The sequence below is a fragment of the Coenobita brevimanus genome, chromosome 79, assembly GCF_032717465.1.
Source record: "Coenobita brevimanus isolate Jiangsu-jjx chromosome 79, ASM3271746v2, whole genome shotgun sequence".
Lineage (NCBI taxonomy): Eukaryota > Metazoa > Arthropoda > Malacostraca > Decapoda > Coenobitidae > Coenobita > Coenobita brevimanus.
The window spans coordinates 16682289-16754377 of NC_137032.1; positions in this window are offsets into that span (position 1 = coordinate 16682289).

The window sequence follows — 72089 nt, forward strand, 5'->3', positions numbered from 1 at the left end:
TACACACACATACACACATGCTCACACACAGGTTTCTAGAACTTTCCAACCACAGTGTAACACACATGACACGACCCCTGCTGCACCAGAATTTAGGAAGCAGAGCTCAGAAGGAGACAGGCCATAGAACCGGCAGGTAGAAGGGAAAAGAGCCTAGCAACATGGGCGAGAGGGTGGAAGAGAGAGAGAGAGAGAGAGAGAGAGAGAGAGAGAGAGAGAGCGAGACTGGGAGGTAGCTGGCGAGACTTTATACTTCACTCTGTGTGAGAGACTTTGTTAATATTTCCAAGACAAATAAATATAGCCCCATACTATTCTTTACCTCTCCTGTCATTGCATGACAAATGGGAACGAAGATTATCTACATACAAAACTACTCAAGTATAACAACCGCTCGTCCACAAGTCTAATATATATATAACTAATCTACAAAACATCACTACAAGAAGCTACAAGATATTGTGACAATAGGGCAGTCACAATGTGAGCAGGTGGGCTGAGGATCATGGTTCATCAAATGACCATGAGTTGGGCAGGTAAGACCAAAGCGAAGTGCAAGGATTGTTTCCCATCAATGATTGGGATGGGTTGGTGTGTGCCAGGGAAGAACAGAGAGTTTAACTCTATGAACTTTGTTGTGAACCTGTTGGTCCCATGAGGATTGCCAGCGATCGCGGAAGAGGGGGGGGGTTAGGAGAGGGAAACAATCAAAAGCCGGAATGGAGTTGAGGGAGGACCTAGAGGAGGAGGCAGTAGTGCATGCCAACGAGTCATCCTGTTCATTATGTGTAATTCCAGAATGGCTAGGAGCCCAGCAGAAGCGAACTGACTTTTTCCTAATAGAAAGATGGAACAGCCATTCCTAAATCTGGATGATTAGAGGCTGAGAAGAAGGCCTGGTGTGTAAGGAAGTGAATACACTGAGAGAATAGGAGTATATAACAAAGGTGGAAGAAGAGAACTTCAGAAGAAATTTCAGGGCAAAAAAGGATAGCATACAGTTCTGCAGTAAGGATACTGGCAATGGAGGGAAGCGTACTGTGAAAGTAGGAGTCAAGGAACCCAACAGGAAACCCAACACCATGACAAAATTTAGAGCTGTCAGTAAATACATGTATAGCAGAAGAATGACAGGACATAATATGTTCGAGAAAAAGGGAGCGAAGGATATCTGAGGAAAGAAAAGACTTAGAACAAGGGAGAAAAGAAGGACAGACCACAGCAGGAGGCAGAAGCCAGGGTGGTAAAGAAAATGGGCATTGTGGAAGAATGGGAGGAAAGGTAAAATCAACTGACTGAAGAAGGGTGAAGACCCGAAGGGAAAATGGAAGGAGATGGGAAGCCTAGCAAAAAGAGCGTTGAAGAAGGCTGGGAGGGTAGAGTAATTTCTTCATAGGGAATTGAAGAAGACGTGTATAGGATCTAACTGTGAGAAGAGAACGACAATAGAAGGGGGTGGAAATGCCCAACTCAGCACAAAGACCTGTGGTGGGAGTCGACCAAAAAAACATCGATAGCTAAACAAAGACCAGTATGATGAACAGAATGTTGCTTTGAAAGAGTGCGAGTGGAGGCAGAGGAGTAAACCTTGCAACCATAATCGAGTGTGGAAAGAATAATGATGGAATGAAGACCAAGAAATGTGATGCGAACAGCACCCCATGAAAGGTGAGACAGTGTTTGTAGCAAACATAGACGTTGAAGAGAAGAAGACTTGAGGGAAGAGATAATATGTGCATTCCAATTTAACCAAGAGTCAAATGTGAGGCCAAGAAATGTGATAGGGGATTGGTAGGGAAGAGGGATGTTATATAAGTACAGAGAAGGCTGTGGTATGGTTCGTGAACGAGAAAATGTTACTGCACAGGACTTAGAGGTAGAGAAACAAAAACCATGAGTAGTACCCCCTGTGGAAGCTGCACCAGTGTCGCTCTGAAGAAGGGATTGGAGTCAAGGCAGATCTGAATCAGCAGTTTGAATAGCTAAATCACCAACATACAGAGAGGCCGAAACAGACAGGGGTAGAGAAGAGACAATGCCATTTATTGCTATAAGAAAAAGGGTAGTACTAAGGATGCAGCCTTGGGGGACATCTTCATGCTGGGTAAAGGCACGGGAAAGGTGGTCTCTTAGATGGACACGAAAGGTCCAGAGGGAAAGAAATTCTGAAGAAAAACGCCCACGTTACCATGCAGACCAAGGGAACAATGGCAGCGAAGAATATGATACCTCCATGCCGTATCGTAGGCTTTTCTAAAAAAAAAAAAAAAAAAAAATAGACGGCAATGACCAACTGGTGGAGGGAAAAGGCAAAACTGATGAAATATTCGAGTTCGGGAAGGGGGTCTAAGGTGCTGTGTGCTTTGCGATACCCAAACTGTAAGGGTGAAAGAAGACAACAGGATTCAAGGTACTACATGGGCCTAGTATTGACAGTCCGTTCAAGTAGTTTACATAAACAGCCAGTCAAGGCTATGGGACAGTAATCCTGATGATAGTGTCCAGGTTTACCAGGTTTAAGAAACGGAGGATGATCGTTAGACGCCAATCAGAAGGAAGGAAAGGAGGGCAGAGTCATATGAAGGAGGAGATCCAAGAAAAGTATAGCCAGGAATACCGGGGAAGTATGAAGAAAGGTTTCTTGAAGGGAGATAAGAAGTGGATTATGGGAGGAAATAAGAAAACGAAGGTCCATACGATGAGTATGGAAGCCTTTAATATTCTAATGATGGAGTGCCAGAACTATGGAAAATCAAGTGTGCGAAGAGCGCAGAGACTGACTTCTTACAGTGTTGAGGGAGAGAGTATCTAGGAGGCATAGGTAAATCAAGAACAGAAGAGATCAGGGAAGATAGGGAGGACATAGATATCATAAAGGAGGCGGGTTGTTGAAAAGAGGAAGAGTGAGAAACAGAAGAGAGGGGAAGAAGAGGTGCTGGAGAGGTAGAAATGGGAGGGGAAGGTGCAGAAGAGGTGGAAGGAATGGGAATTGGGGTGAGTGAGGAAAGGGGGGAATGTATTTCTGCAGTGACAAGGGTAGGCAAGGATGAGGTATGGTGAAGATAACTGATAATACTTTGCAGGGATTCTTCTTCCATAGGAGAGGACAAAGGTTGAGTGAGCTGGTAGTACGGCATTCTGGTGCTGTTGTCTGGAGGAGGGGGAACACTAGACAGGTTGTATAGGATGATTAATAGAGAATGGGGGGAGAAACCAGGATTATGAGATGGAGAGGATACCATGGCACGTTTATGTTTGTTAGCTCGGGAAGAAGAAAATGAGAGAGAAGAGCGGGAGTATAGGGTATGGGAAGGAGGTGGGGTGGAGGGAGCAGAACGAACAAGAGAGGAAAGGGAAAAAGAGGAATCAGGAAAAGAGGCAAGAGAGGCAAAAGAATTTGAAAGAGGAATAAAAGTAGAGACACCGGACGAGCTTGAACCTTGTGATATAGGAGTGGGTCTTGTCATGCGGGCATAGGAGTTGTCAAGGGAGTACCCCAAGCAACGTGCCTGATGACTAGCTTCACGGAGGGTAAATCCTGTTTTCCACCTGATGCGAGACATTTTTGTTTAAAAAATGTAGGTGGGACATTTCCTGTAGAAGGATGTATGTTGCCCCCTACAGTTTGAGCAGGATTGGAAAGTAGAGATGCAGATGGACACAGTGTGTCCAGGGTGCAAGCAGCTGGGGCAAATAGATGCAAACCAGCAGTATTTTACAGGGTGTCCAAATCGCATGCAGGAAGTGCACTGATGATAAGGAGGAACATATTCCTTGACAGAAAGGATTGTGCCTCCAATAATAACTGAGAAGGGAATGTCATGGGACTCAAAAACTATCTTGGCGATGTTTGCTGGTTGTTGGCAGCGTCCTTTAGGAAGGATTGTGAAACACTGTAAAGACAGGATTTGGTGATTCTGTTCTGAGAGGATGAGTTTTACATCCTTAGCATATTCGGAGAAAGGTCTACTCCCCAAAAAGATGTAGGAGGTAGTCGAGGAATTCAACTGAACATCTGGAAAAACAGGGACTGGATTCCCTGACGAGTTCAGTAATGTTTTGACCTTCTCTGCTTGTGCAACATCCTGGACTCTGAGTTGGCAGGAGCTGTTCGGTCTTACAGAGAATGTTACATCAAAACTAGCCTGTCATAGCAGGGAAAGTTGAAGGGACAGGTCATCCGTTGAGGAAGTTATATTAAAATACTGAGACCAGTTCTGGGGTTCAAAAAGGGAGGTGGTCAAAACAGAAGTAGATAGTCGGGAAGCAGTATAAGAACGAGGAAGCTGACGATATACGGTGGACAGAGGAAGGCGTGGAGGTAGAAGAGGTGCAAGGGTTATTATGGATGAAGAACAGGTAGACGGAATAGTATATTTAGGGGACTGTGAGACAGGAGTTGGTGTAGATGAACAGGAAGAAACAGGCAGGGGAACAATGGTAGGAGTCTGAGAAGCACAGGAAGAGAAGCTGGGGTCGTCGCTGGGGTCAAAAAATCGTCTGAACCGGGGGAGGGAGAACCTGAAACCATATCCATCATTTTACTTAGGAAGGAAAATACTCATCATGACTTGAAAAAGAAGGGATTATTTGGGGGAAACATGGAGTCTAAAGGCCCACCCTATGACCTAAGAGGAATCAAGCTCCAAGTATGCACTCCCTACTCTACCATAGAAGTGATAGGAACACCATGTGGGAGTACTAAGTTTCCCAGCACAATGATGGGCCACCTGCTATTGGCTGAGAATCCTATCCCCATGGAACAGCACCCCCGTATCCGAGAGCTGCCACTTAGCAGCAGTTTCGCCCCTGCAGAGGTCTACCTCTCCAAAAGTCCACACATTTGGATGGTGCTGAACCACCATGATTCCTACAATTGACCAGATCAGTAGCCCATGGTCACACTCTTATCCCTCGTGTTGCAACTTACTCGAAGTCATTAATGAGAATTTTGATGAATGTGGACATTTCCACTCCATTTAATGCCAAGATAGAATAGACAGGATAGAAGGAAAGGAAGGATGAGGCAATATTAGAAGAAATGAGCCTTGCAAAATTAACTGAGGTAGCAAAAAGGACCCAACCATGGAGAGGGGTAAGGGTAGAGCAGAGTGGAGATGTGAGTGCGACATCCACCTGTCGCAACCAGACTCCCACACACTTTGGAGTCCATCAGGGTACCCTGCTATAGCTCCCCTACACATCAAGTCCCAATCGACGTCTCAGAAGCTCCCCCACGACAACAACAAGCAAGGAAACAGGGGGGTTAGCCAGTGAGAAAGCCTCATTGTGGTGGGAAAAAGAGAGGGAGCTGGCAAAAGGGGAAGGCTCTAGGACGGTGAGGGAGGTGGGGTAGTACTGGACTTGTGCTAGTGTGTTTCTGGCTGAAATGTTGCGAACCTGTGATGAGTTGTACATGCTTTGCGGCCAGTGGATTTACCGTTCTCTTGTGCTGTTATAGTGCTATCTTGGCATTTCAGTGTGGTTTGTTATTTTACTTTCTTCACTGACACAGTGACTAATGGGGGGTAGGAATTCCTGAATGGCAGACGAGAGTGAGGGCATTGTCATGAGCAATATGAGTGCAGCTGTCGTCTAGCTGTCCTTTCAACTGTAGGTGTTTGTTTATTCTATTGCGTTAACATTAAATCAGAGATAAGTACGTTTGTTTCTTACATTTTCTGTAATTATCAGTCTTCTTATATGACTGTATGAGCATCTATTTCTCCTACTTTCAAACATTTCAAAAATTTGAAGGAGTAGAATGTAGCACCAGTTGAATAGGGCAGTACTTCCGAGGTGGATGGCAAGCTGGTGATAGGGAGAGCTGGAGCTCCCAATTCACCAGCCCTCAGGACTTGATCCTGACCATCTCCCTTTGCTGAATATTTTCAGTGCTTTCATTTACACAGAGAATAGACCAGCATACTCTCTTCATACCTCTACCTTCAACTGTCTACACAACATTACATGCACATAAGATATCATACCTTCTATTCCCACTCCCTTTAGTAATGGCCACTGCATTATTACTATCAAATGAGGCGGTACCTCAGATTGCCACCACCAGCAGAGTAGGGCTGGCGGCACAAGGTCATCCCAGTCACCATCAAGCAGCGACTATTGCAATTTCCAGTCATGCTTGTCAGTGGAGAAGTGAAAGTGTGGCCTTTTTCTTCATATCATCGGTGGTCTTAGCACTAATTTAAATTCAGTTCGTTTTTTCCTACAGTCCATATCCCCTCTGGCCCTATTCCTCACAGAACCACAAATCTCACTCTCTATCGAAATATCCCTATTTTGTTTCCCACTTACCATTTCCTCACAAACTTCCGCAATAAGGGCTGCACCTGTTGTTATAATATCTCTTAATATGCAGTTGACACTATAAACTTCACTTCATCCAGTTTTGATTACTCATTGTATAAACTAAGTTGTCTAAATATTACCAAATATGTCTGTGTAGTCTATCGCTACCCCAATGCTTCTTCAGAACCCAGTGTATTTGACTCCATATCCACACAATTTAGTATCTTAACCTTGCCCTTAGCACCGAAATTACCAATTTGGGTGATTTTAACGTACATAATGTTGAATGGTTATTGCATTCTGCCAGGACTGACGATGCTGGTCTAGAGTATGAGCTGTTTGCAGAATCGTTTAATCTCATGCAGCTTGTAAAGCAACCAACCAGAATACCAGATAATCCTGATCATAATGCCCATCTCTTGGATCTATTCCTGACAAATACTTCAGATCAATACAGGACAGAGGTACTGTCACCACTTGGATCCTCTGTTCACAATCTCATCAAAGCTCCTCATTAGTTAGGCACCCCGAACCTCCCCGTTCTGAACCTTTCAGGATGACCCAATGGCACTTTGACTGTGCAAACTGGGATGGATTTAAAAATTATCTTGCTGACATTCCATGGCAGTCTCTCTTCTCTAGTAATGGCATTTCTACCTAGTCCCACATTTGCGACTTCATACTAGCTGGTATGGATTTATTCATACCAAGTCAACAGTTCACTAACCCACTCCAACCCAGCAGATTTTTAACCAGTGACCTCCCCCAATCCCGGCAGATTTTCATTTTTTTTTTTTTTTTTTTTTTTGCTAAAACCTCCACTTTCTATGGGACACATCAAAAATCATAGCGAAATCACTCACATGAGCTTTAAAATCCCGGTACAGGTAACAATACCCTTACATGGCTGTGTTTTCTATGGGGTGCAGCTCCAGAGAAAACGTGTTCTCTGAGAGGGGTAACTATTCCAAACCATTCATACTAGGTATTTATTTATTTATTTGGTGTGAATTTATATGCAGTACAAGAGTATACTGGTTTTCACACAGTAATATAGGCGATATATGGATTGTTTCACTCACCAAACACATCAACATACCGCACCTTTTTTGGCGACATTACCTGATAATTATTTCTGATTGTTTCTTCCTCTAATGCTACATAAACATTGTCCTCCACGTTGTCATCAATTGGGGAATCACTCTGGCCTTGAATTTCATACCATGACGCGACATGTCTTTACTGGCCAGGTAACAGATGACTTGCCGAGATAATGGCATGCAGGAGGGGGCAGGTCACGTGGGGTAAGGCACTGTCCCTTCCTGGCATCGGGTAGAGGAAGGTGTCCCGTGTATACGTACCAAAAATCATGCGCAAAATTTGAAAATTGTGCAAATGATGGACCTTGCAATTGCAGTGCATTTATATACGTCAACGGAAGTCACAGTGACAAAACGTTCGGATGTATATATACGTCAATGGGAGTCAGAGGGCTAAAAGACGGAACTCTCCAAAATGGTGTGATAGTAACTGTGCCAGAGCAACAGCCCAAAAGTCATTAGCATATAACTCTTACTTAAAATAAAAAACATCTGAATCACTCTATCCATTTAAAATTGCTAAAAACCATACAAAAGCTGTAATAATTCTTGCTAAATCAAACTTTCTTCAAAATCAAGCATCAAAACTACTTAACAACCATAATGACAATAGAATATTCTGGTCAACTCAATTCTTTCAATAATAACTTTAATAAGTCATCATCCATTCCCTCACTAAATTCTTCGGATGGTAGCATTCCAAATGACCCGTGTAGGAAAGCAGATATCTTTGCCAGTACTTTTGCCAGAAATTCTACCATAGAGGAAGTCAGTCAGAACGTCCCAATACTAGACCTTGACTCTCCCGAAATTGTTCCAATTAAAATGCAGACAAGATACGTAAAATCCATCCTAGACAATTTACCTACAAACAAAGCTCCACGTCCAGATGGAATTCTGCCAATTGTTTTGAAAAAGTGTTCCCCAGAACTTGCCTCTGTCCTACCCAAATTATTCAGATTATGCATATGTACATCTTCAGTACAAGGACTGACCAAAAGATGACGACCAAGGACCAGACAAAGGACATGGTAATCGGAACATGGAATGTAAGAGGTGCGAATTATGAGGTGAAAGAGAGAGAGATTGTCCAGGTACTTGAGGCTGCAAAAGTTGATGTATATGGAATAACTGAAACTAAATGGAGAGGTGAGAGGGTGAGAGAATGGGAGTATGGATGGGGTATATGTGCAGGAGTAGGTGAGAATGAGAGGGCAAAAGGAGTGTGTATAGTTGTGAGTAAAAGATGGAAGAAGAACATAAGAGAGTATGGATCAGTTGGGTCAAGGATTGTGTGGGTAAGATTGAAAGTTGGAATACAAATGTGGGCGATTGTGTGCGAGTATGCGCCAACACAAGATCGTGCAAGCAGAGTGAGAGAAGAGTTCTAGACAAATATGGAAAAGTGCATGAAAAAGTTTGGAAGGAATGAGAGAGTGTTTTTGATCGGTGACATGAATGGTAAAGTAGGGAATGTGAAGGTGGATGAAATAGTTGGTGAGTGGGGTGTGGCTGCTGAGACAGTTGAGAATGGCAGGGCATTAGTGAACATTTGTGCTGGGAGGGGGTTGGTGATAGCAAATACCCTCTTCAGGCATAAAATGATCCACAGGTATACATGGCGAGTGATGAGAAGGGTAGGTGGTGAACTGAATGAAAGGAAGGCAATGATTGATTATGTGTGAGTGGATGAAAGGATGCGAAGATGTGTAATGGATGCAAGAGCTTATAGAGGTTGGGGGAGTGGACTTTCTGACCACTACTTGGTGGTGGCCAGAATCAAGATCCAAATAAGATGGAGAAATAGAAGAAGGGAAGGATGGGAAGAAGGAGTATTTGCAAGGAGAGTGGAAAGGTTACAAGAGGATGAGAAAAAGGCAGAATACAAGAGAAAAGTGGAGGAACGATTGGGCAAATATGAATTGGAGCAGATGGGGGACGTGGAAGGTGTGTGCAGGATATTCACAGAAGAAATATGTGCAGCATGTGATGTGGTGTGTGGGATGAAGAGAAGATGGAGGGAGATGCAAGGAACAGCGTGGTGGAATGAAGAGATGAGACAGGCTGTGGCACAAAAGAAGAAAGCATACAATGAATGGATGAGAAATAGGGGCGTGGAAGAAGTTGAGAGGTGGAAGAGAGAGTTATCTGTAGAATGAAAGAGAGAGGTAAAAAGATTAGTAAGAGAGAGTAAGAAGAGAGTGGATGAGGAATTTGGAAGGAATTTGAGTGTAAAGTGGAGGGACTATAAGAAAATATTCTGGAAAGAGGTGAAGAGTGTAAGACAGGGTGGAAGTGAAGTTAGCAGGGGAGTGAAAGATAAAAATGGTAGATTACTAGTGGAGAAGGGAGAAAAAGTGAGCGGATGGAGAGAACACTTTAAGGAATTGTTGAACATAGAGGATGGAAGTAATGCAAGTATAAGTGGCTGGGGAATGGCTGGGAGAAGGAGGGAGGTGAGAAGACAGGAAGAAACCAGTAGGATAGAAGTTGTGGAAGCAATGAAGAAAGTCAAATTGGGGAAAGCCCCAGGAATTGATGGAGTGTGTGGTGAAATGTTGAAGCATGGGGGAGAGATGGTAGTAGAATGGATGTGGAAGATGTGCAGACTGGCCTGGGAGGAAGGTAGAGTTCCGGAGGATTGGAATTCAGGTATAATTATTCCCTTGTACAAAGGAAAAGGGGAAAAACAAGTGTGTGGTAATCATGGGGGCATTTTGTCTTCTTAGTATAATAGGAAAAGTGCATGGTAGGATACTTATTGACAGAGTTTGGGAAATAACAGAGGAATTAGTTGGAGAAGAACAGGGAGGCTTTAGGAAGAGAAGAGGTTGTGTAGATCAGATATTCATTCTTAGATCTTTAGTGGAAAAGTTTCTAGAGAAGGGAAAGAAGTTGTATGCGGCTTTCATGGATTTGGAGAAAGCATATGACAGGGTGGATAGACAAGGATTGTGGAAAGTATTAAGAATATATGGAGTAGATGGGAAGTTGTTGAATGCTGTGAAGAGTATGTATGATGGTGCTAAGGCTGCAGTGCGTGTGGATGGTGAACTGAGTGAATTTTTCTCTTTGAAGGTTGGGTTGAAACAGGGATGTGTCATGTCTCCATGGTTGTTCAATCTGCACATGGATGGAGTAATAAAACAGGCACAAGGTAGGGTAGTGGATGTTGGAGTGGCCCTGGTGAGCGAGGGTAGTGTTTGGAAACTCCCTGTACTGTCGTTTGCAGATGATACTGTGTTGTTGAGTGAAGACGAAGGGGAGCTGCAAGGCTTGGTGGATGAGTTTGGGAGAGTGTGTTAGAAACGGAATCTAAAGGTTAATGTAGGGAAGAGTGAAGTGATGGTCTTTGAGAGAGGTGAAGTCAGTGAATGTACAGCGAGGTTGGATGGTGAGAAATTGGAAAATGTGAGTACATTAAATTTCTTAGGTAGTGTGATGAGTAAGGATGGAGGTTTGGAGGGTGAAGTGCTTGAAAGGGTACAGCAGGGAAGAAAGGTTGCTGGTTCCTTGAAAACTGTGATAAGAAATAGGGAAGCGAGCATGGAAGTGATAAAATTACTACATGACAGTATTGTGATACCAACTCTAACGTATGGAAGTGAAGCTTAGACGTTGTTGGAAGGGCACAGGTCAAGAGTGAGAGCAGTGGAAATGAGTTATTTAAGAGGAGCCTATATAGTCACATGGAGAGACAGGCTGACAAATGAGGATATAAAGGAGCATTGTGGTGTGGCTGTGGATGTGATAGGAAGCTTTAGGAGGTGGTTTGGCCATGTTGAGAGGATGGAGGGTGAAAGACTGACGAAGAGAGTGTATGTAAGTGAGGTGGAGGGGGGGAGAGGGAGGGGGAGGCCGAGGATGAGATGGAGGGATGGGATAGAGAGGTATATGAGAGAGGGGGCTGTGAGTTGGGAGCAGGGCAGTGAAATGGTGGGGGAGAGGGCGACGTGGAGGAGATTTGTTTGTGGCCACCCCGAACGGGGTTGAGGCGTCTGGCAATAGATAGATAGGCAGACTTCTTCAGTCCCAAATTCATGGAAAGAAGCCAATATCCACCAGTTCCAAAGAAAGGAAGTTCCTCTGATCCCTCTGATTACAGACCAATAGCTGTCACATCTTCTCTTGATAAGGTATTTGAAACTTTAATTAATAAGCACATAGTTAATCATACTGAATCCAACAACTTACTTAGTGATAGACAATATAGTTTTAGCCATGAAAGATCCACCATTGACATAATCTCCTGACTCATACCATCCATCAATCAATCGACCTACATGGGAAAACTCATGCAGTAACCCTTGATATTTCTAAAGCTGTCGATAGAGTATGGCACCGTTCCCTGCTGTCCAAACTCCCTTGCTGTGGACTAACGTCTTTTGTTTCTTTGATTTCTTCATATCTTAGTAAGAGAAAAATAAGAGTAAAGTAGACGATGTATAGTCCAATTTCCACTCAATTAACGCCAACGTGCCACAGGTATCAGTTCCAGCGCCAACCCCATTCCTGGTTCATATTGATGATCTCTTATATGTCACCGACAATCCCATCGATTCATATGCAGATGACTCAACACTTCATAGTTCATTCACATTCAGACACCCACTTACAAAGTCTAATATCTCTAACTCTCAACTCTGTACAGTCATCGCCATAAATCAAGCCTTATCTACGATCAGTGAATGGGAACAAAACAACCTTGTCTCATTTAATGCTAGTAAAACCAAATATATACAGTTTACTAGCAGATAGATATTGCCAGATTCGTATATTACCTTCAATGCTACTAATATTCCCATCTCCAAAAGTATTAAAATTCTCGGCATCTCACTTAACAATGCCCTCAACTGGGCCTCTCATGTTAGATCACTTGCTAAAACGCCTCAAAGAAACTTGGATTATTGTACAGAGTCCTTAACTTCTTCCCTGACGAGCAGTTAGCTATAATTTATATGTCATGTGCGCTCTCAGCTTGAATATGTTCACCCTTGTGGAACTGATGTGTAGAGGTTGCATTAAAACAAGTAAAAAATTTCAGAACAAAGCTGTTGGAATTATTAATAACCCTGCTATTATAAATAAACTACCTCCCCTACAAGCAAGAAGGAATGTTGCCTCCCGTGCATTATTTTACGGATATTTTTATGGCAAATGCTCAAACGAATTTGCATCCATTGTGCCTTTTTTTCCATGCCTTCCCTCATGCTACACGGGCATCTGGTAGCGCTCGTGACTGGAATGTCGCTCAACCATACTGCAGAACTTCTACCAATCAGAATTCTTTCATTCCCCAAACTGCATCTTTCTGGAACTCACTTCCTTAGAGTTATATCCTTCCAGACTTCAACATACAGCTGTTCAAGTCTATCTGTTACAGATATTTTATTAACAGGAGACACCAGTAATCTGGTGTATGGATTATTTTTTTTTATTCACTTGTTTCTCCTTCCTTTGTTCCGTTATGTAAAAAAAAAAAATGGTTTGGCATTGTGTTTGTTGTTTGATATAAACAATATTTTTATTTTTGTCCGTCATTGGCTTAGTCGTTACCCCTAAAATCTCCACTGGGCAAGCTACATCCTGCCACTTGAATCAGTTCAATATCTCAATTAGTTAAGAAGTTACGGATCTTTGAATATGTAACCATACTGTGTTATTGTGACTACTGTATTATAGTAACCAAACTATATAGCTCTAACAATACTATATAACCATACATTCATAATGTCTTAAACCTGTGTACGTGATCAGGTCAAGAATGCAGGTATCAGCTAACTTCATAAATTGCAACGCAAGCACCATCCGACTTCGCCCCCGCTGTGCCATCTGCCTCGGGCAGTTGGGGGCTTGACACCGGGCAGATTACACCTGTGGAGTTCTCCTCTAAATAGACCCTTGTTATTCACCCTTCAAGATCTTTGGATTTAACCTAAATGGGGAACGAGAGGGGAGTGGCACAAATTGGTAGCAGCGGTGAATCGGATCACCTTTTCATCTCCGTGCAGTGATTTTTCAGTGACACAACCAAACTTCGTTTGTGCTGGTGTTCTGTTCTAGTTCCAGTCTACACACCTGCCGCACGCCTCGATGTTCACCTGCCTTGTGTTTGTGTCGCCTACCTTTCTGGGTAAGATCTTCCTACTGTATGTACTTCATCAACGTTTAAACCGACACCAGTCTTTAGCCTCCATCATTACCGACACCCGCAAGCAGTCAGAAACCCACTCACTTCGAGTTACAGTGCCTCACACCCCTCCTGTTTTAGCGCATTATAATAATTCACCACCCTACCATACCCCACCACAACCACAACCACCTCCCTCTCAACCCCACCACAAACTTCATTGACCAAGCAATACTCGCCCACCAGTCAACCCCCACTGCCACACACGGCAACACCCCCCACCACCACCACTTCACCACCTCTCCATAGGCCTGTGGCCAGCCTATCAGTGATCTCTATGTCATCGTCACTTTCTCCAGTCAACATCTTGGTGTTGATCATCAGACGCTCCAGGTCACATCTCAGGTCAACTTCACTTGTGGCGTCATTCTTCCCCACTGTTTCACCTCCCCTGCCTGGGAAGGACGCCTCTTATTCAAGTACCTTCTTAAGTTTTCTCCAGCCAGCCTGACTTCGTTTCATTCTGCAAAGCTTCGGTATTCAGTATCTGTAAATATATAGTTTATTTTCATCTGCCCATACCATGACTTTCTATAGAGATTATTCTACGGATTTTCTCTTCAGATTGAGCCTCATATTACCATTCATCTGCCGTTATTCATTATCTTGCATTTCGTACATTTACCTTACTTCTCGCCCACTTTATCCGTCACACTCATCTCATAGTTCATTTTCATCACCTAAGTCATTTTCTTTCAAATTCTGCTTCATTGTGCATATTCTCCCACATCATCACTGTAAATATTTCAGATTCCTTCGCCCTCTCATTGTATTATTTTATTTTATTTTTATTTTTATTTTTTTTTTAAATAACATAACAGAGGAAGGAAAAACAAATGAAAAAAAAAATCCATACACCAGATTACTGGTGTCCTCTGTTCATAAAATATCTGTAACAGTTAGACTTGAACAGCTGTATGTTGAAGTTTGGAGGGAAACAACTCTGGGGAAGAGAGTTCCAAAGAGATGCAGTTCGGGGAATGAAAGAATTCTGATAGGGAGAAGTTCTGCAATACGGCTGAGTGACATTCCAGTCATGAGCACATGCCCGTGTAGCACGAGGGAAGGCATGGAGAGGTGGCACCATGTATGCAACTTCGTCCGAGCATTTGCCATAAAAATATCTGTAAAATAATGCAAGAGAGGCAACATTCCTTCTTAATTGTAGGGGTGGTAGTTTATATATAATGGCAGGGTTGTTAATAATTCTAACAGCTTTGTACTAAATTTTGTCTGGTTGTTTTAATGCAACCTTTCCACATCCATTCCACAAGGGTGAGCAATATTCAAGCAGAGAGCGCTCATGACTCTTATAAATTATAGTTAACTGCTCGTCAGTGAAGAAGTTACGGACTCTACTGTACATTAATTCAAGTTTCTTTGAGGCGGTTTTAGCAAGTGATCTAACATGAGAGGTCCAGCTGAGGGCATTGTTTATTGAGACGCCGAGAATTTCAATACTTTTGGAGATGGGAATATTAGTATCATTGAAGGTAACATACATATCTGGCAATATAAGTCTATCAGTAAATTGTATATACTTAGTTTTACTAGATTTAAATGAGGCAAGGTTGTTTTGTCCCCATTCACTGATCGTAGATAGGTCTTGACTTATGGAGATGGCTGTAGTGAGTTGAGAGGTAGAGATATTAGACTTTGTAAATGGGTGTCTGAGTGTGAAAGAACTATGTAGTGTTGAGTCATCTGCATATGAGTGGATGGGACTGTGAGTGACAGATAAGAGATCAGTAATATGAACCAGAACAGGGTTGGCGCCGGAACTGATCCCTGCAGCACACTGGCGTTAACTGAGTGGAAATTGGACTATAGATCATCTACTTTTACTCTTATTTTCCTGTCACTGAGATAAAAGGAAATCAAAGGAACAAAAGACGTTAGTCCATAGCAAGGGAGTTTGGACAGCAGGGAACGGTGCCATGCTCTGTCAAAAGCTTTAGAAATATCAAGGGCCACTGCATGAGTTTCTCCATGTAGGGCAATTAATTGATGGATGGTATGAGATAGGAGACTGAATATGTCAATTGTGGATCTTTCGTAGCAAAAACCATATTATCTGTCACTAATTAAGCTGTTGGATTCATTATGTTTAACTATGTGCTTATTAATTAAAGTTTCAAATACCTTACAAGGAGATGTGACAGCTATTGGTCTGTAATCAGAGGGGTCAGAAGAACTTCCTTTCTTCGGAATTGGTGGATAATGGCTTCTTTCCATGAATTAGAGACTGAAGAATACGTATGCATAGTCTGAATAATTTAGCTAGATTAGAGGCAAATTCAGGGGAACACTTTTTCAAAACCATTGGCAGACTTCCATCTTGCCCTGGAACTTTGTTGTAGGTAAATTGTCTAGGATGGATTTTACGTATTCTTGTCTGTATTTTAAGTGGACCAATTTCGGGAGAGTCAAGTTCTAAAGCTGCGACGTTCTTGCTGGCATCATCTATGGTAGAATTTCTGGCAAATGTACTGGCAAAAATATCTGCTTTCCCAGGTAGGTCATTTGTAATGTTGCCATCTGAAGATTTTAGTGAGGGAATGGATGATGACTTGTTAAAGTTATTATTGAAAGAATTAAGAGTTGACCAGAATATTCAATTGTCATTAGGGTTATTAAGTAATTTTGATGCTTGCTTTTGAAGAAAGTTTGATTTTGCTAGATTTATTACAGCTTTTGCATAATTTCTAGCAATTTTAAATTGAGAGATGATTCAGATGTTTTTCAATTTAAGTAAGAGTTAAATGCTAATGACTTATGGGCTGTTGCTGTGGCACACTTGCCATCAAACCATTTTGGAGAGTTCGATCTTTTAGTGAACTGTTGACTTGGTAGGAATAAATCCATAACAGCTAGTATTAAGTCGCAAATGAGGGACTGGGAGAACTGGGATCACTAGAGAAGAAAGATTGCCATGGAATGTCAGCAAGATAATTTCTAAATCCATCCCAGTTTGCCCCATCAAAGTGCCATTGGGTCACCCTGACAGGTTCAGAATGGGGAGGCGTGGGGGGGATGACTAATGAGGCTTTGATGAGATTGCGGTCAGAGGATCCAAGTGGTGACAGTACCTCTGTCCTGTATTAATCTGGATTAATTGTCAAGAATAAATCCAAGAGATGGGCATTATGGTCAGGATTATCAGGTATTCTGGTTGGTTGCTTTACCAGCTGCGTGAGATTAAACGATTCTGTAAACAGCTCGGACTCTAGACCAGCGTCGTCAGTCCTGGCAGAATGCAATAACCATTCAACATTATGTATGTTAAAATCACCCAAAATGGTAATTTCAGTGCTAAAAGCAAGGTTAAGGTTACTCAACTGTGTGAATCTGGAATCAAACACACTGGGTTCCAAAGATGCATTGGGGAAGCGTAGACTACACAGATATATTTGGTAATATTTAGACAATTTAGTTTATACAATGAGTAATCAAAACTGGATGAAGTGAAGTTTAAAATTGTGTCAACTGCATATTGGGATTTGATATAAAATGGGGATATACCAGTAGAGGGTGAGCTTTGTGGTTCTGTGAGAAAAAAGGCCAAAGGGGATATGTACTGAAGGAAAAAATTAACTGAGTTTTAATTTGTGCTAAGGCAACGAATGTTGGTGAAGAATAAGGCCACACTTTCACTTCTCCGCTGACGAGCATTACTGGAAATTGCAATAGTCGCTGCTGACAGAGTCGCTTGATGGCGACCGGGAGGACCCTGCTCCACCAGCCCTACCCTGCCGGTGATGGCAACCCGAGGTGCCACCTCATTTGATAGTAACATTACAGCGGCCATTGCTAAAGAGAGTGAATAGAAGGTGTGATATGTTATGCGCATATAGTGTGGTGTAGACAGTTGAAGGTAGAGGTATTAAGAGAGCATCCTGGCCTACTCTCTGTGTAAATGAATGCACTGAAAATGTTCAGCAAAGGGAGATGGTCAGGATCAAGTCCTGAGGGCTGGTGAAACGGGAGCTCCAGTTCTCCCTATCACCAGCTTGCCATCCACCTCAGGAGTACTGCCCTGTTCGACTGGTGCTACAGTCTACTCCTCTTATATTAAACATTTTCATTCTCATAATTATTTATAAGTTTTCTTACTTCACTACATGACATACTTCCCCAAAACTGATCTATTTGCCATTTGCCAGCAACTAGCGACTGAAAGCGAGGAAGTTGATCCTGGTGATGTAGATACCTTGACTTGTCTTCGTAGTGGCAGGTCATACCCCAAACCTTCTCTATCTACTCATACAACACTTACCACTTATCTCTCTCACACTACTACCACTACTACTGTTACTACTACTACTACTACTACTGTTCTTGAGAGCCCAGATAATATTCTTCCAGATAAAGAATCCAAATGACTCTCTAGAAATTCTCTCTACCCCTTGTCCTATCACCGTCCCTGATTTTCCAACTGCAACAACTCACTTCCCAACTCTGACACAAATAATACCATTACTTTCTCTACCTCTCAACTCAGTACTTCAGTTACTTCCACACTTTCCCAACCTCACACTCTTCCATCGATGACGAATCCGGCCCCCCTTCCAAAGTCCATATACTGTATTTGGACGATGCTAACCGCCCAAAATTCACTGGGGAGGATAGCTCTATACCTGTCTACGACTTCCTTTGAGAGGTCGAAACAGATATTCACAATCGACAGCTGAACCTCTGAAAGTCTATCTTATGGGTCAGTTACACCAAGGCAAATAACAAACAGGAGCCGCGATTCGTGCAGAACATTTCTAAGATTATCAAACATTCGATGCATTCCACCAGCAATTAATACAGCTCTGTTGTAAATATTCCAATGCCATATCGCTCATTGGTTTAACTAATCTTCTCAAACAAATGGCGGAGGATATGAAAATACCAATAAAAGATGCAAAACTGTTTGAGGCAGCAGCTGCCATGAAACCTACAAGGTCTGAGATGCGCCAGTTGTTGCGAGACACTCAGTGGGTAACAGAAGTGAATGGACATCTTATCCATACACTAGACAGTTTTGGAGATTTGATGGGTTACCTTAGATTTATGAATTGGTTAGATGACAGACAGTGGGAGATAGCCCTACAGATTGGTTTGAATCCAGGAGACAAAATTCTTAACATCTCAAAGGCAATACAAGAAAGACTGGGATCAAACCTCACTCATCAGGCTAGTACTTGCACCTCAGCTGCCCACTCCACGGACGGAACGGCAAAAGTATTCTACACTTTTGCCACTTCATCGGATTACTCACGTTCGCACTGACTACGAGGGGGAAACCTAACACTAACCGTTCCCACTCACAGTACCAATCACCACCCAGTGGTTGTGACCAGTCCAATGAGTGACGGGGCAAACACTTCTCGACTGTGTGCTGGCACTGCGGTAATGCCAGTCATCGAGAATCCCGTTATTACCAATAACAAGGACGGCATCATTCACAAGGGCGACAGTGCACACTTTCGTGACCCCGTCGTCCTACATCCAAATATCACAAGAACAGTACAACTTACTCTACTGAGGAGTGTCGTTACCTTAGGAGCCATCAGTCGGGGGAAGAGGAGTGCCCGTATCGGAAGAATGTAACGTAACAACAAAAGGTACACCCATACTGGCAGAAGAATGCAAGGTAAGAACAAAAGATACACCTGTACCAAAAGATTGTAACATAACAACAGATCAACTCCCCATTAGCCAGATAAGGCCTGTAACTTCTTTAGGCTTAGTTATTTTAGGATGAAGTGAAGGGGTACAAACCTCGTTTTTCAGGGACACAGGATCTAGGGTAAATTTGATCTCTGATACCTCTCTAAACAGCATTAGGGGAACAAGTAAAATGATCAGGATCCTCGAACCACCTGACATTCGCCTATGCGGCTTGGATGATTCATAGTTTAAGATCAAGGGAAGAGTCATTTTAGAGGTACAGCTTGATTAAGCCTTAACACCTTTTAGTGCAGAATTTCATGTAACAAAGGATATAGGACATCCAGCAGATACTCTTATTGGCTTACATATCATGGCACAACAATCAGTTGCCCTATTACCCGCTTGTGGTAGTATAGATATTAAAGGGTTCCCAGTATCTAGCATGGCATACCTACGTCCTGTACTCTCCCAAATAAACTCAGTCATTCAGTTTCATGTGACCCCACCACTACCTGAGAGTAAAGATGTAATTCCACCACCACCTGAGATTAAAGTAAATTCACTAACATCTAATGATACACCCTCTAATCATTCAGTAGTGGACCATGACAACCCCTCTAACAGTGACACAATAGCCGACTCAGACACGTCTCATTTACCTACCTCACATTGTTTGAATGATGTTCCACAATACGCGGAGACGAGGCGTGCAGTAACTAATCAGTGCACAATTTTGTTACTGCATGAGTTTGCCAATGTCTCTGTTCGTGTTGTGGGTGTGAAAGTAGGAGTGGATGTACTAACACTACCTGAGATGTGTTGTGTGAATGCCTTAACTTATAAGTCGCCATTGTGTACTGTGTTGGAGGATAGCTTGTGTTACATGTACTTGTTAAATGTCACTAATGCTCCACTGAAGCTTAAAAGTGGTATAAAGTCTGGGGATTTCCTGGTTTAACCATCGACCATAAAGGTGTGCCATGATATACCATTCCCCATTCCTCATAAAGATGATGATGATGATGATGAGCCATCTGGAGTGTATGCCATCAACTCTAAGGGATGTGCTACGACTCTTTCACCTGACCTACTCTCAAGTATATCTTCTGGTGATTTCCCACAGCATAAAGATCAATTAGTCAATTTATTGCAGTCTTATCGAGATGTTGTAGCCTTACCCGGAGAACCTATGGGAAGAACAAACTTGGTTAACCATCACATAGACTTAGTGCCAGGTACTCAGCCAATCTACATACTAGCGTATCGACCGCCTCACAGCTTGAGATAAGAGATGGACGAGATAGTACAAAACATGTTAGATCAGGACATCATTGAGCCCTCTGTCAGTCCATTGAATAGCCCACTTTTCCGAGTTCCAAAGAAGGGCGGCCAATTTAGACCAGTAGTGGACTATCGTAAATTAAACTCTTGTCACCATACCCGATCGTTTTCCATTGCCAGTCTTAGCCGATTTGTTAGAGTCACTAGGAGAACAATGTGCTCTTCACATCCCTGAATCTACTCAGTGGCTACTGGCAGGTAGAAATGGAGGAGTCATCTCACTCTGTAACAGCCTTAAGCACCCCTTCTGGACATTTTCAGTTTAAGCGGCTTCCTTTCAGGTTAGGGAATGCCTCTTCAATATTCATGAGACTCATCCATTCAGTCTTCAGTGGCATGATTGGCCACTCTCTTTTTGCTTGCTTAGATGACATAACTGTGGTAAGCAAATCCATCCCTGAACATTTTGCTAAGCTTCAACAACTACTTGAACGCCTTCAAGTGGCTGGTTTGAAGATTAACCTCAGTAAGTGTGACTTCCTAGGAAAAAAATTAAATTCCTAGGGCATGTAGTTGATGCAGAGGGTATTTATACCACTGAGGATAAGATCAAGGGAGTCATCAACTTCCCAGAACCTACCAAGACAGCTGATGTGAAGAGTTTTCTGGGGTTGAGTGGTTACTATCGACGATTTATCAAAGGATATGCACAGATTGCTGCTGCTTTGACTCAGTTACTAAAGAAAACTTCGCCTTTCATGTGGTCTAAAGATCAGTCACAAGCCTTCGAAGCACTAAAATTATCCCTTGTAAATGACTCAGTCCTGGCTTTCGCTGATTACACAAAACCCTTGCTTCTGTGCACGGATGCGTCATGTGCAGGACTTGGTGCGGTTTTGATGCACCTAGATCAGGCATCAAGGAAGCATGTAATAGCGTATGCTAGTCGCTGCCTCAACCCCACTGAACGTAATTACAGCGTTACAGATTTGGTAGCCCTAGCAGTGGTCTGGTCCCTGAAACATTTCAGAGATATAGGATATGGTTACCCAGTGCATAACCAGACAGACCATCTCCCTTTGTATGATTTGCTCAAGGGACGGAACCTACTGGTAGGCTAGCTAGATGGTCAGTCACCATCCAGAACTTCAATCCAACTTTCCAGTATGTGCCAGGGAAATGGAATGTAGTCGCAGACGCAGTTTCACGCCAAGTAGCAGTGGTAGTCACATCATTCCAGCCAAAAAAAACTGATAACACCACATTAACACCAGGGTTTGCTCGAAATTGCCAGCACAAGAACCCGGTATGGTCCAAGGTTATTTACTTCCTAGAATCGGGAGATAATTCGACCTTACATACTCTGCCAGTGCCAATTTATGAGTTCATTCTCAGAGATGGTATTTTATACAGGAAAACATTACTACAGGAAAGGAATTACCCAGTAAGGAAGTACACCAACTCGTTGTCCCTACTGACCTAATACCTGGGGTACTTCAAATTGTTCAATGCACTCACGCATCTCATCCGAGTAAAGATCGATGTTTGAGACAATCACGTTCGGATAATAGTACTATTGGCCAACTATGCGTCGAGACATTAACCCGCTGCGTCCCGGAGACGTGAATTCACTTCCCCCCCCCAAAAAAAAAGGTCCAAAAATGTCAGGACTTGGGCGTACCACTGCCCAGAAAACGTCGGGATGGGGCGGGTTAACGTACACTGTGACTTGTATTTCTTGTAACTGCCACAAAGGGTCAACCAGGTCACCTGCAATGCTCTTACAATACCCAATTCCATCACATCCGTGGGAAACTCTCTATTGACCTTAAATTACCTCTTACCGAATTTGGCGCTGAGTATTTATTTGTAGCAGTTGACCACTTCTCACACTACTGTGTCCTGATGCCCTTCTTAGATATGACCGCGAAGAGTGTGGCACGTGCCTTCATAGACCAGGTAATTTGCCCATTTAATACACCAAGTATAATTATTACAGATAATGACACATATTGTAACAACAATTTCCTGGATGAAATTTGTAAAAAATACAAAATCAACAAATGTAATGTTGTCTCTGACCATCCAGCTTCAAATAGCCTCGTAGAGCGCCATAACCGAAAAGTTCTGGAGTGTCTAAGACATCTAGGATCACATAATGCGTCCTGGGATGAATGGATACCCCAGGTTGCAGCTTCTACAAATAGTTCCATCAATGCATCTATTGGCGACTTTCCCTTCTTTTTCTTAAAGCCTATGGGTTCGATAAAGATCTCCCCTATTTCATCTTGTCCTCAAGCCCTGACCCCATATATAGTATGGATGACTATGTGAAGGTGAATATGGCAAATTTCCAGAAAATCCACCAATATGTAAAAACAAATCTCGCTTCATCTAAGGAGAACATATTCCAACACCAGCATAAGTCTACCGCGCCTATCATTATCAGTATTGGAGAGCTAGTATTTCTCGTTCATTTACGCACACCTCTAAATTGGATGGCAAATCCACAGGTCCCCACCGCGTAATAACTCGACAGGGTAACAAGTTTGAAAGAATAATCAGCTAGAGATACCAAGTGGGGCATGCTGACGATCTTAAGCATGCACTGCGAGGTCTGGTGTTGGAAGAGTCACTTTTACAACCTTCCGGTACTTCTTCCCCTTCTCCTTCTTCACCTATTCCTCAGTCTGAATATTCTTCATCAACTTCCCGCCCTTCTTCAACCAATAATTACTGATCAAAGTTGTGTTCTGCACATTAACCTCTTCATGACCTCTCCCATTAAATCGAACTTATTTTATTTGTAAGATGTTTGCAGTCTACCTGCTGGCAGTGCTGACCCTAATAGGGTCCGGGTTGGGTGAGGACGATGGTGGGGTACGTCCCGTGGCCTTGGTCGGCTCAGGAGGCGAGGTAATGGTGATTGAGGATGTAGTCTCCCCGTGCTACGTTCTTGAGCCTCTGGTCAATGTAGCCATCGCCCTACCTCACTACACACGCCAATTGGACGAAATCCGAACCCAACTGTCAACAATTGTGGGGAAACACAACCTGGATCAGTTTTGGTACCCTCATTATCTACCATTTTCTTGGCAAATGAAGTATATCAAGGACAGGTTCTCTCAACTCAATGATACATTTTCCAGTCAGACATCTGTAGGTCATTCACGTGTGAAACAAGGTCTCTTTGACTTTGGAGGTGAAATTCTAAGTGGCTTATGTGGAGTTGCAACAGCTCGTGACCTCTCTGATTTCCAGTCAGACCTAGCTCACTTGGCCAATGCCCTTGAGTCTCAAAGTCGAGTAATAAAAGGTACAACACACTATGTTGCAGAAAATCACAGCCCACCTAAATGAAGTAACTTACACTCTTAACAATTTCACAGGAATTCTGAAGAAGCAAGTTTCTAAAATTAACATTGTTTCTGAGCTCCTCTATTTGAACCCCTTATGGATAATCTTCAACCATCCACAAACTCTTTTCTCCTATAAGTCTCCACTTCAGATCGTATTCTAGTCGATTCTGTCGATGGTCGTGTCACTACGGACTTAGTACCTCTCTCTGCTCTTCTCTCTGTATTAGAATGGGCTCGCTCTACATGTGACTTGTCTCCAGTGCTATCATTCTCCTCTCTAGAATTCTACTATCCAGTACTTGATGTAACCTTCCTTGCTAAGGACGAAGTTGTTCATATTCCTCTTCGTTCTATCATCACCTTCAACCTCTTCCAAATTATTCCTTTTCCTTTCTGGTCGAATAACTCCTTATTGCAGGCATCTTTTCTCTCGGAATACTTCCTCCTGTCCCATGATCATCTTTCCATTGCTTTATCTACTCCAGTGATCTCGCCAGATGTTCTTCCCTTACCCTTACATCTCGTCTTTGTGCTGCTGACCTAACTATTTTCGCTAGTAGCGCTGCACCCTGCGAGTCTGCCTTGATTCACAACCATTCTTTACACTCTGCCTGTTCCTATGTTCCGGCTCCTGAAATTCCAGTGCATCACGATCATCTGAACCACGTCCAGTACTTTTTCACTGTCCCCATCTCTGTTAGTATCATGTGTTCTGGTTCTTCTGTTCGTTCATTGCCTGCTAATGGCCTTTATAAGCCACCTGACTATTGTACAGTTGAATCTGAGTCTTATCACCTATGCCACTCGTTACCACCACGCAGGACGCAGTCACACGTATGAAATCTTTCAGCCCATCAACATGACTTCCAACTTACCTTTTGATAATTTCAACATTAACTCTGCCAACATGCGTATGTTAACATTTCTCAATGAAAGTGACTTCATTATGGATCAGTTTTCCTTGGCCTTCAGCTGTTCATGGGTACATCCGGTATTTGTGTTTCCCCCAGTGGCTATCTTTTTCATAGGTTTCATTCTCACCGTCTAGGCAGTGCACTGTTGTGTCAGGAAGAAGGAACGCAGATTGCACGAGATCAGAATTGCAGCAGGAATAGTGCGGCCTCCGCACGAGGCTGAAGCACGCCGTACTTAGTGCCCTCACTTATGATGTCTAACAGTGCAGAATGAATCAGACAACATCTGTGGACTTAAAAATTGGAAAAAAAAATGAAGAAATTATAACGACAAGGGAAAGAGTACACTAACTACATTGAAACCGTTAAATGAGATACAGTGAGAAAAGAACAACAGTAAAGGACGAGAGCACAGACATTTATCACACTAGTAGCATAGGAAAAAAATAAATAGAAAATATTTTGAACAGTACTAAAAGTGTAAAAATAACCAGGACCAATACTCACTTCTAACATTATCGAAACAAAACAAATAAATAATAAGCGAGAGACAAGAGAAAGACATAAAGAAAAGGACAACTTCTCTATATATAACAGACCTCATCCAGACAATACTTGTGTGCTCCACAATAGAAATATCACTATTCCATGTATTCTTTTATTATTATATCTATGTACAGTGGACTTCAACTTTTGTGTGGAAACAACTACTGAACTGTATGTTTGCTAGAAATGCTGTCTCAACTATAGATAGATAGATAGATAGATATTTAGTTCACCAAAAGATCGAACTCTCCAAAATTTTTTGATGGCAACTGTTCCAGAGCAAGAGCCCAAAAGTCATTAGCATATAACTCTTACTAAAAAACATCTGAATCACTCTCTCAGTTTAAAATTACTAGAAATCATGCAAAACCTGTAATAAATCTAGCTAAATCTAACTTTCTTCAAAAGCAAGCATCAAAATTACTTAACAACCCTAATGACAATAGAATATTTTGGTCAACTTTTAATTCTCTCAATAATAACTTTAACAAGTCATCATCCATTCCCCAACTAAAATCTTCAGATGGCAACATTACAAATGACCCACGTGCGAAAAAAGACATTTTTGGCAGTACAGTTGCCAAAAATTCTACCATAGACGATGCCAGCCAGAACGTACCAGTACTAGAACTTCACTCTCCCAAAATTGTTCCACTTAAAAAACAGACAAGATATGTAAAATCCATCCTAGACAATTTACCTACAAACAAAGCTCCAGGCCCAGATGGAATTCCGCCAATGGTTTTGAAAAAGTGTTCCCCTGAACTTGTCTCTGTTCTACATAAATTATTCAGACTATGCATACGTACTTCTTCATTCCCTAATTCATGGAATGAAGACAATATCTACCCAATTCCGAAGAAAGGAAGTTCCTCTGACCCCTCTGATTACAGACCAATAGCAGTCACATCTTCTCTTGGTAAGGTATTTGAAACTTTAATTAATAAGCACATTGTTAAACATCTTGAATCCAACAACTTAATTAGTGATACACAATATGGTTTTCGCCACGAAAGATCCACCATTGACATACTCAATCTCCTAACTCATACCATCCATCAATCAATTGACCTACATGGAGAAACTCATGTAGTAGCCCTTGATATTTCTAAAGCTTTCGATAGAGTATGGCACCGTTCCCTGCTCTCCAAACTCCCTTGCTATGGACTAACAGTTTTTGTTCCTTTGATTTCCTCATGTCTCGGTGACAGGAAAATAAAAGTAGATGATGTATATTTCAATTTCGACCCAATTAACGCCTGCACACCCCAGGGATCAGTTCTGGCACCAACCCTGTTCCTGGTTCATATTAATGATCTATCTGTCACCCACAATCCCATCCACTCATATGCAGATGACTGAACACTACATAGTTCATCCACAATCAGACACCCATTTACAAAGTTTAATGTCTCTACATCTCAACTCAGTACAGCCATCTCCATAAATCAAAACCTATCGACGACCAGTGAGTGGGGACAAAACAATCTTGTCTCATTTAATGCTAGTAAAACGAAATATATACAATTTACTAATAGACAGATATTACCAGATTCGTATATTACCCTCAGTACTACCAATATTCCCATCTCCAAAAAGTATTGATATTCTCGGCGTCTTACTTAACAATGCCCTCAGCTGCAGCGCTCATATTAGATCACTTGCTAAAACCGCCTCAAAGAAACTTGGACTAATGTACAGAGTTCGTAAATTCTTCACTGACGAGCAGTTAGCTGTGATTTATAGAAGTCATGTGCACTCCCAGCTTGAATATTGCTCACCCTTGTGGAATGGATGTGGAGAGGTTGCATTAAAACAATTAGACAAAATTCAGAACAAGGCTGTTAGAATTATTAACAACCCTGCCATTACAAATAAACTACCTCCCCTACAAGTAAAAAGGAATGTTGCCTCCCTTGCAATATTTTCCAGATATTTTTATGGCAAATGCTCAGAAGAAGTTGCGTCCATGGTGCCACCTCTCCATGCCTTCCCTCGTGCTACACGGGCATCTGGTAGCGCTCATGACTGGAATGTCACTCAGCCATATTGCAGAACTTCTGCCTATCAGAATTCTTTCACTCCCCGTACTGTATCTCTTTGGAACTCGCTTCCCCAGAGCTGTTTCCCTCCAAACTTCAACCTACAGCTGTTCAAGTGTAACTGTTACAGATATTTTATGAACCGAGGACACCAGTAATCTGGTGTATGGATTTTTTTTTTTTCATTTGTTTTTCCCTCATCTGTTCTGTTATTATAAAATTATATATATATATATATATATATATATATATATATATATATATATATATATATATATATATATATACAACTACTGAACTGTATGTTTACTAGAAATAGTCTCAACTGTTTTTATATAAATATACATATATATATATACTGTAAATAAATAAATAAATATATATATATATATATATATATATATATATATAGAGAGAGAGAGAGAGAGAGAGAGAGAGAGAGAGATATATATATATATATATATATATATATATATATATATATATATATATATAAATATATATATATATATATATATATATGCGCTGTATATATCCATCATCAGCAGTTGAGATCCACTACAGGACCAGCCTATCCCTACCGAAGCACGGACGATACAGCCACTGTATCCCTACCCAGTGGCTTAGGCTGTCTGGTAGAGACTGTATGTAGGGTGAGAAGTGCTTGTGAGTGTAATATTGGAGTGGCTTTGGATGTGTGTGTAGTCTGTGAACCAAGTGTAATTGGCGTGCCTTAAGTCGAATGGGCGGAGGCATACTAGTATGCAACACTGGTTCAACCAAAGCAGCTCTTGTGTCCGCCAAAGTGGTCAGTGGCTCAGTGAATGCTTCCCAAAGTTTTTACAACTCTGGCGGGAGGCAAACCAGCGTCCACCATCATGCGAAAAGCACACTCTACCACTGTACCACAGAGTCATATATATATATATATATATATATATATATATATATATATATACATATATATATATATATATATAATTAAGTGTGACCTCAGGGTTAAGGGACTGAACAGGGAGGCAGCAATGGATCGTGCAGCGTGGACAGCCGCCATTAGGTGACCAAGGCCGGCACATGCAAGCATGTTGGAGCCTTTAACCTGCCCCATCCCGACGTTTTCTGGGCAGATACGTCCCGGTCCCAACATTTTTGGACCTTATTTTTTTAGGCTCAAACATTCGCTTTTGGTGAGAAACATCGAAAATTCATAGAGAAATCGCTCACCTGAGGTTTAAAATACTCGATCCAGGTACGAATACCTCCTTACCTAACTGGGTTTTCTAACAGGCTGGCACCAAAGAAAACGAGTTCTATGGGAAGGTAACTATTTTATCCACTCATAAACAGTATTTATTTATTTACTTGGTACGAATTTATATGTAGTACAAGAGTATATTGGTTTTCAAACAGTAATATAGGCATTATAAACATTGTTTCACTCACTAACTCATCACCATTCATGACCTTTTTTCCCACATTACCTGATCATCATTTCTGACTGTTTCTTCCTATAATGCTATGTAAACTTTGTCCTCCACATTGTCATCGATTGGGGAATCACTCTGGCCCTGAATGTCTTTATCGGCCAGGTCACTGGTAACAGGTGAATTGCCGAGACAATGGCGTGCAGGGGGGGGGAGAGGTTATGCGGTGTAAGGCATTGTCCCTGCTAGGCATCTTGTAGAGGAACAGAGGTAGGTGTCCCGTGTATACATGCCAAAAATCACTCGCGAAATCACTCGCAAAAATTGAAAATTATGCAAATTAGGGACTTTGCAATGTTGCCGCATTAATTTACATCTCCGGAATACGAATGCACATCATGTGAGGACGTGAATTCACGTCTCCGGGACTGGGCTGGTTAAAAACGAAAACGAAAACATGTCCACTGTATATATATTATTATTATATTTACGTATTACTAGATTTCTTACTTAACTCACATGGCCAGGTATTGTACAGTCGAAAAAAAAAAGGCTGGCCGGGTAGATGGCCGGCCAGCCTTTTTTTCCTGATTGGGCACCATGTAGTAACGGTTAAGAAAAAAATACCCCAGGGAAAATTGGCTATATGGCAACTTTCTGCCATCTCTCACTCATCACTCAGTGACTATAGATGATAGACATCGTGTCTCAGTGTCAATTAATACGTTACTGCGAGTGGGTGGCCGCCCTCCCACACTCCGAGAATTTGTTGGTGTTTGCCTTGCAAAATCGCATGTGACACCCATACCTCATGAGTGGGAAGCCTCTCGATCGTGACACAAGGGTCAGGGTGATTCAGTGTCATGAATTAGGCCTTGAAACGAAGGATATAGTGAATGAGACTGGTGTGAGTGAGCGAAGTGTTCATCGCTTGGTTGCAAAGTTTCATGCATCTGGCAGCGCTGTTGTTCCTAAGCCTGCTAAGAGTACTGGGAGACCAACGAAAATAAGCGAAACTTCGCTCAGAGTTCTGAAGCGGAGATGTGGATGTCACTCCCACCCTTACGGCAAGGAAACTTAAGGAAGAAAACCCCCAGCTACTTGGTGATGTGACAGTTAGAACAGTGTCTGGCGCTCTGCACAGGCGTCTCGGTTACAGAAAAGTGGCGGCACGTTGTAAACCCGCTTTAAATGAACAGCAAAGGCAAGCTCGAAAGGCATTTGCTAAGAAATACTTGAAGTGGCCATTAGAAAAATGGCGTAGTGTCCTCTGGACTGATGAGTCACAGTTCCTTGTGAGTGACACGAAGGGAAAGAAGGTGTGGGTGAGGAAGGGTGTTAATAAGGATGACCCCAAGTATTGCGCCCTTACAGTAAAACACCCTATATCACTTATGGTATAGGCTGCTTTTGGATATGGGGGTAAGGGGCTGCTAGTGGTGCTTCAAAAGAATCTTATGGTAAACCAGCAAGTGTATCTTAAGATCTTGGAGGAATATTTGGGGGAGTGTTTCGTGAACAGTGGCGCCGAGATTCTCCAGCATGACGGGGCTCCAGCACACAGAGCAAATTCAGTAAAAAACTGGCTTCAAGTTAATGAGGTCGAGTATATTTCCGACTGGCCAAGCAACAGCCCAGACCTCAACCCCATAGAGAACTTGTGGGGTATCTTGAAGAGGGAGTTGAGGGAAAGAGACACCTCTACGGTGGAGAAATTAGAGGCAAAGTTGCGTGCCGCCTGGGATAGGATTCCCGCTTCTACGCTTCATCACCTGGCCGACTCTGTTCCAACTCGTCTTAGCAATATCAAGAAGACTGGTTTATTTTCAAATAAGTAGCCAGATGTTGGTGAGTGTTCCATGATTGTGTTTTGATGTTGTCTATACAACTTTGTGAATCATCTGGGGAGTTGGGGAGGGAGGGAAGGTTTATGCGGTCATTGTAAGTTTAGGAAATGGCGACCCGGCCAGCCTTGTTTTCTTCGACTGTATATACTGTACCCCTTTTCTTTCCTACAACTTCTGTTGAATATTTCTGTCTTATTATCATTATCACGCAAAGTACTTATATGCCCAGTAGAACTCCCCCTCCCCCCTCAGTAGTTATATAAATTATAAACATTAATTCACTGTATTTCAATGCCTCATTGTATCAAGACCACTATTTTAATTAGCCCCCACTCAATAACTATATAAATTATATACATTAACCCACTGTATGACAATGCCTCATTGTGTCAGGAGACACCATTTTCATTAACCGGGGGAGTATTGTAACCATACTATGTTATTATGAATACTGCATTATTGTAACCATATTACATAACTCTAAAATATTATATAACCATATATTGATACTGTCTTAAACCTGTATACTTGATCAGATCAAGAATGCAGGTATCACTTAATTTCATAAATTCCAATGCAAGCACCAAACATACATATATATATATATATATATATATATATATATATATATATATATATATATATATATATATATATATACTCGTTCATCTTTCCTTCATTTTTTCCTTGTCCTTCTGCCTATGGGTGACTTTACACATTCTTTCCTTGTCCTTCTGCCTACGGATGACTTTACACTCCCTTTTCTGTCTTTCTTTCCTTCATTCTTTTCACTTCCTTCAGCCTGTGGGTGTTTCTACACTGAGTAACAAGCCAAATGGTTTCCTGTGCACCAGGAAACCATTTACTACACTGGGTGATTACCACATAACCAAATTTTGGCACCTGGTGGTTTAGTGGGTAATTATTGTGCTCCAATTGGATTGAGCCGGTGAAGGTTTATATCCAAGGGGTGGTTGGGGTTCATCGCTCACTGAATGCCACTCAGGGATGAGTAGTTGTTCCCTAGGCAGTCTGGTTGAACAGCCCCGTCTCAGGGATGAGTGAGGCTGGTCACTCTCATCTTAAATGTCGGGACTAACTGCCTAGCCCTGGGCTCCTACGCTCCTCGTGGGGCAGTGTAGGATTGGATGATGGATGGATATATATATATATATATATATATATATATATATATATATATATATATATATATATATATATATATATATATATATATATATATATATAATCCCTCTAATATCCGAACGCCCAATATCCGAACATCTCCACTAACCAGACATAATCATCCCGGGATCCAATATTCCCAAAATGGGCCAAAAACCGCAAAATTTTTTTAAAAAATCTGACTTTTTTTCCCTCTCGTAATTTGAAATTGCCTCGTGGCACGGAACAGCTGTTACACCATCGTCCTTTCATCCCTTCCTTCTTCCCCCTCCCCCCTCCCCTGTCAGGGTTGCCATTTGGTATTTTTCATTACCAAGTGTGGACCAATTTGGTAATGAAAAATTCGTTTGGTAATGAATCAGAATAATGCATTACCAAATGGATTCTTCACATGTATGAGGATACACAGGATGGAGATGGTGGATTGTTTGCTCTCTCTGATTAATCTGCTACCCTATATAGCGTGAAAATAATCAACATGGTGTTAATTATAAGGAGAGTGATTGCATGTATTTCCACTTGTATATATAATTAGTGAAGAATAAATGCTAGCTTTACAAATTTGGTAATGAAAAGTTAAATTTGGTAATGAAAGTTGAGGAGATTGGTAATGTGGCCGTTGCGATCTGGCAACTCTGTGTTACCCCGCCATCATCAACAGTCACAGCCAAACTCCGATCGAGAGCAGATGCTTATAGCAGTGCAAGCCACAGGTGCTTGTTTTTTGTGAATAAACAGTGAATAAAGTGCAATACCTCGCCACTAGAACACATGGGAATTTACAGTGTTGTGCAGTGTTAAGAAATTAGAATTTAGAGTGCAGAAGATTAACTGTGGACTGCAAACTGGCGGTTCAAACCAGTCCAGGAGCCAGGGACTTGTAAGTATCCAAAATGTTTAATATTGTATAAACTCACCTCTAAAACCTCATTTTATCGTTCTTTTGCATTTATTTCAGTCTTTTATGTCCCTTATTGGTGTGATTTGCGTCTTAAATAGGTGCAATGCATGTCCAGAGGGAGTCGTATAGGTGTTTTTCTGAGTTAGGGTCCATAAGTACAAGTCCAGGAGGCTGGGGCCCAATATCCGGACAGGATCACTATCCGGACATGCCTTTGGCTCTATTACGTTGGATATTGCAGGGATTACTATATATATATATATATATATATATATATATATATATATATATATATATGTATACTGAGTCTGTACTTACTAGAGAGAGAGAGAGAAAGACTCTGTGGTACAGTGGGAGAGTGCGCTTTTTTGTACACTGGAGAGCGAGGGTTCGCGCCTCACCAGGGTAATAAACTTCCTGGCCACATACTGCTTTGGTGGACATAAGGGGTGCTGTGGTTGAACCAGTGTCGCATGCTGTGAAGTATGCATGCACCCAGTCGGCTTGCGCAGGCCGATTACATTTGGTTCACACACTACACACACATCCAAAGCCACTCCAACACTACAATCAAAGTTATAGGCACTTCTCACCCTACATACAATCTCTACTAGACAGCCTAAGCCACTTGGTGGAGATACATAGGCTGTATCGTCCCCACTTCAGCAGGGATTGCCGGTCCTGCAGTGGATATATATATATATATATATATATATATATATATATATATATATATATATATATATATATATATTAATAACAGAACGAAGGAAGAACAAATGAGTAAAAAAATAATAATCCATACACCAGATTACTGGTGCCCTTTGTTCATAAAATATATGTAACAGTTAGACTTGAACAGTTGTGGGTTGAAATTTGGAGGGAAACAACTCTGGTGAAGCGAGTTCCAGAGAGATGCAGTACGGGGAATGAAAGAATTTTGATAGGCCTAAGTTCTGCAATATGGCTGAGTGACATTCCAGTCATGAGCGCTACCAGATGCCCGTGTAGCACGAGGGAAGGCATGGAGAGGTGGCACCATGGATGCAACTTCGTCTGAGAATTTGCCATAAAAATATCTGTAAAATAATGCAAGGGAGGCAACATTCCTTCTTACTTGCAGGGGAGGTAGTTTATACGAGTATGTAATAGCAGGGTTGTTAATGATTCTAACAGCTTTGTTCTGAATTTTGTCTAGTTGTCTTAATGCAACCTCTCCACAACCATTCCACAAGGGTGAGCAATATTCAAGGTGAGAGCACGTATGACTCTTATGAATTATAGCTAACTGCTCATCGGCGAAGAAATTATGGACTCTGTACAATAATCCAAGTTTCTTTGAGACGGTTTTAGCAAGTGATCTGACATAAGAGGTCCAGCTGAGGGCACTGTTAAGTGAGACACCAAGAATTTCAGTACTTTTGGAGATGGGAATATTAGTAGCACTGAAGGTAATGTACGAATCTGGCAATATCTGTCTATTAGTAAACTGTATATATTTAATTTTACTAGCATTAAAAGAGACAAGGTTGTTTTGTCCCCATTCACTGATTGTAGATAGATCTTGATTTATGGAGATGGCTGTACTGAGTTGAGAGGTGGAGATATTAGACTGTAAATGGATGTCTGAGATTGAATGAAGTATGTAGTGTTGAGTCATCTGCATATGAGTGAATGGGATTGTGGGTGACAGATAAGAGATCATTAATATGAACCAGAAACAGGGTTGGTGCCAGAACTGATCCCTACGGCACGCTGGCGTTAACTGAGTGGAAATTGGAATATACGTCATCTACTTTTACTCTTAGTTTCCTGTCACTAAGATATGAAGAAATCAAAGGAACAAAAGACGTTAGTCCATAGCAAGGGAGTTTGGACAGCAGGGAACGGTGCCATACTCTGTCGAAAGCTTTAGAGATATCGAGAGCTACTGCATGAGTTTCTCCAAAATGATCAATTGATTGATGAATGGTATGAGTTAAGAGATTGAGTATGTCAATGGTGGATCTATCGTGGCGAAAACCATATTGTCTATCACTAATTAAGCTGTTGGATTCAAGATGTTTAACAATGTGCTTATTAATTAAAGTTTCAAATACCTTACCAAGAGAAGATGTGACAGCTATTGGTCTGTAATTGGAGGGGTCAGACGAACTTCCTTTCTTCAGAACTGGGTGGATATTGGCTTCTTTCCATGAATTTGGGAATAAAGAAGTACGTATGCATAGTCTGAAAATTTTTGCTAGGACAGAGGCAAGGTTAGGGGAACACTTTTTCAAAACAATTAGCGGAATTCCATCTGGGCCTGGAGCCTTGTTGGTAGGTAAATTGTCTAGGATGGATTTTACGTATCTCGTCTGTATTTTAAGTGGGGCAATTTCGGGAGAATCAAGTTCCAGTACTGGGACATTCTGGCTGGTATCGTCTATGGTAGAGTTTCTTGCAAAGGTACTGGCAAGGATATCTGCTTTCCCACATGGGTCATTTGTAATGTTGCCATCTGAAGATTTTAGTGGGGGAATGAAAGATGACTTGTTAAAGTTATTATTGAAAGAATTAAGAGTTGACCAGAATATTCTATTGTCATTAGGGTTGTTAAGTAGTTTCGATGCTTGCTTTTGAAGAAAGTTTGATTTAGATAGATTTAATACAGCTTTTTCATGATTTCTTGCAATTTTAAATTGGGAGAGTGATTCAGATGTTTTTGATTTTAAGTAAGAGTTATATGCTAATGACTTTTGGGCTGTTGCTCTGGCACAGTTGCCATTATAGCATTTTGGAGAGTTCGATCTTTTAGTGAACTGTTGGCTTGGTATGAATAAATCCATACCAGCTAGTATTAAGTCACAAATGTGGGACTGGGCAGAATTGGGATCACTAGAGAAGAAAGACTGCCATGGAACATCAGCAAGATCATTTCTAAATCCATCCCAGTCTGCCCTATCAAAGTGCCATCGGGTCACCCTGACAGGTTCAGAACGGGGAAGTGTAGGAGGGTTAACTAATGAGGCTTTGATGAGACTGTGGTCAGAGGATCCAAGTGGTGACAGTACCTCTATCCTGTATTGATATGGATTATTTGTCAAGAATAAATCCAAGAGATGGGCATTATGGTTAGGATTATCATGTATTCTGGTTGGTTGCTTTACCAACTGGGTAAGATTAAACGATTCCGCAAACAGCTCGCACTCTAGACCAGCATTGTCAGCCCAGGTATACTTAGTATGTACTTACTGTATATATATATATATATATATATATATATATATATATATATATATATATATATATATATATATTGTTACGGTAGCGCCGGCCCGGGGCTATTACAAAAAAGACAAGTCAGCCTTAGATGATCGGCCTCCACTGCGTTGCAAAAATAACGCAGACCCCGGCACTGACACTCCGCAAACTAGAGAAAAACTGCGCAACGGAAAAGTACTTACTTAAGAACGCAACACTCTGTACTTTGATAATAAAACGGAACAGCCTACCTATAGATTTAGCCTACTATCGTCACTACCGGAAGTAATACCGCCCGAGACAGTATACAGGAACACCTCCCACTTACTTCCGGTGGTGACGACCTTCTACTTAACCCATGTCCAAGGGGGAACGCAGTTAATAGCTCACGATGGTTCTCACTAGCCTTGTGCAAAGAGATGGGATTAACTATGTAGGGGTTAGGGGTGTGTGTGTATGTACAATACGTGTGTTGGGGAACGTTAACAAAGGCAGCGAGAAGACCACGGTGAGCCAAACTGGCCCTCCAAAGACAACACGGTTACAAAAAACAAAATAAAATAACTACTTTCCTCAGTCAGCAACAAAAGAATAAAAAAACTTAAATGAAAACGCCAGCTCGGCATAAAAATGACTGAGGAGAGAGAGAGTGTGCACACACGCACAATACGGAAGCTAGCTGGGAAGATACTGCACTGGTGCTAGGCTCGTGTGCGGCCAAGCGCGAACGCATGAATCAAATTAATTAATAAGAACTTATATTCGTGCTCCTCTCCCTCTACAATAAACTGGTACTTCTAATGCAAGCAAAACATTATTAAATATACTGGTAGCTCACACAAGACAATCAAAATAATCAAATGCATACTCAGCATGGTATGAAATAAAATTGCCCTCAGTGGCAGGAACGAAAGAAACAAAAGAACTTGTAGCACTCGCTAATATAAACTCCGCGAATGACACGGATACATACTGCATAATCCCCTAGCCCAGCTGTAACGGCTGCACCCGTGGGGACGGAAAGGCGGACAGCGTAACACGCCCTTCCCCAAGGAAAAATTTTGAGCCCTGGATCAAAATTTTCGAATCAAGACCCTGACCCCTCCCTGGATAAACAATCAGCAATTACGTTATCAATCCCCTTAATATGCCTAACTTCTAAATTGTACTCTTGCAAAAGCAAACTCCAGCGGGTCAAACGCTGGTTCTTCAATTTAAACTTGTTCAAAAACTGCAGGGGATGATGGTCTGAATAAATCTTGATCACAGGGCCAAAAGGGGGCAGGTAGACAGCAAAGTGTTGCAGGGCCAGGATAATCGCTAATAACTCCTGCTCTATGACGGAATAGTTCTTCTGGGCTCTATTAAACTTCTTTGAGAAGTATGATATGGGATGTTCAACCTGGCCCTCATCCGGCTGCATCAACACTGCTCCTACCCCTACTCGGCTAGCATCAACTGCCAGCACAAAAGATTTGTCAAAATCTGGTGCACGCAATATAGGGTGGTGGCACAGCAGAGACTTAACAGTAGTAAAAGCTTGCTCACACTCGGCTGTCCACTGCCACTTCTTATCCTTGCGCAATGTCAGTCAGAGGGGCGAGCACTGTGGAGTAATTCCCAATAAATCGTCTGTAATAGCCGATCATGCCCAAAAATCGCTGGAGGGCACGGCGACACTGGGGTGCTGCAAAGTTGGAAATGGCATCCACCTTAGCCCGAGGCGGAGCCACTTGCCCATGTCCTACAACAAATCCAAGGTACTGGACCTTAGCACGTACGAACTCGCACTTGTCCAAGTTGACTACTAAGCCAGCTTCCTCCAACCGCTTAATGAGCATTTCCACATGATCAAGGTGCTCCTCCCACTTGGTGTCATACACAATGACATCATCGATGTAAACGACACAATTAGGTATGCCATCCACCACTTTGTCCATAAGCCTCTGGAAAGTGGCTGGAGCATTCTTCAATCCATAAGGCATCACCTGGCACTGATATACTGCACCACTGACAACAAAGCTAGCCACTTGTTTAGCCCGTTCCGTCAGCGGGACCTGCCAGTATCCTTTTACTAAGTCAAGTTTGGTGATATAAGTGGCATTTCCCACCTTGTCCACGGAGTCATCGACCCGAGGTAAGGGATAAGCATCGGTCTTAGACAGTGAGTTAACCTTCCGGAAGTCCACACACAACCTAACCTTCCCATCTGGCTTCGGCTGCAAGGTAACTGGTGAACTCCACTCACTGAAACTCCTCTTGATCAATCCATGGTCCAACATATACTTGATCTCATTATCAAGAGCTTTCTGTCTGATAGGGTTGATGCGGTAGGGAGCTAATTTTACAGGCTTACTATCCCCAACGTCAATGTCATGAGTAGTCCAAGTTGTCAATCCCGGTGAATCTCCAAAAACTTTTGGATGTTTCCATAATCTGTTGCAGAGTTCTTCTCGCTTTACTGGATCAAGGTGTCGCAATTTCTTCACCAGAGCTACATAACCATTGCCCTCCCATAGGTCAGCTGGTAACATCTCACCACGACTAAACACTTCCTCCTGCTCCTCCAACTCACTACCAACCACCAAAACTACAGGAGCGCTCTCCCTGGTTCCCTCGACGTCCACTCCAAAGTCACCTTCCAGGGACTGTGGCTGTAACCCTGGTCCACTACTCACATTACCGGCACCAACAGCTCCCTCCACAGCACGTTCCTTTGATGCCACGTCCTCCTTTCCCCGTCCTTCACATCCCAGGTGAGAGACATCAGCAGTCATCCCACAATGAGAATCAACTGGGCGGTAGTATGGCTTCAACATATTAATGTGGCACAACTGAGTACTCTTCCGCCTATCTGGGGTAACAATTAGATAGTCAAGTTCCCCAACTCTCTTCTTCACAATATAAGGACCACTGAATCTAGCCGCCAGAGGTTTTCCTTGCATGGGCAGCAGTGCCAAAACTTCATCTCCTTGCTTAAACTCACGACTTCTGACCTTCTTATCGTATTGAGCCTTCATTTTCGCTTGAGCCCCGATTAGATGGTCACGGGCAAGCTCTAAAGCGCAATGCAGTCTCTCCCGAGTGCGGCAGACATAGTCAAGCATGGATTCCTGGTTGCCAGATTTGTTGTTACTCCAGGCCTCTCGCACCACATCCAAGGGACCACGAACTCAGTGCCCAAACACTAACTCATTGGGTGAAAACCCTAACGACTCAGTTGGTACCTCTCTCACTGCAAACATAACAAAGGGTACCGCTAGGTCCCAATCCTTTCCACTATCGTAGCAGAAGGTGCGCAGCATTGTCTTTAAGGTCTGATGATGCCTCTCCAGTGCACCTTGTGACTGCGGATGGTAGGCACTGGACAAAATGTGTTTGATGCCCAACTCTGTCATTGTCTGCTTAAACAAATTAGATGTAAAATTTACTCCACGGTCTGACTGCAACTCCTTGGGCAGGCCAAAATGAGTAAAGAACAGGATAAGTTGCTTGACTACTGACTTCGCCTGCATGCTTCTGATTGGTATAGCCTCTGGGTATCGCGTTGTAACATCCATTATGGTTAACAAATACTTGTTTCCAGCAGAAGTAGGAGGTAAAGGGCCCACGATATCAATGATTACCCGGGTAAACGGAGGTTCAACTGCAGGAATGGGAGTCAAAGGGGCCACAGGAAGAACTTGATTAGGCTTGCCCACTATCTGACACGTGTGACAGCTCTTGATGTACGCAGCAACTTGTCCCGGCATACTTGGCCACCAAAAGTTATACCTTAAGCGCTGCACTGTCTTTCTGTTTCCCAAGTGACCTGCTAAAGGTCCCTCATGTGCTAACTGTATTAACGGCACCCTATACTGCACAGGCACCACCACCTGCACTAACTCACCCACTCCTCCATCCACCGTGGCGCCAGTGGGCGTCCATCGGCGATGTAAAACATTGTCTTTAATCAGGAACTCCTCCTTACCACACTCCATACTTCTTTCTTCCCCTACTCGAGCAAACAAGGGCTTTAATGTTACATCCTCCTGTTGCTTCACCCTCAATTCTGCTGGCCCAACACCCGCCAGCTCTACTGAGGACTGAGATAAGGGACTGGTCGGGACACTGGATTGCGAAGGGCGATCAATCTCAGCGTCACCTCTAGTACACTCGACAGGGGGAGGAATGTCAGATTCCACACTGACATCATCACCTCTACTCTCAACAGTGACACTCTGTTCCTCAGGCGCGTTTGACGGTGGTCCTGCATCCCCGCAGTCGACCCCAGCGTCCTGAAATTCTAATTCAGTCGGTGGGCTGGGTTCAGTCTCCACACAGACATACTCAGCACCACCTCTAGTGTCCTGAGTGGGAAGTGGGGCGGCACCCATGCACGCATTCCCACTCTCCTCACCCACCACAGCAACACTCTGCTCACTAGGTTCCTCCATTGGTGGCCCTGCCTCACCACAGTCGACCCCAAGAACCTGTGACTTCACCACTTCTTCCTCCCGGGATGCAACCTGTGCCATAAATCGTGTAATTGCACAGACCGGGAACATGGCTTCCACTTCTGCATCAACTTCAATACCAATTTCTGGGGCGTCAAAACACTTCTCTGCCACAACAACTGGTGGGGGAAGAGATGGAAATACTTTCTCCCCAGCCAGGTCGTTCCCCAGCAGAAAATCAACCCCCTCTAGTGGCATTACATCAGCAACAGCTACTTGAGCTGCAGCCTGAACAATGGGGCAATCGAGTTCCACATGAACATAATCATAGTATTCATCTGAGTTCATGCCTCTACACAGCACATACTTCCCTGAGTTTACAGGCCCTCCAGTCACGTTTCTGCACACAGACTGTTGTGCACAGGTATCACGAGCCACAGTAACTGGATAACTGATCCCATGAATTTTCACTGTGCCGTGACATATAAAAGGTTTACACCAGTCTAGGGACGATTTCTGAGGCAGTTCATCCGGAGGTGGCGTAGCATGTTGGGTAACTTTTTCAGCCTGAGCTGGCAGCGAGCACAGCCGGCTACACTCCAGCTTTCCACAGACTTCTCCCTCACCGTTACCACTCTCCCAACTCCTCTCGTTCACCTGACTCGAACCTATAACTAGTGCCACTGGTTTGGCATTTTGGGAGGCCTTCCACTTAGGACAGTTAGGCTTGATGTGCCCACTCTGTTTGCAAATGTAACAAAGTAGCTTCGAACTGGATACAGGGCTCTTTCTCCCTGAATTCTTTTTCTCCTCTGTACTTCCCTTGGACTGATTCACGGGAGATTTATCCCAGGCAGGGCCACTCACAGTCCTCTCCCTGGAATACTGAAAATTAGCATACTTGACCCCCATACTCCGCAAGGCAAACACCCGGTCATCAGCCCACGTCGCTGCTTCCTTCACGGTCTTAAATCTCTTCTCCCTAATTTTAACACCAATTTCTTTGTCAGCCATGTTGGTAAAATGTTCCATCAAAAGCAGTTCACGCACCTCGTTATACGAAGTGGCGCTCTCACTCAGCAACCACTCGTCTAACCTCTCCTCCAGATACCTGGCGTAGGCCATATAGGTGTCAGCAGGCCTTTTCCGAGCACCACGGAACAACAACCGATAAGCCTCTGGTCTAAGTTCATATGCCTTCAGGATAGCTGTTTTAAATTCATCATAATCATCTACATCCTCAGGGCTCAACCTATTATACACTTCCAAAGCTTTTCCCTTCAGCACATTAGATACCAAGCCCACCCAGCGCTGCCTGGGCCACTCAAACTCCCTAGCCTTCTTCTCAAACCTGACAAACCATTCTGTCACCTTCAACTCATCAAATGCTGGCACTAATTTTAGACTCCTTGAGAACCAACTCTCCCTATCCTCTGCACGGCCTGAGGTTTGGGTATCTGAAGTTGGTCTATTAGCAGTCACCTCCAAGCGAGTCTTCTCCAGCTCAAATCGCATTTTTTCACGCTGCAACTCCATCTCTTCTTTCTCTCTTGCATGCTTCATCTCCCTCTCTTCCTTCTCTCTTGCACGCTGCATTTCCATCTCCATCTTTTTCAACTCCAATTGCAACTGAGCCTCCGGTGACAAGACTCCAGGGTATATGGGAGTGGAATGAACAGCTCCAGGGAAAGCACCAGACATACCAGGGGGAACTGCTCTAAACTGGCTCGGCGGCATCATAGATGGTAATAGTGGGGTAGCGAAACGAGGCAGCTCAGCCCCATAGTCAAACTCTGGGCTCACACGGGGAGTACCTTTGCTATGTGCCTCTCGTTGTTCCATATTTTCCATATCCACAGGTGACTCAGCACGTACGCGATCTGGTGTAGACACGCGTGACTCCATGGCGACAATTCAATGGCAGTACTAAATAATGAAATACTAACGCTGACTGAGAAACTACACACACATCAACTTCACCTCAAAGTACAGAGAAAGCCAAGGTAACGATATCCTAGCAAGAAGAAGGCACTGTTAGGATATCCTGATGCGAGGTCGCCACTGTTACGGTGGCGCCAGCCCAGGGCTATTACAAAAAAGAAAACAAGTCAGCCTTAGATGGTCGGCCTCCACTGCGTTGCAAAAATAACGCAGACCCCGGCACTGACACTCCGCAAACTAGAGAAAAACTGCGCAACGGAAAAGTACTTACTTAAGAACGCAACACTCTGTACTTTGATAATAAAACGGAACAGCCTACCTATAGATTTAGCCTACTATCGTCACTACCGGAAGTAATACCGCCCGAGACAGTATACAGGAACACCTCCCACTTACTTCCGGTGGTGACGACCTTCTACTTAACCCGTGTCCAAGGGGGAACGCAGTTAATAGCTCACGATGGTTCTCACTAGCCTTGTGCAAAGAGATGGGATTAACTATGTAGGGGTTAGGGGTGTGTGTGTATGTACAATACGTGTGTTGGGGAACGTTAACAAAGGCAGCGAGAAGACCACGGTGAGCCAAACTGGCCCTCCAAAGACAACACGGTTACAAAAACAAAATAAAATAACTACTTTCCTCAGTCAGCAACAAAAGAATAAAAAAACTTAAATGAAAACGCCAGCTCGGCATAAAAATGACTGGGGAGAGAGAGAGTGTGCACACACGCACAATACGGAAGCTAGCTGGGAAGATACTGCACTGGTGCTAGGCTCGTGTGCGGCCAAGCGCGAACGCATGAATCAAATTAATTAATAAGAACTTATATTCGTGCTCCTCTCCCTCTACAATAAACTGGTACTTCTAATGCAAGCAAAACATTATTAAATATACTGGTAGCTCACACAAGACAATCAAAATAATCAAATGCATACTCAGCATGGTATGAAATAAAATTGCCCTCAGTGGCGGGAACGAAAGAAACAAAAGAACTTGTAGCACTCGCTAATATAAACTCCGCGAATGACACGGATACATACTGCATAATCCCCTAGCCCAGCTGTAACGGCTGCACCCGTGGGGACGGAAAGGCGGACAGCGTAACACGCCCTTCCCCAAGGAAAAATTTTGAGCCCTGGATCAAAATTTTCGAATCAAGACCCTGACCCCTCCCTGGATAAACAATCAGCAATTACGTTATCAATCCCCTTAATATGCCTAACTTCTAAATTGTACTCTTGCAAAAGCAAACTCCAGCGGGTCAAACGCTGGTTCTTCAATTTAAACTTGTTCAAAAACTGCAGGGGATGATGGTCTGAATAAATCTTGATCACAGGGCCAAAAGGGGGCAGGTAGACAGCAAAGTGTTGCAGGGCCAGGATAATCGCTAATAACTCCTGCTCTATGACGGAATAGTTCTTCTGGGCTCTATTAAACTTCTTTGAGAAGTATGATATGGGATGTTCAACCTGGCCCTCATCCGGCTGCATCAACACTGCTCCTACCCCTACTCGGCTAGCATCAACTGCCAGCACAAAAGATTTGTCAAAATCTGGTGCACGCAATATAGGGTGGTGGCACAGCAGAGACTTAACAGTAGTAAAAGCTTGCTCACACTCGGCTGTCCACTGCCACTTCTTATCCTTGCGCAATGTCAGTCAGAGGGGCGAGCACTGTGGAGTAATTCCCAATAAATCGTCTGTAATAGCCGATCATGCCCAAAAATCGCTGGAGGGCACGGCGACACTGGGGTGCTGCAAAGTTGGAAATGGCATCCACCTTAGCCCGAGGTGGAGCCACTTGCCCATGTCCTACAACAAATCCAAGGTACTGGACCTTAGCACGTACGAACTCGCACTTGTCCAAGTTGACTACTAAGCCAGCTTCCTCCAACCGCTTAATGAGCATTTCCACATGATCAAGGTGCTCCTCCCACTTGGTGTCATACACAATGACATCATCGATGTAAACGACACAATTAGGTATGCCATCCACCACTTTATCCATAAGCCTCTGGAAAGTGGCTGGAGCATTCTTCAATCCATAAGGCATCACCTGGCACTGATATACTGCACCACTGACAACAAAGCTAGCCACTTGTTTAGCCCGTTCCGTCAGCGGGACCTGCCAGTATCCTTTTACTAAGTCAAGTTTGGTGATATAAGTGGCATTTCCCACCTTGTCCACGGAGTCATCGACCCGAGGTAAGGGATAAGCATCGGTCTTAGACAGTGAGTTAACCTTCCGGAAGTCCACACACAACCTAACCTTCCCATCTGGCTTCGGCTGCAAGGTAACTGGTGAACTCCACTCACTGAAACTCCTCTTGATCAATCCATGGTCCAACATATACTTGATCTCATTATCAAGAGCTTTCTGTCTGATAGGGTTGATGCGGTAGGGAGCTAATTTTACAGGCTTACTATCCCCAACGTCAATGTCATGAGTAGTCCAAGTTGTCAATCCCGGTGAATCTCCAAAAACTTTCGGATGTTTCCATAATCTGTTGCAGAGTTCTTCTCGCTTTACTGGATCAAGGTGTCGCAATTTCTTCACCAGAGCTACATAACCATTGCCCTCCCATAGGTCAGCTGGTAACATCTCACCACGACTAAACACTTCCTCCTGCTCCTCCAACTCACTACCAACCACCAAAACTACAGGAGCGCTCTCCCTGGTTCCCTCAACGTCCACTCCAAAGTCACCTTCCAGGGACTGTGGCTGTAACCCTGGTCCACTACTCACATTACCGGCACCAACAGCTCCCTCCACAGCACGTTCCTTTGATGCCACGTCCTCCTTTCCCCGTCCTTCACATCCCAGGTGAGAGACATCAGCAGTCATCCCACAATGAGAATCAACTGGGCGGTAGTATGGCTTCAACATATTAATGTGGCACAACTGAGTACTCTTCCGCCTATCTGGGGTAACAATTAGATAGTCAAGTTCCCCAACTCTCTTCTTCACAATATAAGGACCACTGAATCTAGCCGCCAGAGGTTTTCCTTGCATGGGCAGCAGTGCCAAAACTTCATCTCCTTGCTTAAACTCACGACTTCTGACCTTCTTATCGTATTGAGCCTTCATTTTCGCTTGAGCCCCGATTAGATGGTCACGGGCAAGCTCTAAAGCGCAATGCAGTCTCTCCCGAGTGCGGCAGACATAGTCAAGCATGGATTCCTGGTTGCCAGATTTGTTGTTACTCCAGGCCTCTCGCACCACATCCAAGGGACCACGAACTCTGTGCCCAAACACTAACTCATTGGGTGAAAACCCTAACGACTCAGTTGGTACCTCTCTCACTGCAAACATAACAAAGGGTACCGCTAGGTCCCAATCCTTTCCACTATCGTAGCAGAAGGTGCGCAGCATTGTCTTTAAGGTCTGATGATGCCTCTCCAGTGCACCTTGTGACTGCGGATGGTAGGCACTGGACAAAATGTGTTTGATGCCCAACTCTGTCATTGTCTGCTTAAACAAATTAGATGTAAAATTTACTCCACGGTCTGACTGCAACTCCTTGGGCAGGCCAAAATGAGTAAAGAACAGGATAAGTTGCTTGACTACTGACTTCGCCTGCATGCTTCTGATTGGTATAGCCTCTGGGTATCGCGTTGTAACATCCATTATGGTTAACAAATACTTGTTTCCAGCAGAAGTAGGAGGTAAAGGGCCCACGATATCAATGATTACCCGGGTAAACGGAGGTTCAACTGCAGGAATGGGAGTCAAAGGGGCCACAGGAAGAACTTGATTAGGCTTGCCCACTATCTGACACGTGTGACAGCTCTTGATGTACGCAGCAACTTGTCCCGGCATACTTGGCCACCAAAAGTTATATCTTAAGTGCTGCACTGTCTTTCTGTTTCCCAAGTGACCTGCTAAAGGTCCCTCATGTGCTAACTGTATTAACGGCACCCTATACTGCACAGGCACCACCACCTGCACTAACTCACCCACTCCTCCATCCACCGTGGCGCCAGTGGGCGTCCATCGGCGATGTAAAACATTGTCTTTAATCAGGAACTCCTCCTTACCACACTCCATACTTCTTTCTTCCCCTACTCGAGCAAACAAGGGCTTTAATGTTACATCCTCCTGTTGCTTCACCCTCAATTCTGCTGGCCCAACACCCGCCAGCTCTACTGAGGACTGAGATAAGGGACTGGTCGGGACACTGGATTGCGAAGGGCGATCAATCTCAGCGTCACCTCTAGTACACTCGACAGGGGGAGGAATGTCAGATTCCACACTGACATCATCACCTCTACTCTCAACAGTGACACTCTGTTCCTCAGGCGCGTTTGACGGTGGTCCTGCATCCCCGCAGTCGACCCCAGCGTCCTGAAATTCTAATTCAGTCGGTGGGCTGGGTTCAGTCTCCACACAGACATACTCAGCACCACCTCTAGTGTCCTGAGTGGGAAGTGGGGCGGCACCCATGCACGCATTCCCACTCTCCTCACCCACCACAGCAACACTCTGCTCACTAGGTTCCTCCATTGGTGGCCCTGCCTCACCACAGTCGACCCCAAGAACCTGTGACTTCACCAGTTCTTCCTCCCGGGCTGCACCCTGTGCCATAAATCGTGTAATTGCACAGACCGGGAACATGGCTTCCACTGCTGCATCAACTTCAATACCAATTTCTGGGGCGTCAAAACACTTCTCTGCCACAACAACTGGTGGAAGAGATGGAAATACTTTCTCCCCAGCCAGGTCGTTCCCCAGCAGAAAATCAACCCCCTCTAGTGGCATTACATCAGCAACAGCTACTTGAGCTGCAGCCTGAACAATGGGGCAATCGAGTTCCACATGAACATAATCATAGTATTCATCTGAGTTCATGCCTCTACACAGCACATACTTCCCTGAGTTTACAGGCCCTCCAGTCACGTTTCTGCACACAGACTGTTGTGCACAGGTATCACGAGCCACAGTAACTGGATAACTGATCCCATGAATTTTCACTGTGCCGTGACATATAAAAGGTTTACACCAGTCTAGGGACGATTTCTGAGGCAGTTCATCCGGAGGTGGCGTAGCATGTTGGGTAACTTTTTCAGCCTGAGCTGGCAGCGAGCACAGCCGGCTACACTCCAGCTTTCCACAGACTTCTCCCTCACCGTTACCACTCTCCCAACTCCTCTCGTTCACCTGACTCGAACCTATAACTAGTGCCACTGGTTTGGCATTTTGGGAGGCCTTCCACTTAGGACAGTTAGGCTTGATGTGCCCACTCTGTTTGCAAATGTAACAAAGTAGCTTCGAACTGGATACAGGGCTCTTTCTCCCTGAATTCTTTTTCTCCTCTGTACTTCCCTTGGACTGATTCACGGGAGATTTATCCCAGGCAGGGCCACTCACAGTCCTCTCCCTGGAATACTGAAAATTAGCATACTTGACCCCCATACTCCGCAAGGCAAACACCCGGTCATCAGCCCACGTCGCTGCTTCCTTCACGGTCTTAAATCTCTTCTCCCTAATTTTAACACCAATTTCTTTGTCAGCCATGTTGGTAAAATGTTCCATCAAAAGCAGTTCACGCACCTCGTTATACGAAGTGGCGCTCTCACTCAGCAACCACTCGTCTAACCTCTCCTCCAGATACCTGGCGTAGGCCATATAGGTGTCAGCAGGCCTTTTCCGAGCACCACGGAACAACAACCGATAAGCCTCTGGTCTAAGTTCATATGCCTTCAGGATACCTGTTTTAAATTCATCATAATCATCTACATCCTCAGGGCTCAACCTATTATACACTTCCAAAGCTTTTCCCTTCAGCACATTAGATACCAAGCCCACCCAGCGCTGCCTGGGCCACTCAAACTCCCTAGCCTTCTTCTCAAACCTGACAAACCATTCTGTCACCTTCAACTCATCAAATGCTGGCACTAATTTTAGACTCCTTGAGAACCAACTCTCCCTATCCTCTGCACGGCCTGAGGTTTGGGTATCTGAAGTTGGTCTATTAGCAGTCACCTCCAAGCGAGTCTTCTCCAGCTCAAATCGCATTTTTTCACGCTGCAACTCCATCTCCCTCTCTTCTGCATGCTTCATCTCCCTCTCTTCCTTCTCTCTTGCACGCTGCATTTCCATCTCCATCTTTTTCAACTCCAACTGCAACTGAGCCTCCGGTGACAAGACTCCAGGGTATATGGGAGTGGAATGAACAACTCCAGGGAAAGCACCAGACATACCTGGGGGAACTGCTCTAAACTGGCTCGGCGGCATCATAGATGGTAATAGTGGGGTAGCGAAACGAGGCAGCTCAGCCCCATAGTCAAACTCTGGGCTCACACGGGGAGTACCTTTGCTATGTGCCTCTCGTTGTTCCATATTTTCCATATCCACAGGTGACTCAGCACGTACGCGATCTGGTGTAGACACGCGTGACTCCATGGCGACAAATCAATGGCAGTACTAAATAATGAAATACTAATGCTGACTGAGAAACTACACACACATCAACTTCACCTCAAAGCACAGAGAACGCCAAGGTAACGATATCCTAGCAAGAAGAAGGCACTGTTAGGATATCCTGATGCGAGGTCGCCACTGTTACGGTGGTGCCAGCCCGGGGCTATTACAAAAAGAAAACAAGTCAGCCTTAGATGATCGGCCTCCACTGCGTTGCAAAAATAACGCAGACCCCGGCACTGACACTCCGCAAACTAGAGAAAAACTGCGCAACGGAAAAGTACTTACTTAAGAACGCAACACTCTGTACTTTGATAATAAAACGGAACAGCCTACCTATAGATTTAGCCTACTATCGTCACTACCGGAAGTAATACCGCCCGAGACAGTATACAGGAACACCTCCCACTTACTTCCGGTGGTGACGACTTTCTACTTAACCCGTGTCCAAGGGGGAACGCAGTTAATAGCTCACGATGGTTCTCACTAGCCTTGTGCAAAGAGATGGGATTAACTATGTAGGGGTTAGGGGTGTGTGTGTATGTACAATACGTGTGTTGGGGAACGTTAACAAAGGCAGCGAGAAGACCACGGTGAGCCAAACTGGCCCTCCAAAGACAACACGGTTACAAAAAACAAAATAAAATAACTACTTTCCTCAGTCAGCAACAAAAAGAATAAAAATAAACTTAAATGAAAACGCCAGCTCGGCATAAAAATGACTGGGGAGAGAGAGAGTGTGCACACACGCACGATACGGAAGCTAGCTGGGAAGAGACTGCACTGGTGCTAGGCTCGTGTGCGGCCAAGCGCGAACGCATGAATCAAATTAATAAGAACTTATATTCGTGCCCCTCTCTCTCTACAATAAATTGGTACTTCTAATGCAAGCAAAACATCATTAAATATACTGGTAGCTCACACAAGACAATCAAAATAATCAAATGCATTCTCAGCATGGTATTAAATAAAATTGCCCTCAGTGGCAGGAACGAAAGAAACAAAAGAACTTGTAACACTCGCTAATATAAACTCCGCGAATGACACGGATACATACTGCATAATCCCCTAGCCCAGCTGTAACGGCTGCACCCGTGGGGACGGAAAGGCGGACAGCGTAACACGCCCTTCCCCAAGGAAAAATTTTGAGCCCTGGATCAAAATTTTCGAATCAAGACCCTGACCCCTCCCTGGATAAACAATCAGCAATTACGTTATCAATCCCCTTAATATGCCTAACTTCTAAATTGTACTCTTGCAAAAGCAAACTCCAGCGGGTCAAACGCTGGTTCTTCAATTTAAACTTGTTCAAAAACTGCAGGGGATGATGGTCTGAATAAATCTTGATCACAGGGCCAAAAGGGGGCAGGTAGACAGCAAAGTGTTGCAGGGCCAGGATAATCGCTAATAACTCCTGCTCTATGACGGAATAGTTCTTCTGGGCTCTATTAAACTTCTTTGAGAAGTATGATATGGGATGTTCAACCTGGCCCTCATCCGGCTGCATCAACACTGCTCCTACCCCTACTCGGCTAGCATCAACTGCCAGCACAAAAGATTTGTCAAAATCTGGTGCACGCAATATAGGGTGGTGGCACAGCAGAGACTTAACAGTAGTAAAAGCTTGCTCACACTCGGCTGTCCACTGCCACTTCTTATCCTTGCGCAATGTCAGTCAGAGGGGCGAGCACTGTGGAGTAATTCCCAATAAATCGTCTGTAATAGCCGATCATGCCCAAAAATCGCTGGAGGGCACGGTGACACTGGGGTGCTGCAAAGTTGGAAATGGCATCCACCTTAGCCCGAGGTGGAGCCACTTGCCCATGTCCTACAACAAATCCAAGGTACTGGACCTTAGCACGTACGAACTCGCACTTGTCCAAGTTGACTACTAAGCCAGCTTCCTCCAACCGCTTAATGAGCATTTCCACATGATCAAGGTGCTCCTCCCACTTGGTGTCATACACAATGACATCATCGATGTAAACGACACAATTAGGTATGCCATCCACCACTTTATCCATAAGCCTCTGGAAAGTGGCTGGAGCATTCTTCAATCCATAAGGCATCACCTGGCACTGATATACTGCACCACTGACAACAAAGCTAGCCACTTGTTTAGCCCGTTCCGTCAGCGGGACCTGCCAGTATCCTTTTACTAAGTCAAGTTTGGTGATATAAGTGGCATTTCCCACCTTGTCCACGGAGTCATCGACCCGAGGTAAGGGATAAGCATCGGTCTTAGACAGTGAGTTAACCTTCCGGAAGTCCACACACAACCTAACCTTCCCATCTGGCTTCGGCTGCAAGGTAACTGGTGAACTCCACTCACTGAAACTCCTCTTGATCAATCCATGGTCCAACATATACTTGATCTCATTATCGAGAGCTTTCTGTCTGATAGGGTTGATGCGGTAGGGAGCTAATTTTACAGGCTTACTATCCCCAACGTCAATGTCATGAGTAGTCCAAGTTGTCAATCCCGGTGAATCTCCAAAAACTTTTGGATGTTTCCATAATCTGTTGCACAGCTCTTCTCGCTTTACTGGATCAAGGTGTCGCAATTTCTTCACCAGAGCTACATAACCATTGCCCTCCCATAGGTCAGCTGGTAACATCTCACCACGACTAAACACTTCCTCCTGCTCCTCCAACTCACTACCAACCACCAAAACTACAGGAGCGCTCTCCCTGGTTCCCTCAACGTCCACTCCAAAGTCACCTTCCAGGGACTGTGGCTGTAACCCTGGTCCACTACTCACATTACCGGCACCAACAGCTCCCTCCACAGCACGTTCCTTTGATGCCACGTCCTCCTTTCCCCGTCCTTCACATCCCAGGTGAGAGACATCAGCAGTCATCCCACAATGAGAATCAACTGGGCGGTAGTATGGCTTCAACATATTAATGTGGCACAACTGAGTACTCTTCCGCCTATCTGGGGTAACAATTAGATAGTCAAGTTCCCCAACTCTCTTCTTCACAATATAAGGACCACTGAATCTAGCCGCCAGAGGTTTTCCTTGCATGGGCAGCAGTGCCAAAACTTCATCTCCTTGCTTAAACTCACGACTTCTGACCTTCTTATCGTATTGAGCCTTCATTTTCGCTTGAGCCCCGATTAGATGGTCACGGGCAAGCTCTAAAGCGCAATGCAGTCTCTCCCGAGTGCGGCAGACATAGTCAAGCATGGATTCCTGGTTGCCAGATTTGTTGTTACTCCAGGCCTCTCGCACCACATCCAAGGGACCACGAACTCTGTGCCCAAACACTAACTCATTGGGTGAAAACCCTAACGACTCAGTTGGTACCTCTCTCACTGCAAACATAACAAAGGGTACCGCTAGGTCCCAATCCTTTCCACTATCATAGCAGAAGGTGCGCAGCATTGTCTTTAAGGTCTGATGATGCCTCTCCAGGGCACCTTGTGACTGCGGATGGTAGGCACTGGACAAAATGTGTTTGATGCCCAACTCTGTCATTGTCTGCTTAAACAAATTAGATGTAAAATTTACTCCACGGTCTGACTGCAACTCCTTGGGCAGGCCAAAATGAGTAAAGAACAGGATAAGTTGCTTGACTACTGACTTCGCCTGCATGCTTCTGATTGGTATAGCCTCTGGGTATCGCGTTGTAACATCCATTATGGTTAACAAATACTTGTTTCCAGCAGAAGTAGGAGGTAAAGGGCCCACGATATCAATGATTACCCGGGTAAACGGAGGTTCAACTGCAGGAATGGGAGTCAAAGGGGCCACAGGAAGAACTTGATTAGGCTTGCCCACTATCTGACACGTGTGACAGCTCTTGATGTACGCAGCAACTTGTCCCGGCATACTTGGCCACCAAAAGTTATATCTTAAGCGCTGCACTGTCTTTCTGTTTCCCAAGTGACCTGCTAAAGGTCCCTCATGTGCTAACTGTATTAACGGCACCCTATACTGCACAGGCACCACCACCTGCACTAACTCACCCACTCCTCCATCCACCGTGGCGCCAGTGGGCGTCCATCGGCGATGTAAAACATTGTCTTTAATCAGGAACTCCTCCTTACCACACTCCATACTTCTTTCTTCCCCTACTCGAGCAAACAAGGGCTTTAATGTTACATCCTCCTGTTGCTTCACCCTCAATTCTGCTGGCCCAACACCCGCCAGCTCTACTGAGGACTGAGATAAGGGACTGGTCGGGACACTGGATTGCGAAGGGCGATCAATCTCAGCGTCACCTCTAGTACACTCGACAGGGGGAGGAATGTCAGATTCCACACTGACATCATTACCTCTACTCTCAACAGTGACACTCTGTTCCTCAGGCGCGTTTGACGGTGGTCCTGCATCCCCGCAGTCGACCCCAGCGTCCTGAAATTCTAATTCAGTCGGTGGGCTGGGTTCAGTCTCCACACAGACATACTCAGCACCACCTCTAGTGTCCTGAGTGGGAAGTGGGGCGGCACCCATGCACGCATTCCCACTCTCCTCACCCACCACAGCAACACTCTGCTCACTAGGTTCCTCCATTGGTGGCCCTGCCTCACCACAGTCGACCCCAAGAACCTGTGACTTCACCACTTCTTCCTCCCGGGATGCAACCTGTGCCATAAATCGTGTAATTGCACAGACCGGGAACATGGCTTCCACTTCTGCATCAACTTCAATACCAATTTCTGGGGCGTCAAAACACTTCTCTGCCACAACAACTGGTGGGGGAAGAGATGGAAATACTTTCTCCCCAGCCAGGTCGTTCCCCAGCAGAAAATCAACCCCTCTAGTGGCATTACATCAGCAACAGCTACTTGAGCTGCAGCCTGAACAATGGGGCAATCGAGTTCCACATGAACATAATCATAGTATTCATCTGAGTTCATGCCTCTACACAGCACATACTTCCCTGAGTTTACAGGCCCTCCAGTCACGTTTCTGCACACAGACTGTTGTGCACAGGTATCACGAGCCACAGTAACTGGATAACTGATCCCATGAATTTTCACTGTGCCGTGACATATAAAAGGTTTACACCAGTCTAGGGACGATTTCTGAGGCAGTTCATCCGGAGGTGGCGTAGCATGTTGGGTAACTTTTTCAGCCTGAGCTGGCAGCGAGCACAGCCGGCTACACTCCAGCTTTCCACAGACTTCTCCCTCACCGTTACCACTCTCCCAACTCCTCTCGTTCACCTGACTCGAACCTATAACTAGTGCCACTGGTTTGGCATTTTGGGAGGCCTTCCACTTAGGACAGTTAGGCTTGATGTGCCCACTCTGTTTGCAAATGTAACAAAGTAGCTTCGAACTGGATACAGGGCTCTTTCTCCCTGAATTCTTTTTCTCCTCTGTACTTCCCTTGGACTGATTCACGGGAGATTTATCCCAGGCAGGGCCACTCACAGTCCTCTCCCTGGAATACTGAAAATTAGCATACTTGACCCCCATACTCCGCAAGGCAAACACCCGGTCATCAGCCCACGTCGCTGCTTCCTTCACGGTCTTAAATCTCTTCTCCCTAATTTTAACACCAATTTCTTTGTCAGCCATGTTGGTAAAATGTTCCATCAAAAGCAGTTCACGCACCTCGTTATACGAAGTGGCGCTCTCACTCAGCAACCACTCGTCTAACCTCTCCTCCAGATACCTGGCGTAGGCCATATAGGTGTCAGCAGGCCTTTTCCGAGCACCACGGAACAACAACCGATAAGCCTCTGGTCTAAGTTCATATGCCTTCAGGATACCTGTTTTAAATTCATCATAATCATCTACATCCTCAGGGCTCAACCTATTATACACTTCCAAAGCTTTTCCCTTCAGCACATTAGATACCAAGCCCACCCAGCGCTGCCTGGGCCACTCAAACTCCCTAGCCTTCTTCTCAAACCTGACAAACCATTCTGTCACCTTCAACTCATCAAATGCTGGCACTAATTTTAGACTCCTTGAGAACCAACTCTCCCTATCCTCTGCACGGCCTGAGGTTTGGGTATCTGAAGTTGGTCTATTAGCAGTCACCTCCAAGCGAGTCTTCTCCAGCTCAAATCGCATTTTTTCACGCTGCAACTCCAGCTGCATCTCCCTCTCTTCCTTCTCTCTTGCACGCTGCATTTCCATCTCCATCTTTTTCAACTCCAACTGCAACTGAGCCTCCGGTGACAAGACTCCAGGGTATATGGGAGTGGAATGAACAACTCCAGGGAAAGCACCAGACATACCTGGGGGAACTGCTCTAAACTGGCTCGGCGGCATCATAGATGGTAATAGTGGGGTAGCGAAACGAGGCAACTCAGCACCATAGTCAAACTCAGGGCTCACACGAGGAGTACCTTTGCTATGTGCCTCTCGTTGTTCCATATTTTCCATATCCACAGGTGACTCAGCACGTACGCGATCTGGTGTAGACACGCGTGACTCCATGGCGACAATTCAATGGCAGTACTGAATAATGAAATACTAATGCTGACTGAGAAACTACACACACATCAACTTCACCTCAAAGTACAGAGAAAGCCAAGGTAACGATATCCTAGCAAGAAGAAGGCACTGTTAGGATATCCTGATGCGAGGTCGCCACTGTTACGGTGGCGCCAGCCCAGGGCTATTACAAAAAAGAAAACAAGTCAGCCTTAGATGGTCGGCCTCCACTGCGTTGCAAAAATAACGCAGACCCCGGCACTGACACTCCGCAAACTAGAGAAAAAACTGCGCAACGGAAAAGTACTTACTTAAGAACGCAACACTCTGTACTTTGATAATAAAACGGAACAGCCTACCTATAGATTTAGCCTACTATCGTCACTACCGGAAGTAATACCGCCCGAGACAGTATACAGGAACACCTCCCACTTACTTCCGGTGGTGACGACCTTCTACTTAACCCGTGTCCAAGGGGGAACGCAGTTAATAGCTCACGATGGTTCTCACTAGCCTTGTGCAAAGAGATGGGATTAACTATGTAGGGGTTAGGGGTGTGTGTGTATGTACAATACGTGTGTTGGGGAACGTTAACAAAGGCAGCGAGAAGACCACGGTGAGCCAAACTGGCCCTCCAAAGACAACACGGTTACAAAAACAAAATAAAATAACTACTTTCCTCAGTCAGCAAACAAAAGAATAAAAATAAACTTAAATGAAAACGCCAGCTCGGCATAAAAATGACTGGGGAGAGAGAGAGTGTGCACACACGCACAATACGGAAGCTAGCTGGGAAGATACTGCACTGGTGCTAGGCTCGTGTGCGGCCAAGCGCGAACGCATGAATCAAATTAATTAATAAGAACTTATATTCGTGCCCCTCTCTCTCTACAATAAACTGGTACTTCTAATGCAAGCAAAACATTATTAAATATACTGGTAGCTCACACAAGACAATCAAAATAATCAAATGCATTCTCAGCATGGTATGAAATAAAAATTGCCCTCAGTGGCAGGGAACGAAAGAAACAAAAGAACTTGTAACACTCGCTAATATAAACTCCGCGAATGACACGGATACATACTGCATAATCCCCTAGCCCAGCTGTAACGGCTGCATCGGTGGGAACGGAAAGGCGGACAGCGTAACACGCCCTTCCCCAAGGGAAATTTTGAGCCCTGGATCAAAATTTTCGAATCAAGACCCTGACCCCTCCCTGGATAAACAATCAGCAATTACGTTATCAATCCCCTTAATATGCCTAACTTCTAAATTGTACTCTTGCAAAAGCAAACTCCAGCGGGTCAAACGCTGGTTCTTAAATTTAAACTTGTTCAAAAACTGCAGGGGATGATGGTCTGAATAAATCTTGATCACAGGGCCAAAAGGGGGCAGGTAGACAGCAAAGTGTTGCAGGGCCAGGATAATCGCTAATAACTCCTGCTCTATGACGGAATAGTTCTTCTGGGCTCTATTAAACTTCTTTGAGAAGTATGATATGGGATGTTCAACCTGGCCCTCATCCGGCTGCATCAACACTGCTCCTACCCCTACTCGGCTAGCATCAACTGCCAGCACAAAAGATTTGTCAAAATCTGGTGCACGCAATATAGGGTGGTGGCACAGCAGAGACTTAACAGTAGTAAAAGCTTGCTCACACTCGGCTGTCCACTGCCACTTCTTATCCTTGCGCAATAAGTCAGTAAGAGGGGCAAGCACTGTGGAGTAATTCCCAATAAATCGTCTGTAATAGCCGATCATGCCCAAAAATCGCTGGAGGGCACGGCGACACTGGGGTGCTGCAAAGTTGGAAATGGCATCCACCTTAGCCCGAGGTGGAGCCACTTGCCCATGTCCTACAACAAATCCAAGGTACTGGACCTTAGCACGTACGAACTCGCACTTGTCCAAGTTGACTACTAAGCCAGCTTCCTCCAACCGCTTAATGAGCATTTCCACATGATCAAGGTGCTCCTCCCACTTGGTGTCATACACAATGACATCATCGATGTAAACGACACAATTAGGTATGCCATCCACCACTTTATCCATAAGCCTCTGGAAAGTGGCTGGAGCATTCTTCAATCCATAAGGCATCACCTGGCACTGATATACTGCACCACTGACAACAAAGCTAGCCACTTGTTTAGCCCGTTCCGTCAGCGGGACCTGCCAGTATCCTTTTACTAAGTCAAGTTTGGTGATATAAGTGGCATTTCCCACCTTGTCCACGGAGTCATCGACCCGAGGTAAGGGATAAGCATCGGTCTTAGACAGTGAGTTAACTTTCCGGAAGTCCACACACAACCTAACCTTCCCATCTGGCTTCGGCTGCAAGGTAACTGGTGAACTCCACTCACTGAAACTCCTCTTGATCAATCCATGGTCCAACATATACTTGATCTCATTATCAAGAGCTTTCTGTCTGATAGGGTTGATGCGGTAGGGAGCTAATTTTACAGGCTTACTATCCCCAACGTCAATGTCATGAGTAGCCCAAGTTGTCAATCCCGGTGAATCTCCAAAAACTTTCGGATGTTTCCATAATCTGTTGCACAGCTCTTCTCGCTTTACTGGATCAAGGTGTCGCAATTTCTCCACCAGAGCTGCATAACCATTGCCCTCCCATAGGTCAGCTGGTAACATCTCACCACGACTAAACACTTCCTCCTGCTCCTCCAACTCACTACCAACCACCAAAACTACAGGAGCGCTCTCCCTGGTTCCCTCAACGTCCACTCCAAAGTCACCTTCCAGGGACTGTGGCTGTAACCCTGGTCCACTACTCACATTACCGGCACCAACAGCTCCCTCCACAGCACGTTCCTTTGATGCCACGTCCTCCTTTCCCCGTCCTTCACATCCCAGGTGAGAGACATCAGCAGTCATCCCACAATGAGAATCAACTGGGCGGTAGTATGGCTTCAACATATTAATGTGGCACAACTGAGTACTCTTCCGCCTATCTGGGGTAACAATTAGATAGTCAAGTTCCCCAACTCTCTTCTTCACAATATAAGGACCACTGAATCTAGCCGCCAGAGGTTTTCCTTGCATGGGCAGCAGTGCCAAAACTTCATCTCCTTGCTTAAACTCACGACTTCTGACCTTCTTATCGTAATGAGCCTTCATTTTCGCTTGAGCCCCGATTAGATGGTCACGGGCAAGCTCTAAAGCGCAATGCAGTCTCTCCCGAGTGCGGCAGACATAGTCAAGCATGGATTCCTGGTTGCCAGATTTGTTGTTACTCCAGGCCTCTCGCACCACATCCAAGGGACCACGAACTCTGTGCCCAAACACTAACTCATTGGGTGAAAACCCTAACGACTCAGTTGGTACCTCTCTCACTGCAAACATAACAAAGGGTACCGCTAGGTCCCAATCCTTTCCACTATCATAGCAGAAGGTGCGCAGCATTGTCTTTAAGGTCTGATGATGCCTCTCCAGGGCACCTTGTGACTGCGGATGGTAGGCACTGGACAAAATGTGTTTGATGCCCAACTCTGTCATTGTCTGCTTAAACAAATTAGATGTAAAATTTACTCCACGGTCTGACTGCAACTCCTTGGGCAGGCCAAAATGAGTAAAGAACAGGATAAGTTGCTTGACTACTGACTTCGCCTGCATGCTTCTGATTGGTATAGCCTCTGGGTATCGCGTTGTAACATCCATTATGGTTAACAAATACTTGTTTCCAGCAGAAGTAGGAGGTAAAGGGCCCACGATATCAATGATTACCCGGGTAAACGGAGGTTCAACTGCAGGAATGGGAGTCAAAGGGGCCACAGGAAGAACTTGATTAGGCTTGCCCACTATCTGACACGTGTGACAGCTCTTGATGTACGCAGCAACTTGTCCCGGCATACTTGGCCACCAAAAGTTATATCTTAAGCGCTGCACTGTCTTTCTGTTTCCCAAGTGACCTGCTAAAGGTCCCTCATGTGCTAACTGTATTAACGGCACCCTATACTGCACAGGCACCACCACCTGCACTAACTCACCCACTCCTCCATCCACCGTGGCGCCAGTGGGCGTCCATCGGCGATGTAAAACATTGTCTTTAATCAGGAACTCCTCCTTACCACACTCCATACTTCTTTCTTCCCCTACTCGAGCAAACAAGGGCTTTAATGTTACATCCTCCTGTTGCTTCACCCTCAATTCTGCTGGCCCAACACCCGCCAGCTCTACTGAGGACTGAGATAAGGGACTGGTCGGGACACTGGATTGCGAAGGGCGATCAATCTCAGCGTCACCTCTAGTACACTCGACAGGGGGAGGAATGTCAGATTCCACACTGACATCATCACCTCTACCCTCAACAGTGACACTCTGTTCCTCAGGCGCGTTTGACGGTGGTCCTGCATCCCCGCAGTCGACCCCAGCGTCCTGAAATTCTTCTAATTCAGTCGGTGGGCTGGGTTCAGTCTCCACACAGACACACTCAGCACCACCTCTAGTGTCCTGAGTGGGAAGTGGGGCGGCACCCATGCACGCATTCCCACTCTCCTCACCCACCACAGCAACACTCTGCTCACTAGGTTCCTCCATTGGTGGCCCTGCCTCACCACAGTCGACCCCAAGAACCTGTGACTTCACCAGTTCTTCCTCCGGGATGCAACCTGTGCCATAGATCGTGTAATTGCACAGACCGGGAACATGGCTTCCACTTCTGCATCAACTTCAATACCAATTTCTGGGGCGTCAAAACACTTCTCTGCCACAACAACTGGTGGGGGAAGAGATGGAAATACTTTCTCCCCAGCCAGGTCGTTCCCCAGCAGAAAATCAACCCCCTCTAGTGGCATTACATCAGCAACAGCTACTTGAGCTGCAGCCTGAACAATGGGGCAATCGAGTTCCACATGAACATAATCATAGTATTCATCTGAGTTCATGCCTCTACACAGCACATACTTCCCTGAGTTTACAGGCCCTCCAGTCACGTTTCTGCACACAGACTGTTGTGCACAGGTATCACGAGCCACAGTAACTGGATAACTGATCCCATGAATTTTCACTGTGCCGTGACATATAAAAGGTTTACACCAGTCTAGGGACGATTTCTGAGGCAGTTCATCCGGAGGTGGCGTAGCATGTTGGGTAACTTTTTCAGCCTGAGCTGGCAGCGAGCACAGCCGGCTACACTCCAGCTTTCCACAGACTTCTCCCTCACCGTTACCACTCTCCCAACTCCTCTCGTTCACCTGACTCGAACCTATAACTAGTGCCACTGGTTTGGCATTTTGGGAGGCCTTCCACTTAGGGCAGTTAGGCTTGATGTGCCCACTCTGTTTGCAAATGTAACAAACTAGCTTCGAACTGGATACAGGGCTCTTTCTCCCTGAATTCTTTTTCTCCTCTGTACTTCCCTTGGACTGATTCACGGGAGATTTATCCCAGGCAGGGCCACTCACAGTCCTCTCCCTGGAATACTGAAAATTAGCATACTTGACCCCCATACTCCGCAAGGCAAACACCCGGTCATCAGCCCACGTCGCTGCTTCCTTCACGGTCTTAAATCTCTTCTCCCTAATTTTAACACCAATTTCTTTGTCAGCCATGTTGGTAAAATGTTCCATCAAAAGCAGTTCACGCACCTCGTTATACGAAGTGGCGCTCTCACTCAGCAACCACTCGTCTAACCTCTCCTCCAGATACCTGGCGTAGGCCATATAGGTGTCAGCAGGCCTTTTCCGAGCACCACGGAACAACAACCGATAAGCCTCTGGTCTAAGTTCATATGCCTTCAGGATGGCTGTTTTAAATTCATCATAATCATCTACATCCTCAGGGCTCAACCTATTATACACTTCCAAAGCTTTTCCCTTCAGCACATTAGATACCAAGCCCACCCAGCGCTGCCTGGGCCACTCAAACTCCCTAGCCTTCTTCTCAAACCTGACAAACCATTCTGTCACCTTCAACTCATCAAATGCTGGCACTAATTTTAGACTCCTTGAGAACCAACTCTCCCTATCCTCTGCACGGCCTGAGGTTTGGGTATCTGAAGTTGGTCTATTAGCAGTCACCTCCAAGCGAGTCTTCTCCAGCTCAAATCGCATTTTTTCACGCTGCAACTCCATCTCCTCTCTTGCACGCTGCATCTCCATCTCTTCTTTTTCTCTTGCACGCTGCATTTCCATCTCCATCTTTTTCAACTCCAACTGCAACTGAGCCTCCGGTGACAAGACTCCAGGGTATATGGGAGTGGAATGAACAGCTCCAGGGAAAGCACCAGACATACCTGGGGGAACTGCTCTAAACTGGCTCGGCGGCATCATAGATGGTAATAGTGGGGTAGCGAAACGAGGCAGCTCAGCACCATAGTCAAACTCAGGGCTCACACGGGGAGTACCTTTGCTATGTGCCTCTCGTTGTTCCATATTTTCCATATCCACAGGTGACTCAGCACGTACGCGATCTGGTGTAGACACGCGTGACTCCATGGCGACAATTCAATGGCAGTACTGAATAATGAAATACTAATGCTGACTGAGAAACTACACACACATCAACTTCACCTCAAAGCACAGAGAACGCCAAGGTAACGATATCCTAGCAAGAAGAAGGCACTGTTAGGATATCCTGATGCGAGGTCGCCACTGTTACGGTGGCGCCAGCCCAGGGCTGTTACAAAAAGACAACAAGGCAGCCTTAGATGATCGGCCTCCACCGCGTTGCAAAAATAACGCAGACCCCGGCACTGACACTCCGCAAACTAGAGAAAAACTGCGCAACGGAAAAGTACTTACTTAAGAACGCAACACTCTGTACTTTGATAGTAAAACGGAACAGCCTACCTATAGATTTAGCCTACTATCGTCACTACCGGAAGTAATACCGCCCGAGACAGTATACAGGAACACCTCCCACTTACTTCCGGTGGTGACGACCTTCTACTTAACCCGTGTCCAAGGGGGAACGCAGTTAATAGCTCACGATGGTTCTCACTAGCCTTGTGCAAAGAGATGGGATTAACTATGTAGGGGTTAGGGGTGTGTGTGTATGTACGTGTGTTGGGGAACGTTAACAAAGGCAGCGAGAAGACCACGGTGAGCCAAACTGGCCCGCCAAAGACAACACGGTTACAAAAACAAAATAAAATAACTACTTTCCTCAGTCAGCAACAAAAGAATAAAAAAACTTAAATGAAAACGCCAGCTCGGCATAAAAATGGCTGGGGAGAGAGAGAGTGTGCACACACACACAATACGGAAGCTAGTCGGGAAGATACTGCCTGCAGCTAGGCTCGTGTGCAGCCAAGCGCGAACGCATGAATCAGATTAATTAATAAGAACTTATATTCGTGCTCCTCTCCCTCTACAATAAACTGGTACTTCTAATGCAAGCAAAACATTATTAAATATACTGGTAGCTCACACAAGACAATCAAAATAATCAAATGCATACTCAGCATGGTATGAAATAAAATTGCCCTCAGTGGCAGGAACGAAAGAAACAAAAGAACTTGTAGCACTCGCTAATATAAACTCCGCGAATGACACGGATACATACTGCATAATCCCCTAGCCCAGCTGTAACGGCTGCACCCGTGGGGACGGAAAGGCGGACAGCGTAACACGCCCTTCCCCAAGGAAAAATTTTGAGCCCTGGATCAAAATTTTCGAATCAAGACCCTGACCCCTCCCTGGATAAACAATCAGCAATTACGTTATCAATCCCCTTAATATGCCTAACTTCTAAATTGTACTCTTGCAAAAGCAAACTCCAGCGGGTCAAACGCTGGTTCTTCAATTTAAACTTGTTCAAAAACTGCAGGGGATGATGGTCTGAATAAATCTTGATCACAGGGCCAAAAGGGGGCAGGTAGACAGCAAAGTGTTGCAGGGCCAGGATAATCGCTAATAACTCCTGCTCTATGACGGAATAGTTCTTCTGGGCTCTATTAAACTTCTTTGAGAAGTATGATATGGGATGTTCAACCTGGCCCTCATCCGGCTGCATCAACACTGCTCCTACCCCTACTCGGCTAGCATCAACTGCCAGCACAAAAGATTTGTCAAAATCTGGTGCACGCAATATAGGGTGGTGGCACAGCAGAGACTTAACAGTAGTAAAAGCTTGCTCACACTCGGCTGTCCACTGCCACTTCTTATCCTTGCGCAATAAGTCAGTCAGAGGGGCAAGCACTGTGGAGTAATTCCCAATAAATCGTCTGTAATAGCCGATCATGCCCAAAAATCGCTGGAGGGCACGGCGACACTGGGGTGCTGCAAAGTTGGAAATGGCATCCACCTTAGCCCGAGGTGGAGCCACTTGCCCATGTCCTACAACAAATCCAAGGTACTGGACCTTAGCACGTACGAACTCGCACTTGTCCAAGTTGACTACTAAGCCAGCTTCCTCCAACCGCTTAATGAGCATTTCCACATGATCAAGGTGCTCCTCCCACTTGGTGTCATACACAATGACATCATCGATGTAAACGACACAATTAGGTATGCCATCCACCACTTTGTCCATAAGCCTCTGGAAAGTGGCTGGAGCATTCTTCAATCCATAAGGCATCACCTGGCACTGATATACTGCACCACTGACAACAAAGCTAGCCACTTGTTTAGCCCGTTCCGTCAGCGGGACCTGCCAGTATCCTTTTACTAAGTCAAGTTTGGTGATATAAGTGGCATTTCCCACCTTGTCCACGGAGTCATCGACCCGAGGTAAGGGATAAGCATCGGTCTTAGACAGTGAGTTAACCTTCCGGAAGTCCACACACAACCTAACCTTCCCATCTGGCTTCGGCTGCAAGGTAACTGGTGAACTCCACTCACTGAAACTCCTCTTGATCAATCCATGGTCCAACATATACTTGATCTCATTATCAAGAGCTTTCTGTCTGATAGGGTTGATGCGGTAGGGAGCTAATTTTACAGGCTTACTATCCCCAACGTCAATGTCATGAGTAGTCCAAGTTGTCAATCCCGGTGAATCTCCAAAAACTTTTGGATGTTTCCATAATCTGTTGCAGAGTTCTTCTCGCTTTACTGGATCAAGGTGTCGCAATTTCTTCACCAGAGCTACATAACCATTGCCCTCCCATAGGTCAGCTGGTAACATCTCACCACGACTAAACACTTCCTCCTGCTCCTCCAACTCACTACCAACCACCAAAACTACAGGAGCGCTCTCCCTGGTTCCCTCAACGTCCACTCCAAAGTCACCTTCCAGGGACTGTGGCTGTAACCCTGGTCCACTACTCACATTACCGGCACCAACAGCTCCCTCCACAGCACGTTCCTTTGATGCCACGTCCTCCTTTCCCCGTCCTTCACATCCCAGGTGAGAGACATCAGCAGTCATCCCACAATGAGAATCAACTGGGCGGTAGTATGGCTTCAACATATTAATGTGGCACAACTGAGTACTCTTCCGCCTATCTGGGGTAACAATTAGATAGTCAAGTTCCCCAACTCTCTTCTTCACAATATAAGGACCACTGAATCTAGCCGCCAGAGGTTTTCCTTGCATGGGCAGCAGTGCCAAAACTTCATCTCCTTGCTTAAACTCACGACTTCTGACCTTCTTATCGTATTGAGCCTTCATTTTCGCTTGAGCCCCGATTAGATGGTCACGGGCAAGCTCTAAAGCGCAATGCAGTCTCTCCCGAGTGCGGCAGACATAGTCAAGCATGGATTCCTGGTTGCCAGATTTGTTGTTACTCCAGGCCTCTCGCACCACATCCAAGGGACCACGAACTCTGTGCCCAAACACTAACTCATTGGGTGAAAACCCTAACGACTCAGTTGGTACCTCTCTCACTGCAAACATAACAAAGGGTACCGCTAGGTCCCAATCCTTTCCACTATCGTAGCAGAAGGTGCGCAGCATTGTCTTTAAGGTCTGATGATGCCTCTCCAGTGCACCTTGTGACTGCGGATGGTAGGCACTGGACAAAATGTGTTTGATGCCCAACTCTGTCATTGTCTGCTTAAACAAATTAGATGTAAAATTTACTCCACGGTCTGACTGCAACTCCTTGGGCAGGCCAAAATGAGTAAAGAACAGGATAAGTTGCTTGACTACTGACTTCGCCTGCATGCTTCTGATTGGTATAGCCTCTGGGTATCGCGTTGTAACATCCATTATGGTTAACAAATACTTGTTTCCAGCAGAAGTAGGAGGTAAAGGGCCCACGATATCAATGATTACCCGGGTAAACGGAGGTTCAACTGCAGGAATGGGAGTCAAAGGGGCCACAGGAAGAACTTGATTAGGCTTGCCCACTATCTGACACGTGTGACAGCTCTTGATGTACGCAGCAACTTGTCCCGGCATACTTGGCCACCAAAAGTTATACCTTAAGCGCTGCACTGTCTTTCTGTTTCCCAAGTGACCTGCTAAAGGTCCCTCATGTGCTAACTGTATTAACGGCACCCTATACTGCACAGGCACCACCACCTGCACTAACTCACCCACTCCTCCATCCACCGTGGCGCCAGTGGGCGTCCATCGGCGATGTAAAACATTGTCTTTAATCAGGAACTCCTCCTTACCACACTCCATACTTCTTTCTTCCCCTACTCGAGCAAACAAGGGCTTTAATGTTACATCCTCCTGTTGCTTCACCCTCAATTCTGCTGGCCCAACACCCGCCAGCTCTACTGAGGACTGAGATAAGGGACTGGTCGGGACACTGGATTGCGAAGGGCGATCAATCTCAGCGTCACCTCTAGTACACTCGACAGGGGGAGGAATGTCAGATTCCACACTGACATCATCACCTCTACTCTCAACAGTGACACTCTGTTCCTCAGGCGCGTTTGACGGTGGTCCTGCATCCCCGCAGTCGACCCCAGCGTCCTGAAATTCTAATTCAGTCGGTGGGCTGGGTTCAGTCTCCACACAGACATACTCAGCACCACCTCTAGTGTCCTGAGTGGGAAGTGGGGCGGCACCCATGCACGCATTCCCACTCTCCTCACCCACCACAGCAACACTCTGCTCACTAGGTTCCTCCATTGGTGGCCCTGCCTCACCACAGTCGACCCCAAGAACCTGTGACTTCACCACTTCTTCCTCCCGGGCTGCAACCTGTGCCATAGATCGTGTAATTGCACAGACCGGGAACATGGCTTCCACTTCTGCATCAACTTCAATACCAATTTCTGGGGCGTCAAAACACTTCTCTGCCACAACAACTGGTGGGGGAAGAGATGGAAATACTTTCTCCCCAGCCAGGTCGTTCCCCAGCAGAAAATCAACCCCCTCTACTGGCATTACATCAGCAACAGCTACTTGAGCTGCAGCCTGAACAATGGGGCAATCGAGTTCCACATGAACATAATCATAGTATTCATCTGAGTTCATGCCTCTACACAGCACATACTTCCCTGAGTTTACAGGCCCTCCAGTCACGTTTCTGCACACAGACTGTTGTGCACAGGTATCACGAGCCACAGTAACTGGATAACTGATCCCATGAATTTTCACTGTGCCGTGACATATAAAAGGTTTACACCAGTCTAGGGACGATTTCTGAGGCAGTTCATCCGGAGGTGGCGTAGCATGTTGGGTAACTTTTTCAGCCTGAGCTGGCAGCGAGCACAGCCGGCTACACTCCAGCTTTCCACAGACTTCTCCCTCACCGTTACCACTCTCCCAACTCCTCTCGTTCACCTGACTCGAACCTATAACTAGTGCCACTGGTTTGGCATTTTGGGAGGCCTTCCACTTAGGACAGTTAGGCTTGATGTGCCCACTCTGTTTGCAAATGTAACAAAGTAGCTTCGAACTGGATACAGGGCTCTTTCTCCCTGAATTCTTTTTCTCCTCTGTACTTCCCTTGGACTGATTCACGGGAGATTTATCCCAGGCAGGGCCACTCACAGTCCTCTCCCTGGAATACTGAAAATTAGCATACTTGACCCCCATACTCCGCAAGGCAAACACCCGGTCATCAGCCCACGTCGCTGCTTCCTTCACGGTCTTAAATCTCTTCTCCCTAATTTTAACACCAATTTCTTTGTCAGCCATGTTGGTAAAATGTTCCATCAAAAGCAGTTCACGCACCTCGTTATACGAAGTGGCGCTCTCACTCAGCAACCACTCGTCTAACCTCTCCTCCAGATACCTGGCGTAGGCCATATAGGTGTCAGCAGGCCTTTTCCGAGCACCACGGAACAACAACCGATAAGCCTCTGGTCTAAGTTCATATGCCTTCAGGATAGCTGTTTTAAATTCATCATAATCATCTACATCCTCAGGGCTCAACCTATTATACACTTCCAAAGCTTTTCCCTTCAGCACATTAGATACCAAGCCCACCCAGCGCTGCCTGGGCCACTCAAACTCCCTAGCCTTCTTCTCAAACCTGACAAACCATTCTGTCACCTTCAACTCATCAAATGCTGGCACTAATTTTAGACTCCTTGAGAACCAACTCTCCCTATCCTCTGCACGGCCTGAGGTTTGGGTATCTGAAGTTGGTCTATTAGCAGTCACCTCCAAGCGAGTCTTCTCCAGCTCAAATCGCATTTTTTCACGCTGCAACTCCAGCTGCATCTCCCTCTCTTCCTTCTCTCTTGCACGCTGCATTTCCATCTCCATCTTTTTCAACTCCAATTGCAACTGAGCCTCCGGTGACAAGACTCCAGGGTATATGGGAGTGGAATGAACAGCTCCAGGGAAAGCACCAGACATACCAGGGGGAACTGCTCTAAACTGGCTCGGCGGCATCATAGATGGTAATAGTGGGGTAGCGAAACGAGGCAGCTCAGCCCCATAGTCAAACTCTGGGCTCACACGGGGAGTACCTTTGCTATGTGCCTCTCGTTGTTCCATATTTTCCATATCCACAGGTGACTCAGCACGTACGCGATCTGGTGTAGACACGCGTGACTCCATGGCGACAATTCAATGGCAGTACTAAATAATGAAATACTAACGCTGACTGAGAAACTACACACACATCAACTTCACCTCAAAGTACAGAGAAAGCCAAGGTAACGATATCCTAGCAAGAAGAAGGCACTGTTAGGATATCCTGATGCGAGGTCGCCACTGTTACGGTGGCGCCAGCCCAGGGCTATTACAAAAAAGAAAACAAGTCAGCCTTAGATGGTCGGCCTCCACTGCGTTGCAAAAATAACGCAGACCCCGGCACTGACACTCCGCAAACTAGAGAAAAAACTGCGCAACGGAAAAGTACTTACTTAAGAACGCAACACTCTGTACTTTGATAATAAAACGGAACAGCCTACCTATAGATTTAGCCTACTATCGTCACTACCGGAAGTAATACCGCCCGAGACAGTATACAGGAACACCTCCCACTTACTTCCGGTGGTGACGACCTTCTACTTAACCCGTGTCCAAGGGGGAACGCAGTTAATAGCTCACGATGGTTCTCACTAGCCTTGTGCAAAGAGATGGGATTAACTATGTAGGGGTTAGGGGTGTGTGTGTATGTACAATACGTGTGTTGGGGAACGTTAACAAAGGCAGCGAGAAGACCACGGTGAGCCAAACTGGCCCTCCAAAGACAACACGGTTACAAAAAACAAAATAAAATAACTACTTTCCTCAGTCAGCAACAAAAGAATAAAAAAACTTAAATGAAAACGCCAGCTCGGCATAAAAATGACTGGGGAGAGAGAGAGTGTGCACACACGCACAATACGGAAGCTAGCTGGGAAGATACTGCACTGGTGCTAGGCTCGTGTGCGGCCAAGCGCGAACGCATGAATCAAATTAATTAATAAGAACTTATATTCGTGCTCCTCTCCCTCTACAATAAACTGGTACTTCTAATGCAAGCAAAACATTATTAAATATACTGGTAGCTCACACAAGACAATCAAAATAATCAAATGCATACTCAGCATGGTATGAAATAAAATTGCCCTCAGTGGCGGGAACGAAAGAAACAAAAGAACTTGTAGCACTCGCTAATATAAACTCCGCGAATGACACGGATACATACTGCATAATCCCCTAGCCCAGCTGTAACGGCTGCACCCGTGGGGACGGAAAGGCGGACAGCGTAACAATATATATATATATATATATATATATATATATCATCAGCAGCAGCAGCAGTTGTGGTCCACTGCAGGACTGGCCAATCCCTACAGAACCAGGGACTATACAGCCAATGGATCTCTACCCAGTGCCTTAGGCTGTTTGGTAGAGACTGTATGTAGGGTGAGAAGTGCTTGTAAGTGTAATTGTAGTGTTTAGTAGCTTTCGATGTGTGTGTAGTCTGTGAACCAAGTGTAATCGGGCCGCCTTAAGCCGATTGGGTGGAAGCATACTAGTATGTGACATTGGTTCAACCACAGCACCCCTTATGTCCGCCAAAGTAGCAAGTGGCTCGATGAACGATTCCCAAAGTTTTTACAACTCTGGCGGGAGACGAACCCTCGTCCACCAGCGTGCAAAACGCACACTCTATCACAGAGGTATATATATATATTGCCAGACGCCTCAATCCCGTTTGGGGTGGCCACAAACAAATCGCCTCCAAGTCGCCTTGTCCACCGCCATTTCACTGCCCTGCTCCCAACTCACACCCCCCTCTCTCATATACCTCTCCACCCCATCCCTCCATCTCATCCTAGGCCTTCCCCTCCCTCTTCCCCCCTCCACCTCACTTACACTCTCTTCGTCAGTCTTTCACCCTCCATCCTCTCCACATTGCCAAACCATCTCAGTGTGTTCCTCATAACGCTTCCTATCACATCCACATCCTCACCACAACACTCCTTTATATCCTCATTCGTCAGCCTGTCTCTTTAGTCTTGTAATATTTATCTTGAGTTTTAGTTAAAGTCATTTTGGTAATCGAAGAGCAGGAGATAAAGGTGAATACAGGGAGTTGATCTTGATGTATTATCTTCAGAGAAAGTCTAAGCTGAGCTGCGTATGTATTGGAAGGGACTTAATATACTAACTAAGTCTAGTTGGACCCCTCTTCTTATTTGATCTCTCCACTACCTGCCGGTTCTATGGCCAGCCTCTTTCTGAGCTCTGATTCTTACATTCTCGTTTAGCATGGGTCGTGTCACGTGTGCTATACTGTCGTGGAAACTTCTAGAACACTGTATGTCTGTGTGTATGTAGAGCTTCTTGTGCAGGACCAGCATTTCTTCACTTTAAGGGTTGGAAGCTAATTTACTTTTGCTTGATTCTTGCTGATACACTACCTATCTTACACCCTGGCTTGGTGCTTCTATCTATCTATCTATCTATTTATCTGTCTATCTATCTATGAGTTGTATTATTATAATATGGGGTCCTGACATCGCTCGGTCTCTCGAGCTGGCGGTCCTCTGACAGCAATCATCATTGACATATGCTAATCTATTAATACATAGCATTGATTATAATATTGTATAAAGATAATATTCATGTTAATATTGGAATGTTGCATTAATATTACATTTTAAACAAGTTGTATACCTAATTGAATAAATGCAATATGGTTAAATTGGTTATTGTATGACATTTTGTAAGATGTGTATGTATAACAGTAAAAAGCATATGTAAAAAAGAAAAGTTCAAAGTTAAGATTATGGTAAGAGCTATTAATATTTCATATGAGATAATGATAATGGTATACTTCTATATCATGTCTTTTTTTTTTTTTAATAAAATTATTATAATACAAAATGTGTACACTTCATTCAGCGGGGTTAACTCGAATACTTACTCTACCCCCACTAAATACTGACTCCAAATTTGCAATTCTTGCATGCATTGTATGCAATGCGAACAGCACTACTGCAAATACAAAACAGAAAATCATAGACAGTATAATCTTGAACAACTCAAACTCAGATCTTCCCAGGGCTTCATTGTTTCATTGATCAGTTGCATAGTTTCAAACTTACGTGAAGTCATCTTAATACATGTGCTCATGTTTAAATCCAATTTTGGGGGAGGCGGTGGCTGAATCGGTAGAGAGGCGGCTTGCAGTCCTAATGGACCCAGGATCGAATCCCGGCTGTGGCAGGGAACAGTTTAAGGATTTGAATTTCCTATTAAAAAAAAAAAAAAAAAAAAAGCAGACTTTCCTGATCTACCAGATGACCCGCCGACATGTCGTAAAAGTACCCCCGCTAATACCAATACACCAGTCCTGTATGAGACAGCCCTAGCATGTATTCAATAAGGACGGTGGGTGTTAGTGCCGAAGTGGTGACATGTGGAGGTTTAGGAGGACTACTGGAATAGGCCACTGCCCCCAAGAAATAGGCCCTGAGCCTTTGCCCAGAGTCGGACACGTAAAAAAAAAAAAAAAAGGGTAGTGGGTGGAAATGTTTGTGTGTATGATTGAGGCTGGCGTAGTGATTGATGGTGGATAAACTGGACATGGATGGTGTAAACACCGCACAGTAGTCTGGTGCTATGTATAATCCTGATGCTGAAGTATGAGATGGTGGTATATCTGGACAGACTATGTAAACTGATGTGTTACGAGTGAAATAAAAAAACTGTGAGTGTCCGATGCGTTGATGGTGTACAAGCTAATCGAGCAAAAGTGAAGTTGCAGCGATTATGAATATTGTAATTTATTATGAGAGCCATTTCACAAGGGACTGTTTCAGTAGGCTGAAACGTGAAAATGTATGCAGGACAAAGGTGAACAGCATGTAAGAATGTGCGGCACTATTGTACAATCGTTGATTCACATGCGAAAGTGACAGTGTTCTGTCTCTTGGAGACCATGATGAGTTCGGTGTCTGTGTTGATGTTGATGATGACCAAAGTGTTATTATTCTTAGAAGGGAAGGGGTGTATTTCGTATACTGTGAACAGGTCGTCAGTTATGAATGGTACATGAACTACTACTGATGTTGGTGTTAGTGTTGCTTCTAAATATGGATAATATTGCATGAAATCCCTACTTCGGAACAAAGGCTTCA